General features: G+C 45.3%; 1 long non-coding RNA gene across 3 annotated transcripts; it reads right to left on the minus strand.

The window, feature by feature from the left end:
• Positions 1-14,381: 14,381 nt before the first annotated feature.
• Positions 14,382-41,072, minus strand: LOC122546004 (uncharacterized). 3 transcript variants are annotated; one of them, XR_015752274.1, is made up of 5 exons: positions 41,026-41,072; positions 40,281-40,387; positions 37,458-37,540; positions 34,219-34,305; positions 14,382-14,490 (listed from the first exon to the last, which is right to left on the minus strand). It is a non-coding gene; the product is annotated as an uncharacterized LOC122546004 (long non-coding RNA). The 3 variants fall into 3 exon arrangements; XR_015752276.1 differs by lacking the exon at positions 14,382-14,490 and adding an exon at positions 18,066-18,134; XR_015752275.1 differs by lacking the exon at positions 14,382-14,490 and adding an exon at positions 28,026-28,122.
• Between the last annotated feature and the right edge of the window lie 31,017 nt (positions 41,073-72,089).

Genomic DNA, 72,089 nt, shown 5'->3' on the forward strand with positions numbered 1-72,089 from the left:
TTTCCTCTCTTTCCTCCCGCTCTTTGCAGCGGAGCTCTCTGTGGTGGCATGACCCTAGCTGCTGCTGGTTTCCCGAGAAGCCACCCCACCCATTCCCGCCCTTACAGAATCCCAAGCGGGATACAGTATCTGTATGAGAAGGGATGACCAGTGGGGACTCCTGCACTCCCTTCCTGAGCCTTTTACTTGATCTGATGGTCACCCATTCCCTTTCTCCTTGTGTAGCCCTCACCTGCAGTGTGACTAACTCACTAAACATGCTGTCCATAACATTCTCAGACGCTCCACAGTGAGTCCACTCACAGCTCCAGGTCTGAAAAGCAGTTTCCCAGTGACTACAGATGGACACACTTGCAGCCGTCAGGCACACTGGAAGCGTCCCTTATTTCCCACACTGTACAAGAGGACCACACCACGGGTCTGAGGTGCCCTATCACAACATCTCTCTACATTCATCTCGTCACTCCCATTAAGAAAATTTAAATGAGTGAGCAACCTTCCTTTACTTCAAACATGTACATTATACTAAAAAAATCTTCACTTCAGCAGATATGTCATACTTTAAAAACTTAAATACTCCGCAGGTATCACTGAGAAATTGGCTGTTCCCATTGGGACCACGTGAATTACTGAATGGCTTGAACTGAACCTGAGTTTCAGCTTCATCTTCTCCCAGTCTCACCTCACTCTGTTTACACCCAACTCCAAAACACTCTCATTGAGCCAAGCAATACTCTCAGTACAGCCTTGTAATTTTCAATGTCTGCTCACACCGACATTGCCCTCAGCCTCCTGTACTGTTCTAATGCATCTCAATGGGAGATCAGGAACAGCTTCTCATCTTTCAGTTCATCCCTTTGTAACCCCAGAGTCAACATGGACTTCAGCAGTTTCTGGATGAACAGACAGTTGTCAGAATCTGGAATGTTCCACCTGAAATGGTGCTGGAATTTGAGTCCACAAGGAAATTCAATGAGAAGCTTGCAGGGAATTGGAAGTCGGGAGTTTACAGGTTAACATCATGAAGTCGGTGACTGGGACTATATCTGGCATTTGGATAAATCTGTGCTCTCTCTCAGGCCAATATCTCCTTCCACAGCTGCAGGGCCAAGAATTGAACACATACCCAAAGGATGATCTGACCATGAACTTGAACATCCTTCTGCTTTTTGCTTGACAAAACTATTGGAGATATTTTCCCAGACTGAACAAACCTTTCTCGTTCCACAGTTCAATGCCAATGATATTCAGATCGTGATGACTCTGTGGACTGTGGAAACTTGTTTTTGAGATCCCAGTCTCAATTATTCTCAATTAATATCCTATAAATTGAATTCGCAAAACAAAGCTCACATTCAGTGCAAGGTGAATAGTGAAGGCGAACACTTCTCTTGGTATGTGCTTGATGTGTAAACATTCCTCTTGAAATCACACCGCTCCCCCCCCCAAAAAAAAGAGGACATGTGCATGCGCCTTGCTGTACCTTACCCCAAATATAGATGGCGGCCATAACCCAGGACCTCTCACTGCCTGAGGCCCACAGCTGTTGTCCCCTTTGCTGCAAATGTGGGACCAAGATTTTCTAATTCAGATTAACGACCTGCACAGAGTGTAACTAAACCCTCCCAGACTACACTGATACATCTCATCCGGTTTCTGCTGCCACTCTCCCCTTTCCGCCTCCTGCAAACACCAAGGGTCATCACGGGTTCTGTGACCCTTCATCAGAACCGAAAACAGCTGGGAAAAGTAGAATCCCTACTGCGTGGAAACGGGCTCTTCGGCCCAACAATTACACACCCACCCTCCCAAGTTCATCCCACCCAGACCCACTCCCCTCCCTATTACTCTCTATTTCCCCGGACTAATGCACATCCCTGAACACTACGGGAAATTTAGCTGGGCCAATTCACTGAACCTGCACATCTTTGGATTACAGGAGATGGGGGTTAAAGAGGAAATAATAGGTGGGGACAGAATGCAAAGAGAGACAGGGACATTTGTAAAGACAAAGGAGTGAATAACGATCTGGTGGGAGGGTGGAAAGCTGTTAGTGGAGGAGACAGGAACCTGGTAGCATCTGAGTGGCGGTGGTGGAAATGGTGACTGATGAGTTACATTGTGGCTGCAAAAAGGTCCCGGAGCTTCAAGTTGCCTGTCACTTTAACACACAAGACTGTTCCCTGTCTAACATCTCTGTCTCATACTTACTGCGGTGTTCCAGTGAAGCTTGATACAAGCTGGCAGAACACTCCAGAACATACCAAATGGTCTCCTATTTCAAGGACTGCAATTTCCCCTCCCATGTGGTCAACAATGCCCTCCAGTGTATCTCCTCCCCTTCCCACACCACTGCCCTTGAACCCCACCCTTCCAACCCCAACAAGGATGGGATCCCCCCACTCCTCACCTTCCACCCAGATACAACACATCATCCTCTGCCATTTCCATCACCTACAATCAGACCCCACCAGAGATATATTTCCCTCCCCTCCCCTTTCAGCATTCCACAGAGACCATTCCCTCTGTGACTTCCTCGTTAGATCCACGCTCCCCACCAACCCATCCTCCACTCCCAGCACCTTCGCTTGCCACTGCAAGACGTGTAAAACCTGTGCCCACGCCTCCCCCTCATCTCCATCCAAGGCACCAAAGGATCCTCCCACATTCAGCAGAGAATTCCCTGCCTACCCAAACACCTCAACTATTGTGTCCTTTGCTCTCAACGTGGTCTCCTCTTCACTGGGGAGTCAGGACGCCAACTTGTGGAATATTTCAGGGAATATTTCTGGGACACATGCACCAACCAACCCCACCGCCCTGTGGCCGACCACTTCAGCTACATCCCCTCCGCCACCACGCTGCCAAGGACATGCAAGTCCTGGGTGTCCTCCACCCCCAAATCCAAGCCACCCCACGCCTGGAGGAAGAACACCTCATCTTCCACCTTGGAACCTTTCAACCACACGGCATCAAGGTTTCCTCATCTCCTCTCCCCCACCTCATCACAGATTCAACCCTCCAACTCGGCACTGGCCTCCTGAACTGTCCCACCTGTCCATCTTCCTTCCCAATTATCCATTCCACCCTCTCACCACTACCCCATCTACATCTACCTAGTCTCTTCGTAGCTCCCTTCTCCCCAACCCCAAACACCCCTCCCTATTTATCTCTCAGCCCTCTTCCCCCACCTCCCACATTTCTAATGAAGTGCTTACATGCCCAATATGTCAATTCTCCTGCTCCTTGGATGCTGCCTGACCTGCTGTGCTTTTCCAGCACCACAGGCTGGAAGAACAACACCTCATCTCCCAGTCGGGGACCCTACAATCCTCTGGCTTCAACATCAAATTCAATAATTTTAGCTCCTGAACTCTCCCATGTTCTAGTGTCTTTGCCCCTTACCCCACACACCAGGCCTTGTTATTACATAGTGGCTAACCATAGGTAGTGTGTAATGCCAGGCTAACAGTCCCCATAAACAGCTATTCACCCTCCCCCTCAGATCGTTATCCACTCTTTTTGTCCAATTGCTCTTATCTCTCTCTTTGGACTCTATTCCCCCCCTATCATTTACTCCTTAACCCCTACCTTCTGCATAAAAAACAACATTTTTTCTCAGTAGCATCAGTTCCTGAGGATGTGTCACCGAATCCAAAATGCGAACCGATTTCACTTCACAGATGCTGCCAGATCTGTTGAGCTTTTCCAGTACTTTCAGTTGTTATGTGTGATTTACAGCATCCACAGTTCTTTCAATTTACCCGGAGTATCTAATTCAGCTCTAGCAGACTGAAACAGTGTTTATCAACCTTCCCAGTCCACACCACCTCCATCTCTCTCCCAGTCTCTGCTGTCTCTCCCACTCCCTTCACACTCACTGAGTCCTCCCTCACAGTGACACTGCGCCTGCAAAGCTGATGGTCATGTGTTGGCCTGCTGGACACACCCCTCATTTATTCCCATTGGCTGGAGGATCACGCCAAATCTCCTATTGGTCTGAAGCTGTGTCAATCAGCCAGGCCCCATTGTGACCTGAGTGGTGGGATCCTCCCAGGTGCATCAGAGGCTGAGGGGTGACCTCACAGAGGTTTATAAAATCATGAGGGGCATGGGTAGGATAAATAGACAAGGTCGTTTCCCTGGGGTGGGGGAGTCCAGAATGAGAGGGCATAGGTTTAAGATGAGAGGGGAAGAATTTAAAATGGATCAGAGGGGCATTTTTTTTTCCCACCGAGGTTGGTGCGTGTATGGAATCTTCTGTCGGGAAGTGGAGGATGTTGGTACAATTATACCATTTGACATCTGGATGGGTATATGAATAGGAAGGGTGTATGTGCCAAGTGTTGGCAAATGGGACTTAGATTAGGTTGGGATATCTGGTCAGCATGGACCAGTTTAACCAAAGGGTGTATTTTCATGCTGTACATCTCTATGGCTCTGCCCTGTGATAAGCTTCATCATTCACAGTGAATGAGGCAGTATCACAGAGCACAGGGGCTGGGAGCTATTCAGCCCATTGGGGCTGTACTCTCTCCCTCTGGAGATAGTGCCAGTCAGTTCCAACTCACCTCCCATTTGGACATAGCCTTCCAAATCCTTCCTTGAAAAGTTAAATTTCAAATTTGTTTTAACAATAGCTACTGAATCTGCATTCAGCTGTCTTTCAAACTGTTCCAGATGCTCAGAACTTAGTGAGTAAAATAATCTTCACATTTTTAACCTGCATTATTTGCCAGTTACCTGAAAGTAGTTACTAAAAATCGTGACGTTAAAAATTTCTCACTCTGTCTCTCTATAAATGAAATATCCTGGAAACAAATCAACTCCTGGTCGAAATCACTGCTTATCCTTCTCAGCTCCAAGGAGAATTGTCTGACCTTCTGCTAACTCTCCATAAAAGAGAAACCCATCTTAATTTTATTTATTAGTGTCGTAGAGACGTACAACACAGAAACAGACCCTTCAGTCCAAATTGTCCATGCCGACCAGATATCCTAAATTAATCTCGTCCCATATGCCAGCACTTGGCCCATAACCTTCTAAACATTTCCCAATCACATATCCAATGAGATGCATTTTAAATGTTGTAACTATACCAGCCTCCACACTTTCTCTGGCAGCTTATTCCATACACGTATCACGTTCAGCTTGAAACTTTGCCCCTAATATCCCTTTTCAATCTTTTCCCTCACGCCTGTGCTTTCTAGTTTTGGACTCACCTAAACAGGAATAAGACCCTGGCTGTTTACCCTATCCATGCCCCTCACGATTTTATCAACCTCTATGGTCACCCCTCAGCATCCGATTCTCCAGTGAAAACAGCCTCAGTCTATTCAGCCTCTCCCTATAGCTCAATCACTCAACCCTGGAAACATCTTTGCACATCTTTTCTGAATCCTTTCAAGTTTCACAATATCATTCCGATAGTGGGGAGACCAGGACTGAAAGCAGAATTCCATAAGTGACTGAATCAATGTCCTGTACAGCCGCAAAATGACGTCACAACTCCTGTACTCAATGTACTGACTGATAAAGGCAAGAATACGAAACACCTTCTTCACTACCTTGCCTATCTATGATTCCACTTTCAAGGAACTATGAACCTGCACTCCAAGATCTCTTAGTTCAGCAACACTGCCCAGGACCTTCTCATTAAGTGTAGAAGTCCGGCCCTGATTTGCTTTTCCAAAATGCAGAACCTCACATTTATCAAAATTAAACTTCATCAGCCCATTTGATCGGAGTCTCATTGTACTCTCGGGTAACTTTTCTGTCCACTGCACCTCACATTTTGGTGTCTACTGTAAACCTACTAACCATAGCTCCTATATTCACATGGAAATCATTGATATAAATGACAAAAAGCAGTGGACCCAGCACCCAGCCTGACAGCATTTTGCTCACCACAGGCTTCCAGTCCTAAAAGCACCCTCCACCAAGACACTGACTGCTCAGCAAGGTTAGAGCTCATGGAATACAGGGAGAACTAGCCAATTGGGATCCAGAACTCGCTCAAAGGCAGAAGACAGAGGGTGGTGGTGGAGGGTTGTTTTTCAGACTGGAGGCCTGTGACCAGTGGAGTGCCACAAGGGTCAGTGCTGGATCCACTACTTTTCGTCATTTATATGAATGACTTGGATGTGAACATAGCAGGCATAGTTAGTGAGATGACACCAAAGTTGGAGGTGTAGTGGACAGTGAAAACAATTACCTCAGAGTACAACGGGATCTTGATCAGATGAGTGAATGTGCTGAGGAGTGGCATTTGGGGAAATCAAATCTTAGCAGGACTTATACACTTAATGGTAAGGTCCTGAGGAGTGTTACTGAACAAAGAGACCTTGGAGTGCGGGTTCATAGCTCCTTGAAAGTGTAGCCACAGGTAGATAGGATAGTGAAGGCGGCATATGGTTAGAACATTAAGTACAGGAGTTGGGAGGTCATGTTGTGGCTGTACAGGGCATTGGTGAGGCCACTATTGGAATATTGCGTACAAATCTGGTCTCCTTCCTATCGGAAGGATGTTGTGAAACTTGAAAGGGTTCAGAAAAGATTTACAAGAAAGTTACCAGGATTGGAGGATTTGAGCTCAGCTGAGGGTTGAATAGATTTTGAATAGACTGGGGCTATTTTCCCTGGAGCGTCGGAAGCTGAGAGGTGAGCTTATAGAGGTATATAAAATGAGGGGCATGGATAGGATAAATAGACAAAGTCTCTTCCCTGGGGTGGTGGATCCCAGCACTAGAGGGCATAGGTTTAGGGTGAGAGGGGAAAGACTTTAAAGAGACTTGTGGGGCAACGTTTTCACAGAGGGTGGTACGTGTATGGAATGAGTTGCCAGAGGAAGTGGTGGACGTTGGACGAATGCAACATTTATAAGGCATCTTGATGGGTATATGAATAGGAAGGATATGAGCCGGGTGCAGGCAAGTGGGACTACATTGCGTTGGGATATCTGGTCAGCATGTACTGGTTGGACCGAAGGGTCTCTGCTTCTGTGTTGTACATCTATGACTCTTTGATCTTCCAAACAATTTTGTATCCAAATAGCTAGTTCCGCCTGTATTCTATGGTGTTGAACTTGCTAACCAGCCTGTTATGTGGAACCTTGTGTCTTTCTCAAGTCCAAGTTAATGACTTCCATGCACAAAGCCATGCTGACTCTCCCTAATCTTTTCTTGCCTTTCCAATGACATGTAAATTCTGTCCCTGAGAATCCCTTCCAACAACTTGCCTGCCACTGACTTCAGGCTCACCGGTCTATAGTTCCCTGGCTTTTCCTTACTACCTTTCTCAAATAATGATTTGGAGATGCCAGTGTTGGACTGGGGTGTACAAAGTTAGAAATCACACAACACCAGGTTATAGTCCAAACGGTTTAATTGGAAGCACACTTCCAAATAAACCTGTTTGACTATAACCTGGTGTGTGATTTTTAACTTTCTCAAATAATGGCACCCATCTTCCAGCACCTTGTCTGTGGCAATTGATGATACAAATATCTCAGCGAGGGGCCCAGCAATCACTTCCCTGGCTTCCCACAAAGTTCTGGGATACACCTGCTCAGATTCCTGGGATTTATCCACCTTTCTGCTTTTTAAGACATCCAGTACCTCCTCCACTGTAATATGAACAATTGCCAAATTATCACTATTTATTTCTCCAAACTCTCTAGCTTCCATATCATTTTTCAGTAAAAACTGATGTGAAATACTTACAGAATCTCTCCCACCGCCTGCGGTTCCATAGACAGCCTTACTGATTTTTGAGGGTTGCTATTCTCTGCCTGGTTACTCTTTTGTCCAGCCATCCCTTTCCCTGGAAATAACCTCCCGCAAACAAATTTTGCAAGTTCTTACCATGTGCCATCGAAATTGTCCAATTTAGAAGGCTACCTATTAGATCTGGTCTGTTATTTTCTGTAACTATTTTAAAGCTAGTAGAATTATCAGAGAATCCAGACAGCGTGGAAGCGGGCCATTCAGCCCATCACATCCACACTGAACATCAGAGCCTTCTACCCTACCCCTATAATGTTGCAATTCCAATGAGCAATCCACCTGGCCAGCACATCCCTGAACACTATGGGCAATTCAGCCTGGATAACCCACCCATCCTACACATCTTTGGACTGTGGGAGGAAACCAGAGCAACCAGACGAAACCCAAGCAGACAACCACAAAAAGGTGATCATCCCTTTCTTATTTCCCAATTCTATCCAAGTAACTTCACTGGAAATACTCCCAATATCCTCCCTGAGCACAACCATAAAGGTATCTCTAATCCAAAACGCCATTCTGCCTCCTCTCGTCCCCCTTTCTATCCTTCCCATTGCACCCTAGAACATTAAGCTGCCAGTCCTATCCATCACTGAGCCACGTTTCTGTAATATCCATGATATCCCAGTCCCATGTTCAAAACCATATCCTCAGCTCATCTGCCTTCCCTGACGGGCCTTTTGCACTGAAATAAATGCAGTGAAACTGCTCTGTCCCACCTCGTTCTGTGCCTTGCCCTTGCCTGCCTTGACTGTCTAACTTCTCAACTGTACCAGCCTCAGACATACCTCTTCTCTCACTATCTCTTTAGGTTTACCCCCCACTCCCTCACTGGTTTAATGCCTCCTGAGTAGCACTAGCAAATCTCCCTGCCTGGATATTAGACACCTTCCAATTCAGGTACAATCCATCCTTCTTATGCACGTCAATTCTACCCCAGCAGAGATTCCAATGATCCAAACATGGCAATCCTTCTCCCCTGCACCAGATCCTTAGCCACACATTCATCTGCTCTATCCTGCTGTTCCTACTCTCACTAGCATGCGGCACAAAGAGTAATCCAGATATTACTACCCACGAAGACCTACTTTTTATCCTCCAGGATAATTTGCTATATTCTCTCGTCAGAACCTCATCCTTTCCTCTTCCGATGTCATTGGTACGAATGTATAATGAGCTCCCACTGATCATACTCCCTTTTGAGAATACTCTGCTCCCTCTCCGAGACATCCTTGTCCCTGGCACCAGGGAGGTACCACCCATTCTGATGTCTCACTGTCAGCTGCAGAAACGGCAGTCTGTGCCCTATACCAGAGAATCCCCTATCACCATCGATCACCAGGAACCTCATATACCTCACATTACATTGGAGCCAGTCTCTGTACCAGTACCTTGCTTGTCAGTGCGATATGCCCCTGAGAGTGCGACCTCCGACACTTTCCGAAACAGTGTACTTGTTTGAGATCAATCAGCCGGGCCCCATTGTGAGGTAAGTGGTGGGATCCTCTCTCTCTCTGCCCTGTGATGAGGTTCATCATTCACAGTGAATGGGGCAGTATCACAGAGCACAGGTTCTGGGGGCTATTCAGCCCATTGGGACTGTACTCTCTCCCTCTGGAGATGCTGCAAATCTGTCCCAACTCCCCTCTCACTTGCCCAAAGCCCACTAAGTCTTTCCTTAAAAGGTAAAATTATAAATCTGTTTGAGAACACCTGCTGAATCTGTCCAGCTGCCGTTCAGCCTATTCCAGGTGCGCAAAACTTACTGAGTGAAATAATGTTCCCATTTTCACTCTGCATTATTTGCCAGTTACCTGAAAGTAGTTACGAAAAATTGTGATCGTGCTAACAATTCCTCTCTCTCTGCAAATTAATTGTTTGGAAACAAATCTGCACCTGGTCCAAATCACTGCTTAATCGTCTCAGCTCCAAGGACAATTATCTGTGCTTCTGCTAGCTCTCCACAAAAGAGGAACGCATCTTAATTTATTAGTGTCATAGAGATGGACAGCACAGAAACAGTCCAATTCGTTCATGCCGACTCGGGATCCTAAACTACTGGAGTCCCATTTGCCAGCTATTGGGCCCTATCCCTCAAAACCCATCCCATTCACGGATGCCTTTCAAATGTTGTAATGGCATCAGTCTCCACTACTTCATCTGGCAGCTCATTCCACACACACACCACACTCAGCTTGAAAACGTTGCCCCTTCGATCCCTTTTAAATCTTTGCCCTCTCAACTTAAGCCCATGTGCTCTTGTTTTGGACCCACCTCACCTGGGGGGGAAAAGACCCTGGCTGTTCACCGTATCCATGCCCCTCATGATTTATAAATCTCCATAAAGTCACCTCTGTCTTTGACTCTTCAGGGAAAATAGTCCCACTCTCTCCCTGTAGCCCAAATCCTTCAACCCTGGCAATGTTTTTGCAAATCTTGTCTGACTCCTTTCAAATTTCATAACATCCTTCCCAGAACAGGGATATTCGAACTGAAAGCAGAATTCCTGAAATGGCTTAATCAATGTCCTGTGAAGCCACAATATGACTTCCCAGCTTCCGTATTCAATGCATTGACTAATAAATATAAGCATACCATACACCACCTTCACTAGTCTGCCTACCTGCGACCTACTTTCAAGGAACAATGAACCTGAACTCCAAGATCTCTTTGTTCAGCAACACTCCCCAGGACTTTACCATAAAGTGCATAAGTCCTGTCCTGATTTGCCTTTCCAAAATACAACAGCTCACATATATCTAAATTGAACTCAGTCTGCCATTTTTCGTTCCAATGGCCCATCTGGACTAACTTTCTACACTGCCCACTACCCCTCCAATTTTGGTGCCTTCTGACCATATCTCATATATTCACATCCAAGTCATTTATTGAAGGCCCCAATATCCATTGCTGCAGCACACTGCTGCTCACAGGCCTCCAGTCCACAAAACAACCCTACATCACCACTCTGTCTCCTACCTTCAAGCCAGTTTTGTATATCAATGGCTCATTCTCCCAGCATTCCATGTTATCTAACCTTGCTAACCAGTCTGCTTTGTGGAACCTTGTTCAATTCCCATGGAGACAACGTTCACAGGCTGCCATCAATCATCTTTGTCACTTCTTCAAGAAAAAAAAATACTCAAGTTAGTGAGACACGATTTTGCACAAACAAAGCCACTTTAACTCTCCCTAATCATTTCCGAATACACGTATATCCTGTCCTTTAGAATCCCTTCCAACAACCTTGCCTGCCACTGACTTCAGGCTCACTGTTCTCTTGTTCCATGGCCTTTCCTTACCACCTTTTCTAAAAATAATGGCACCTCACCTGTCGCTATCAATGATACAAATATCTCAGGAGAGGCCCAACAATCTTAAAGGAGGACAGAGGGGGTTAGGGAGGATATTCTAGAGGTTTGTGTCCTTGGCAGCTCCAATCGTGGAGTGATGTAGGTGGGGAATAGCTGTCAACGGAGACAATTAGTGGTTAATCGTGGGTAGTGTGTAATGGCAGGCAATGTGATAACAATGTGTGAGAGTTAAGGGTTGGAGGGGTGGAGTTCAAGGGCAGTGGTGTCGGAAGTGGAGGAGATACACTGGAGGGCATTGGGGTTGACCACATGAGAGGGGAAATTGCAGTCCTTGAAATATGGTCCATTTGGTATGTTCTGGAGTGTTCTGCCAGCTTGCAACAAGCTTCACTGGATCACTGCACCTAAGCATGAGACAGATGTTGGCCAGGGAACACGCTCGTGTGTTAAAGTGGCAGGCAACCGGGAGCTCAGGGTCTTTTTTGGCCTGAGAGGGAGCATAGATTGATCCAAATTGCACTTCATTTCTTTGTAGGAATTGTCAGATTTAGTCCCAATCACCCACTTCATAATGTTAACCTGTAAACTCCTTATGGACTCAAATCCTAGCACCTTTTCAGGTGGAATGTTCCAGATTCTGATAACTCTGTTCATTGAGAAAAATGATCCCTTTTAAATCTTTTCCCTCTCATCTTAAGCCTGTGTCCTCTAGTTCTGAACCCACAGAACCCGGGAAAAAGTCCCTGACTGCTCACCTTATCCAGGTCCATCATGATTTTATAAACATTTATAAGGTCACCTCTCAATCTCTAACTCTCCAGGAAAAATAGTCCCAGCCTATTCAGCATTTTCCAATAGCTCAACCCGTCCAACCCTGGCAAAGTCCTTGCAAACCTTTTCTGAAACCTTTGAAGTTTCACAACATCATTCCGAGAACAGGGAGATTGGAACTGAAAACAGAATCCCAGAAGAGCATTAATTAATGTCCTGTACAACCACAATATGACGTCACAACAGCTGCATTCAATGCATTGACCAATAACGGGGAGTGTACCAAACACTGCATTCACTACCCCGCCTACCTGTGACTCGACTTTCAAGGAACTATGAACCTGGACTCCAAGGTCTCTTTGTTCAGCAACACTCCCCAGGACTTTACCATTAAGTGTACAGGTCCTGCCCTGACTTGCCTTTCCGAAATCCAACAGCTCACATTTGTCTAAATTGAACTCCATCTGCCATTCCTTGCGCCATTGACCCATCTGATCAAGATCCTGTTGAATTCTGAACTAACCTTCTTCACTGCCCACTACACCTCCAATTTTGGTGCCTTCTGTAAACCTACTGACCATACCTTACACATTCACATCCAAGTCAATTATTTAAGGACCCAATATCGATCCTTGCAACACACTGCTGCTCACAGGCCTCCAGTCCGCAAAGCAACCCTCCATCACCACCCTCTGTATCCTACCTTCAAGTCAGTTTTGTATCCAAATGGCTTGCTCTCCCTGCATTCCATGTTATCTAACCCTGCGAACCAGTCTGCTTTGTGGAACCTTGTTGAATGTCCACATAAACAACATTCACCGCCTGGCTTCATCAATTTTCTTTGTCACTTCAAAACATTCAGTTAAGCTAGTGAGACACAATTGTGCATGTACAAAGCCACATTGACTCTCCCTAATCATTCCTTACCTTTCCTAATAGATGGATATCTTGTCCCTCAGAAATCCTTCCAACAAGTTGCCTGCCACTGACTTCAGGCTCACTGTTCTCTTGTTCCATGGCCTCTCCTTACCACCTTTTTAAAATAATGGCACCTCACCTGTCGCTACCAACGATACAAATACCTCAGGAGAGGCCCAACAATCACTTCTAGATTTCCAGAAAGTTCTGGGATACACCTGATCAGGTCCCTGGACATTATCAACCTTGATGCCATTTAAGACATCCAGTACTACCTCCTCTGTAACAGGGACACTTTTCAAGGTATCTCTGTTTATTTCTCCAAACTCTCGAGTTTCTATATCCTTCTCCAGTAAAAAATGATATGAAATATTTGCATATCTTTCCCATTCCCTGTGGTTTCATAGACAGCCTTGTTGATCTTTAAGGGGTCCTATTCTCTGGTCCAGTTAAACTTTTGTCTGTGATATATTTGTTTAATCTCTTTGGATTCTACTTAAACCATTGCCTGAAGCTATTTCATGTCTTCTTTTTGCTCTCCTGATTTCCCTCAAGTATAAAAGTGTGATCCTGTGCTCCCAATTCCTCTGCCTCTGCAATATCTGCTCCCAGGAGGAGCAATTCCACCCCAGGACATCCCAGAAAGGCCTCCTACTTCAAGGACCACAATTTCCCTCTCACTTGATCAACAATGTCCTCCAATGCATACTCTCCACTTCCTGCACCTCCACCTTTATCCCACCACTTCAACCACAATAAGATTATAACCTTGCAGTCTTCACCTTCCACCCCACTAATCTCCAGATACAGTGCATTAACCTCTGTTATTTCTGCTACCTAAAGTCGGATCCCACCACCACAGACATATTTCCCTCTCCACCCCTATCTGCGTTGCACGGAGACCATTCCCTCGGCAACACCCTTGTTAGGCCCACCCCCTCCCACCAACCCATGCTCCACACCATTGACCCTCCCTTGCCGCCACGGGATATGTAAAACATGCGGCCACACCTCGTTCTGACCTCTGTCCAAGACACGAAAAGGATCTTTTCACATCAGGCAGAGATTTCTCCACACATCCCAAAACCGCATCTACTGCATCTGGACACTATGGGAAATTTAACATGGTTCATCCAACTAACCTACACATCTTTGGACTGTGGGAGCAAACTGGAACACCCGAAGGAAACCCTCACAGACACTGGGGAGAACGTGCCAACTCCAACACAGAGTCGCCAGAGGCTGGAATCAAACCCAGGTCCCTGGTGCTGAGGAAGCAGCGCTAACCACTAAGCCACAATACTGTGGGATCTTTGGTGATGATGTGCTGCCCCACTGATACCTCGGTCACTCACCCTGCCTCATTTCCTAAGAGGCAGCGATGACGGAGTGAAATTATCGCTAGACAATTAATCCAGAGACCCAGATAATGTTCTGGGGACCTGGGTTTGAATCCCATCACAGCAGATTTTGGAACGTGAATTCAATAAATATCTGGAAAAATTAATTTTGTGACGACAATGAATCCATTGTCAATTGTTGGGAAATCCCATCTGGTTCACTCATGACCTTAGGGGAAGGAAAATGCCATCCTTACCTGGTCTGGTCTGCATGTGACTCCAGACCTATAGCAACGTGGTTGATTCTTAACTTCCCTCTGGTTAAACAAAGCAATAAATGCTGGCCGAGCCAGTGACAGCCTCATCCTGTGAATGAATAAAGAAAACAGGTCAGGTTTTGTTCCTTCTCTAGTAGGTACATCCTACAAACTGAATCTGAAACGTTCTCGTACACACTGAACAAATACCTTTCCATCCAAACCCTTAACACTACAGCACTCCGAGGCTATGTTGGTAAAGTTAAAACCCCTAATCATTGCATCCATATTATTCTTACAGATAACTGAGGTCTCCTGGTAAAATTGTGTCTCAATTCCCCGCTGACTATTGGGACAGAGTCTATAATACAATCCCAGTAAGATGGTCATCCCTTTCTTATTTCTCAGTACCACCCAAATAACTTGCCTGGATGTACTCCCAGGAATATCCTCCCGAAGCCCAGCTGTAATGTTATCCCTAATCAAAGACGCCACTCCCCCTGTACTGTTGCCCCCTTTCTATCGCATCTACACCCTGGAATATTAAGCTGCTAGTCCTATCCATCCCTGAGTGATGCCTCTGTAATTGCTATAATATCCCAGTGCCATGTTCAAAATCATTCCCTGAGCCCATCTGCCTGACCTGTCAGGCCTCTTGCACTGAAATAAATGCAGTGTAACTGGTCCGTCCCACTTTATTCTGTGGCTTGCTCTTGCCTGCCTTGACAGTCTAATCTGAACAGTACCAGCCTTGGACATACCTCTTTTCTCACTATCTCTTTCGGTTTACCCCAACTCCCTCACTGGTTTAATGCCTCCCGAGTGGAACTAGCAATTCTCCCTGCTCATCAGGACCCCATGCTTTCCCCTTCCTATGCCATTGGTACCAATGTACAATGTCCTCCCACTGGTTATTCTCCCCTTTGAGAATATTCTGCACCCTCTCCAAGGCATCCTTGACCCTAGCATCAGGGAGGCACCACCCCATTCTGATGTCTCACTGTCAGCTGCAGAAATGGCAGACTGTGCCCTTGACTAGAGTGTCCCCTATCACCATCGTTTGCGTGGAACTGGGTATACCTTACATTATGTTAGAGCCAGTCTCAGTCGCAGTAACTTGGCAGTCAGTGCTATATTCCCCTGAAAGTCTATTACCCCCTACATTTTCCAAAACAGTACACTTGTTTGAGCTGGGGATAACCACTGGATATTCCTGCAGTACTTGCCTACCCCTCCTAGCTTTCCTGGAGGTAACCCACCTACCTGACTGTATCTGCAGTATCCTGCAATCCTGAGACTGCCACCTCTCACACCCCTGACCCCTGTCAATTCCTCACTGCCTTTAATCACTCCTTCACCAATCCATGTGATTTGATAGGATTTGCAAAGACACTTCCTGCAGACACAATCATCAGGATCATTGAAACTCTCTCTAGACTCCAGCATCCGACAGGAACAGCACATCACTCTACAACAGGCCATCTCTCCGCCTTAACAATCTACAGACCAAGACAAAGGCACAGTCTTACTGCTCGAAAAATACTGCCTGAGAATAACTTAATGCTTACGCTTTATATTTTAAACATTTTAACAACAGACCGAAAGACATGAAAAAGAAACCCTCACCTTTCTCACTATTAATATAATAAAACCGTCTAAAATTGATGTTTCAAGAGACTGAAACCCATTGAGCTGATCCCGGCTGTGAGCAGCTCACAGAGCGAGGTCTCTCTGAGGACAGCTGTGAAATGTCACTGTTTCTTTCTCTTTTCTCCAAGCTGCATTTCCGAGCGGTTTATACCTTCACAAGAAGTCAGCTGGGAGAGGTCACTGCTCAGTTTTATTCACTGGAGGTTGCCTTTGCTGCCCAGACCAGAATTTATTGGCCACCTTTATGTGTCTTGGAGAAATGGTGGTGAACGGCCTCCCTGAAATGCTGCAGTCCATGTACACCACAGTGATGTTTGGACAACAATCCCCCACTAGACCCACATCCCCCCCTGTCTCTGTAATCCCCCTCCAGCTTCAGAAATTGCATGTGTGTAATTTTACCTCAAATTGTACACTGAGAATGATGGAGCTTTTTTTAAAAAATACATTGCTAAAAAGGGAGGCAATGGCCAGATGATATTCTTGCTAGACGAGTAATATGAGCAATGTTCCGAGGATTAGGGTTAGATGGTAGCATCATGGCTGATGGTGGCATCAGATATCAGTAAATTCTCGAATGAAAAGGCTAATGATGACCATGAAACTATTGTCGACTGTTAGGAAAAAACCCATCTGGTTCACTAATGCCCTTTAGGGAAGGAAACTGTCATCCTCACCCGGTCTGGCCAACATGTGACTCCAGACCCACAGCAATGTGGTTAGATCCCAACTGCCCTCAGGGTAAACATCCACATCTGAGTGAATAAACAAAAAGAGATTTATATTTAAATCGCAGAGGAAAGCTTTCTTAAAAACAAAATTGTGTTTTCAAACTTTAAAAAAAAATCACCTTGGTCGGATGGCACTATAGACGCTGCAATAATCAGGGAGAATATAAGGAACAAATATACAGAGAGATCTCCGATATACAGTCACAACAATAAGGTTATAGTAGTAGGTGATTACGATAGTGTGAAAGGTTTGGTTGGTAAAGAATGTGTTAAATGAGTTCAAGAAATGTTCTTTATCAATATTTAAATGTTCCTATCAGGAAGCAAGCAACACCTGACCTTTTCTTGTCTGATCAGACAGGGCAAGTGACTGAAGTGATAGGACGGGAACAGTTTGGGTGAGAGGAAATTGTGGGCACCATGGAGAAATAGTTGTATAATCGATAACTACAGGTGAGCTGCCTGATGACTGGAGAGTGGTTAATGTTGTACCTTTGTTAATGAAGGGGTATAAGGAGCAGCCTAGGAACTGTAGACCTCAGTGGTGGGTAAGCCGTAGGAGGCGATTCAGAAGGATAGGATTTGCATGTATTTGGAGAGTTAAGGAATGATTAGGGACACTCAACATGGTTACTTAACAGGGTGTCTCACAGACTTGATTGAGATTTTTAAGGTAGTCACCAAGAAGATCGATGAGGGCAGAGTGGCAGACATTGTTTATTTGGACTTTAGTAAAGTCTTTAAAAAGGTTGTGCAGGGGAGACGAAGTTGTAAAGTTCGATCCCATGGGATTCAGCAAGAGCTTGCCAACTGGATACAAAATTAGCTTAACAATAGGAGACAGTAATAGTGGAGGGTTGTTTTTCACACTGGAGGCCCGGGACCAGCAGTGTTCTCCAGGAATCGGTGCTGGGTCCATTTTTGTTTGTCATGTGTGTAGATGGTTTGAATTAGAATACACAAAGCATGGTTTGTTTGTGGGTGACATCAAAAACTGTTAAGGTAGACAGTAACAAAAGGTTATCCACGAATACAGAGGGATCCTGATCAATTGGGTGAATGGGCTGAAATGTGGCAGATGGAATTTAATTTGAATAAATGTAAGATATTATATTTTATAAAACAAAATCTCCTTTAGCCTCATTAATTAATTACACTAATTAAAAGTAAGGCCTTGAGTAGTGATGTGGAACAAAGAAACCGAGGGGTTCAGGTCTTTGCAGTTTGTGTCACATGTAGACAGGGTGGTTAAGTGGGTGTTTAGCACGCTTACCTTCATTGCTCAGACCTTTAGGTATAGGAGTTGGGACACTATCATGAGGTTATACATGATGTTGGTGAGGCCTCTTCACTGTGTTCAGTTCTGGTCCCCCTGTTAGAGGAAGGATGTCATTAAATTGGAAAAGGTTCAGAAGATGTTTCCCAGGATGTTGCCATGAACGGAGGGATTGTTTTAGAAGGAGAGGATGGATAGGCTGGGATGTCTGTCACTGGAGAGCAGGACGTTGAGGGGTGACCTTATTAGAGGTTTATAAAATCATGGAATGTGTAGACAAGATGAATGGCTGCATGGGAGGGGGATTCAAGACACCGGTGCATACAGTTTGAGAAGAGATGACAAAGATTTTAAAAAGACATGAGTTTTTCTATTTTTGCACTTATGGGTTGAACTCCCAGAGGAAGTGGTAGCTGTGAACACAATTACAATACTTAAAAGATATTTGGATAAGTACATAAATAGGAAATATTTGGAGGGATATATGCCAAGCAGAGGCAGGTGTGATTAGTTTAGGTGGAATTATAGTCGACATGGATTGGTTAAACCACAGGGTCTGTTTCCATGATATATACCTTTGAAACTCTAACTCTCGGTGTCTTCATGCTCACAACTTTCCCTATCACTGTCACCTCATGAAGCTTCACAACTCTTCCTTATCTCTGCTATCATAAGCATCTCTGTAACATCCTCCAATCACACAATCCTCCCTATCTCTGTAATCTCGATCCCCACAAATCTCTCTGCTAAGTGCCTTTCTGTAATTCCAGCCTTGAGGATAGCCCATTTTTAACTCAGATTCCTGCACCCTGAGCTCCAGAATTTCCTGCTAAACCTCTCTGCTCATTTGCCTCCCCAAAACATTAACCAATCATCTATCATCTATTCTAATATCAAAAAGGTATGAGATGATCGCAGCGGGCATGTGTGCTTGATGACCAATATGGAGAAGATGGGGGCATTGTGTTCAACAGTTTAAAACCAGAGACTCTGACCCCATTTTATTCCGTGTTTCTCAGTGATTCCCTCTTTTTGAAGCAGATATGAGTGAGAAGCAGTGGAGAATGTAAATGATACACGGTCTGCATAGTGAGAGGATTCCACCACCACTGGCTGTTTACCCTCCAGTTCCACAATGTCCAATAACCTATCCATGCTATTGCGGATCCTGGCACCAGGGAGGTAACATACTATTCTGGATTCATGTCTGTGGCCACAGAAGTGCCTGTCTGTACCCCTGACTATTGAATCCCCGTCACTCTCTTTCCTCCTGTTCTTTGCAGAATCCGAAGCTGGATACAGTATCTGTTTGATAACGGGATGATCACTGGGAACTCCTGCATTTCCTTCCTGAGCCTTTTACTTGATCTGATAGTCATCCATTCCCTTTCCTAACTCACTGAATGTGCTGTCCATAAAATCCTCAGTATTGTAGATGCTCCACAGTGAGTCCACTCACAGCTTCAGATCTGAAAAGCAGTTTCCCAGTAACTGCAGATGGGCACACTTCCTGCACATATTGTCGCCAGGGACACTAGAAGCATCCCTTATTTCCCACATTGTACAAGAGGAGAACACCGTGGATCTGAGGTCTCCTGTAACAATGTCTCTCTAGATTCAGCTAGTTCTCCTATCGCGAGAGAACTTAAATGAGCTAGCAACCTTTCTTCACTTCAAGCATGTCCATTATAATCTAAATCCCCGACCTTTACTTAAGCTGACATGTTATACTTTAAAACCTGTTACAAAATATTCAGCAGGTATCTCATAAAAATTGGCTATTCCCATTGGGGCCATGTGAATTTCTGAATGGCCTGAACTAAACCTGAGTTTCAGCTTCACCTTCTCCCTGTCTCACCTCATTGTTTTCACCCAACTCCATAACACACTCACTGAGCCAAGCAGCACTCTCAGTGCAGCCCTGTCATTTTCAGTTGTCAGAATCTGGAACATTCCACCTGAAAAGATGCTGGAATTTTAGTTCATAAGGAATTTTAATGGGTAGCTTGCAGAGAACCGAAAATAAGGAGTTTACAGGTTAACATTACGAAGTGGGTGATTGGGGACTAAATCTGACAGTTCCTGCAAAGAGATGAGGTGCAATTTGGATAAATCTGTCCTCCCTCTCAGGCCAATATCTCCTTCCTCAGCTGCAGGGCCCAGAACAGAGCACACACCCAAAGGGTGATCCAGCCACAAATTTGTCCATCTCTCTGATTTTTGCTTTACAAAAGTATTGACGATTAGATTTAGATTACTTTACAGTGTGGAAACAGGCCCTTCGGCCCAACAAGTCCACACCGACCCGCCGAAGCGAAACCCACCCATACCCCTACATTTACCCCTTACCTCACACTACGGGCAATTTAGTATGGCCAATTCACCTGACACGACACATCTTTGGACTGTGGGAGGAAACCGGAGCACCCGGAGGAAACCCACGCAGACACGGGGAGAACGTGCAAACTCCACACAGTCAGTCGCCTGAGGCAGGAATTGAACCCAGGTCTCAGGCACTGTGAGGCAGCAGTGCTAACCACTGTGCCACCGTGCCGCCCACTAAATGATATTTTCTCTCAGACAGAACAGAAAAACCTTTCTGTTTTCACAGTTAAATGCCAATTATATTCAGGTCCTGATGTCTCTGCTGACTGTAAAAACCTGTTTTTGAGATCCAAGTCTCAATTAATATCCCATAAAATGAATTCACACAACAAAACTCACAGTCAGTGCAGGATGAATAGTAAAGACAAATATTTATCTTGTACCTAACCTAAACGTCTCTGAAAACTATGGGCAATTTAGCTCCCAGTGCAATGGCAAAGGAGATAGGGGTTAAAGAGTGAATAATAGGTGGGGACAGAGCCCGAAGGAACATTTGGAAAGAAAAAGGACTGGATAGCTATCTGGCTGGGAGAGTGCATAGCTGTTAATGGAGGGAACAGGAACCGGTGTCTGGCAGCATCTCAGTGGATGTGATGGAAATGGTGGCTGATGTACGTTCTGCCGCAAAAAAGACCCTGAGCTTCCAGTTGCCTGCCACTTCAACACACGAGCCTGTTCCCTGGGCAACATCCCTGTCTCATACTTACTGCAATGTTCCAGTGAAGCTTGATACAAACTGGCAGAACACTCCAGAACATTCCAAATGGCTCCGTATTTCAATTACAGCAATTTCCCCTCCCATGTGGTCAACAATACCCTCCACCGTATCTCCTCTACTTCCCACACCTCCGCCCTTGAACCCAACTCCTTCAACTGCAACAAGGATAGAATCCCCCAAGTCCTCACATTCCACCCAGGTACAACACATCATCCTCCACCATTTCCACCACCTACAATCAGACCCCATCAGAGATATATTTCCCTCCCCAGTCCTTTCAGCATTCCTCAGAGACCATTCTCTCTGTGACTTCCATGTTAGATCCACGCTCCCCACCAACCCATCCTCCACTCCCAGGCACCTTCGCTCGCCATTGCAAGAGGTGGAAAACCTGTGCCCACACCTTCCCCTCACCTCCATCCAAGACACCAAAGGATCCTTCCACATTCAGCAGAGATAGTTCTTACATTCAAACACCGCACCTATTGAGTCCTTTGCTCTCGATGTGGTCTCCTCTACAGTGGGGAGACAGGACGCCAACTTGCGGAATATTTCAGGGAACATTTCTGGGACACGTACCAACCAACCACACTGCCCTGTGGCCGACATATTCAACAGACCCTCCCACTCCGCCAAGGACATGCAGGTTCTGGGCTGCCTCCATCGCCAAATCAAGCCACCCGAAGCTTGGAGGAATAACACCTCATCGTCCGCCTTGGGACCCTTTAACCACACAGCATCAATGTTTCCTCATCTCCCCTCACCCCACCTTATCCTAGCTCCAACTCTCCAACTCGGCACTGGCCTCTTGAACTGACCCACCTGTCCATCTTCCTTCCCCATTATCCACTCCACCCTCTCTCCATTACCTCTCATCTGCATCTACCTATTACTTTCCTAGCTCCCTTCCCCCCCAGCCCTACACACCCCCTCCTATTTATCTCTCAGCACTCTTTCCCACACCGCACATTCCTGATGAAGGGCATATACCTAAAACGTCGATTCTCCAGCTACTTGGATGCTGCCTGACCTGCTGTGCGTTTCCAGTGCCACATGTTAATGAAGCTGGAAGAACAAAACCTCATCATCCGCTCGGGGACCCTTCAGCCCTTTGGCCTCAATATCAAATTCAATAATTTTAGATCCTGAACTCTCCCACGTCCTAGCATCCTAGCCCCCTACCCTACATACCAGGCCTTGTTATTACATAGCCTGCTATTACACACTGTGATTAGCCACTAACAGTCCCCATAAACAGCTATTCTCCCTCCCCCAGCCAGATCGATATACACTCCTTTGTCCAATTTCTTCTCTCTCTCTCTTTGGGCTCTATTCCCAATCATTTACTCTTTAGCCTATACCTTCTGCATATAAACCAACATTTTTTCCTCAGTCACATCAGTTCTGAGGAAGGTTCATAGGTTCAGAAATGTTAACTCTGATTTGTCTTCACAGATGCTGCCAGACCTGCTGAGCTTTTCCAGCACTTTCTGGTTGTTGTTTATCATTTCCATCATCCACAATTTTTTCTGGTTTTTATTTAGCGGGAGCTTGTAATTCATGTCAAGCAGCCTACACCGTGTGTTTATAAACCGCCCCAGTACCCACAAACTCCATTTTTCTCCCAGTCTATGCCACTCCCATCACACTCACTGAGTCCCCCCTCACAGTGACACTGCGCCTGCACAGCTCATGGTCACATGTTGGCCTGCTGGCCACACCCCTCATTCACTTCTATTGGCTGGAGGATCACGCCAACTCTCCTATTGGTCTGCAGCTGCTGTCAATCACCTGGGCCCCATTGTGTCATGTTGGTGGGATCCTCCCAATGAAGGGTGACCTCATTGAGTTTTATAAAACCATGAGGGGCATGAATGGGATAAATAGACAGGTCCAGAACGAGAGGGCATAGGTTTAAGTTGACAGGGAAAATATTTAAAAGGGACCTAAGGGGCAACTTCTGTCAATCAGAGGATGCTGCATGCATTGAATTTTCGGTCAGGACAAGTGGTGGAGCCTGGTACAATTACACCATCTGAAACGCATCTGAATGGGTAGATGAATAGGAAGGGTATAGAGGGATATATGCCAAGTGCTGGCAAATAGGACTTGATTAGGTTAAGACATCTGGTCAGCATGGACGAGTTTGACCGAAGGGTCTGTTTCTGTGCAGTACATCTCTATGGCTCGATGGCTCTGCGGTGGGATGAGCTTCATCATTCACAGTGAATGGGGCATTATCACAGAGCATAGGGGCTGGGGGCTATTCAGCCCATTGGGCTGTACTCTCTCCCACTGCAGATGCTGCAAATCTGTCCCAACTCCCCTCCCATCTGTCCATAGCCCTCCAAATCTTTCCTTAAAAAGTTGAATTCCAAATTTGTTTTGACAGTAACTGTTGAATCTGCATTCAGCTATTGTTCAAACTGTTCCAGATGCTCAGAACTGACTCAGTAAAATAATCTTCTCATTTTTACCTTGCATTAATTGCCAGTTACATGAATGTAGTTACTTAAAATTGTGACAAACCTTCTACTTTCCCTCTCTGTCAACTAAATATCCTGGAGACAAATCACGATAGGGGGAGGTTGAATAGGCTGGGGCTGTTTACCCTGGTGTGTCGGAGGCTGAGGAGTGACCTCACAGAGGTACATAAAATCTTGAGCGGCATGGACAGGATAAATAAGATAAATAGACAAAGTCTCCCCACTGGAGTGGGGGCTTCCAGAACTAGAGGGCATAGCTTTAGGGTGGGAGGGGAAAGATATAAAAGAGACCTGAGGGGCAACGTTTACACACAGAGGGTGGTCCGTGTGTGGAATGAGTGGTCAGAGGAAGTAGTGGAGATGAGTACAATTGCAACATTCATAGGTATATGAATAGGAAAGATTTGGAGGGATATGGACCAGGTGCTGGCAGGTGGGACTAGATTGGGCTGGAATATCTGGTTGGCATGGATGGGTTGGACCGAAGGGTCTGTTTCTGTGCTGTATATCTCTGTGATGAATGACCTTTCAGTCAATTTTTTTATCCAAATAGCTAGTTCTCCCCGTATTCTATGATGTTGAACTTGCTAACCAGTCTGTTGTTGTGTGGAACATTGTGTCTTCCTGAAGTCCAAGTTAACGATGTCCATGCACAAAGCCATGCTGATTCTCCCCACTTATTTGCCTTTCCAATTACATGCAAATCCTGTCCCTTAGAATCCCTTCCAACAACTTGCCTGCCACTGACTTCAGGCTCACCGGTCTATAGTTCCCTGGCTTTCCCTTACCACCTTTCTCAAATAATGGCACACATCTTCCAGCACCTCACCTGTGGTTATTGATGACACAAATATCTCAGGGAGGGGCCCAACAATCACTTCCCTAGCTTCCCACAAATTTCTGGGATACATCTGATCAGGTCCCAGGGATTTATCTACCTTTATCCATTTTAAGACATTCAGAGTATCCTCCTCTGTAACATGGACACTTGCCAAGTTATCACTATTTATTTGTGCAAATTCTCTAGCTTCCATATCGTTTTTCAGTAAAACCCAATGTGTAATATTCATATAGAATCTTTCCAACCTCCTGCGGTTCCATAGTCAGTCTTGTTGATCTTTGAGGGTCCCTATTCTCTGCCTGGTCACTCTTTGTCCTTAGTGTATTTCTAGAATCTCTTTGGATTCTCCTTAAACCTATTTCCCAAAGCCATCGCTTGTCCCCTTTTTGCCCTCCTGGTTTCCCTCAAGTATTCTCCTACTGTCTCTATACTCCTCCAGGGATCCACTCAAACCCAGCTGTCTGTACCTGCCATATCCCTCCTTCATTTTCTGTCGACAGGCAACATTCTCTACGCCTCCCAGAGTTGCCCTTAACAGGAACATACTGTCTGTGTACTCTCATTGTCTCATTTTTACAGGTCTATGGAGGCAATGGCAGATATGGACAGAGAATCAATCATTCTCAGTAAAGAAAGTGTTGGGAAAGGTAACAGCCTAAAGGTAAAAGGGGTGCCTGGCCGTGATGGAATGCATCCCAGGGGCTAAAAGAGATGGCCGGGAAAATAGCAAATGTGTTTATGATAATTCGCGAAAACTTGCTGGACTCTGGGACGTATCTGACAGATTGGAAAGCTGCAAATGTGATGCCACTATTTAAAAAAAAAACACCCATTAGTTTAACTTCTGTAGTGAGGAAAATGCTTGAACCTGTCAAGGAAGTAGTAGCGAGTTATCTGGGCAGAAACTATCCCATTGAGCAGACACAGCATGGATTCATGAAAGGCAGCTCATGTTTAACACATTTACTTGAACTATTTGAGGACATCACAAATACGTTGGACAAGGGTGACCCGGTGGATGTGGTGTATCTGGATTTCCAGAAAGTAATCGACAAGTTGCCCAATGAAAGGCTGCTGTATAAGATAAAGGCTGCACAGCATTATGGGTAATGTATTAGCAGGGATATAGGATGGGTTAACCAACAAAAAATAAAGAATGGGGATAAATGGGCGTTTGGATTAGTGTTGGCACTACAACTGTTTACAATTTACACAAATGTTTTGGAGTTGAGGACCAAGTGTACGGTGTCAGAGTTCAGATTTGATACAAAGATGAGGTAGAGCAATGTGTGCAGAGGCCACCGTAAGTCTGCACAGGGATACAGATAGGTTACGTGAGTGGGTAAGGATCTGGCAGATGGAGGACAATGTTGGGAAATGTGGGGTCATCCACTTTGGTTGGACTAACAGCAAACTGGATGATGAAATGGTGAAAACTTGCAGCATGCTGCTGTACAGAGGGAGCTGGGTGTCCTTCTGCATGAATCACAGAAAGTTGGTTTGCAGGTGCAGCAGGTAATTAAGGCAGTGAACGGAATATTGAGCTTCCTTGCCAGAGGGATGGTTATGCTGCAGCTGTACAGGCCACACTGGAGTACTGGGTACAGGTTTGGTCTCCTTACTTCAGCAAGGATGTACTAGCACTGGAGGGGGTGCAGAGGAGGGTCACTAGTTTGGGCCTGGAGTTGAGAGGGTTGGTGTATGTGGAGAGATTGAGAAAACTGGTTCTATACTCATTGTAATTTAGAAGAATGGGAGGTTGGATGGGGAAAAAAAAAAACAAAATTATGAAGGGAGTAAGTAAGATAGAAGCAGGGAGTTTATTTTCACCAGGGGTGGGTGAAACTAGAGAACATAGCATCAAAATAAGGTGGAGCAGATTTAGGACTGAGTTCAGGAGTAACTTCTTCAGCTAAAGGGTTGTGAATCTGTGGAATTCCCTGCTGAGTGAAGCAGCTGAGCTATCAACTTTATTTGCCTTTAAGGAACATGAAAGGAATTAAGGGTTATGGTGAGAGAGCAGGAATGTGGAGCTGAGGCCATGAAAAGATCAACCCTGACCTTATTGAATGGCAGAGCAGGTTTGAGGGGCCAGATGAAAGTTTTTGCCTTGTGCCATCAAAATTGACCTTTGAAAAGTTAATTATCGAAATTGGATAATCTGGTCTATTATTTTCTGTAACTATTTTAAAACTAGTAGAATTATCAGAGAATCCCAGAATCCCAACAGTGTGGAATGAGACCATTCGGCCCATCACATCGATACTGACGCTCAAAGCCTCCTAACCTCCCCCTGTAACGTTGCATTTTCCAGGGCCACCCAACCGACACACTACGGGCAATTCAGCCTGGATAATCCAATCTACCCTGCACATCTTTGGACTGTGGGAGGAAACCAGAGAACCCGGATGAAATCCACGCAGACAACCCCAATAAGGTGATCATCCCTTTCTTATTTCCCAGTTCCACCCAAATAACTTCACTGGGCGTACTCCCATGAATATCCTCCCTAAGCACAAACATAATGCTATCCCTAATCAAAAATGCTACTCTCCCTCCTCTCTTGGCCCTGTTTCTATTCTTCCTATAGCATCTATACTCTGAAACATTAAGCTGCCAGTCCTATCCATCCCTGAGCCACGTTTCTGTAATACCCATGATATCCCAGTGCCATGTTCAAAACCATACCCTAAGCCCATCTGCCTTCCCTGTCAGGCCTCTTGCATTGAAATAAATGCAGTGTAACTGCTCAGTCTGACCTCATTCTCTGCTTTGCCCTTGCCTGCCTTGACTATTTGACCTCAGAACTGTACCAGCCTCAGACATACCTCTTTTCTCACTATCTATTTGCAATCACACTCACTCCCTCACTGGTTTAATGCCTCCTGAGTAGCATTAACAAATCTCCCTGCCTCGATATTAGACACCTTCCAAATCAGGTACAATCCATCCTTCTTATGCAGGTCAACTCTACTCCAGAGGAGATCACAATGATGCAAAAACGTGAATCCTTTTTCCACTGCACCAGCTCTTTAGCCACTCATTGAGCACCTCCTCCTCCTCTGTAATATGGACATTTTTCAAGATGTCACCATTTATTTCCCCACATTTTATATCTCCCATGTACTTCTTCACAGTAAACACTAATGCAAAGTACTTGTTTCCCTATCTCGCCCATCGCCTGAAGCCCCACACAAAGACTGCCTTGCTGATCTCTTTTTTCTCCTAGTTAGCCTTTTGTTCTTAAATGTATTTATAAAAGCCCTTTGGATTATCCTTAACCCTATTCGCCAAAGCTATCTCACGTCCCTTTTTTGCCTCCTGATTTCCCTCTTAATTATACTCCTACTGCCTTTATACTTGAACATTTTTTGGATTGGAATAAATGCTAAATATTACATCTTGATAAAACAAACCAGGGTAGGACTTACACTCAATAAAAGTAGGACCTTGAGTAGTGATATGGGAACGAAGAGACAGAGGGCTTCACGTCTTGGAAGTTTGTGTCACATGTAGACAGGGTGGTTAAGGTGCTTAGCACACTTACCGTCATTGTTCAGACCTTCGAGTACAGGAGTTGGGAGGTTATGTTGAGAACGTACAGGATGTTGGAGAGGCCTCTTCTGGAATACTCTGTCCAGTTCTGGTTGTGCTCTGGAAGGATATTATTAAATCGGAGCAGGTTCAGAAGAGATTTACCAGCATGTTGCCATGAATGGAGGGATTGTATTCTAAGGAGAGGCTGGATAGGCTGGGAATTTTTTCCACTGCAGTGCACGAGGTTGAGGGGTGACCTTATTAGAGGTTTATAAAATCAGAAAGAGCGTAGATAAGGTGAATAGCCGGGGGAGAGGGGGATTCAAAACTCGGGTGCATTCATTTTGAGAAGAAATGAGAAAGGTTTGAGAAAAGACATTAGTGTTTTAAAAAATATATATACGTGTGGAATGAATTTCCAGAGGAAGTGGTAGCTGTGAATACAATTACAATATTTAAAATACATTCAGATCAGTACATAAATAGGAAATATTTGGATGGATGTGGACCAAGCGGAGGCAGGTACAATTAGTTCAGTTTGGAATTATGGTTGGCATGGACTGGTTGGACCACAGGGCCTGTTTCCTTGCTGTATAACATTATGACTCTAATCCTCACTAACTCTAAATTCCTCCATCCTCAACTCTCCTGATCACTGTCACCTCATCCAGCCTCACAACTCTTCCTTATTTATATAATTCCTCACCAGCCACAGAACGCTCCCTATCTCATGTCCTCCAGTTTCTCAAATCTCTGCGATATGTGCCTTTCTTTAGTTCCAGCCTTGAGGTTGCCCTCATTCACTCCGATTGGTTGGAAGACAAACTGGTATGGCCTGGTCCTCCAGTACTGCCCTCTGCCTCCTATTGGCCCTAGCTGACATCAATCATCGGGGCCCATTGTGAGGTGAGTGGTGGGATCCTCCCTCTCTCTGCCCTGGGATGAGCTTCAACATTCACACTCAATGGGGCAGTATCACAGAGCACAGGGTCTGGGGCTATTCAGCCCATTGGGGCTGTACTCTCTCCCTCTGGATATTCTACAAATCTGTCCCAATTCCCTTCCCATTTGCCCATAACCCCCCAAATCTTCCCTTAAAAAGTAAAATTCCAAGTCTGTTTATGAATAACTGCTGAGTCTGTGTCCAGCTGCAATTCAGACTGTTCCAGATACTCAGAACTTACTGAATAAAATAACATTCACATATTCACATTATTTGCCAATTACCTGAAAATAGTTATTAAAATTGTGACATTGTTAACAATTCCCCTGTCTCTGCTGATTAGATATCCTAGAAACAAATTTGCACCTGGTTAAAATCACTGCTTAACCTTCTCGGCTCCAAGGACAATTATCTGTGCTTCTGCTAGCTCTCCACAAAAGAGGAACACATCTTATTTTCATTTATTAGTGTCATAGAGATGTACAGCACAGAAATAGACCTTTGGTCCAATTTAGAACATAGAACATAGAACACAGCGCAGTACAGGCCCTTTGGCCCTCGATGTTGCGCCGATCCAAGCCCACCTAACCTATACTAACCCACTATCCTCCATATACCTATCCAATGCCCGCTTAAATGCCCTTAAAGAGGGAGAGTCCACCACTGCTACTGGCAGGGCATTCCATGAACTTACGACTCGCTGAGTGAAGAACCTACCCCTAACTTCAGTCCTATATCTACCCCCCCTTAATTTAAAGCTATGCCCCCTTGTAATACCCGACTCCATACGCGGGAAAAGGTTCACACTGTCAACCCTATCTAACCCCCTAATCATCTTGTACACCTCAATCAAGTCACCCCTAAACCTTCTTTTCTCTAATGAAAACAGCCCCAAGTGTCTCAGTCTTTCCTCATACGATCTTCCTTCCATACCAGGCAACATCCTGGTAAACCTCCTCTGCACCCGTTCCAGTGCCTCCACATCCTTCCTATAGTATGGCGACCAAAACTGCACACAATATTCCAGATGCGGCCGCACCAGAGTCTTATACAACTGCATCATGACCTCAGTACTCCGGAACTCAATTCCTCTACCAATAAAAGCCAGTACGCCATATGCCTTCCTCACCGCACTATTTACCTGGGTGGCAACTTTCAGAGATCTGTGTACATGGACACCAAGATCCCTCTGCTCATCCACACTACCAAGTATCCGACCATTAGCCCAGTACCCCATCTTTTTGTTATTCTTCCCAAAGTGAATCACCTCACACTTAGCTACATTGAATTCCATTTGCCACCTTTCTGCCCAGCTCTGCAGCTTCTCTATATCCTGCTGTAACCTGCCACATCCTTCCTCACTGTCAACAACTCCTCCGACTTTCGTATCATCCGCAAACTTGCTCACCCAACCTTCTAACCCCTCTTCCAGGTCATTTATAAAAATGACAAACAGCAATGGTCCCAAAACAGATCCTTGCGGAACACCGCTAGTGACGGCACTCCATGAAGAAACTTAGCCATCAACTACTACCCTCTGTCTTCTTCCATCCAGCCAATTCCTAATCCAAACCTCCAACTCACCCTCAATGCCATATCTCCGTATTTTCTGCAGTAGCCTACCATGGGGAACCTTATCAAACGCCTTACTAAAATCCATATATACCACATCTACCGCTTTCCCCTCATCAACCTCCTTCGTCACCTTTTCAAAGAATTCAATAAGGTTTGTGAGGCACGACCTGCCCTTCACAAAACCATGCTGACTATCCTTGATCACATTATTCCTATCCAGATGTGCATAAATCCTATCCCTTACAATTCTCTCTAAGACTTTGCCCACAACAGAAGTGAGACTCACCGGCCTATAGTTACTAGGGTTATCCCTACTCCCCTTTTTGAACAAGGGAACCACATTTGCTATCCTCCAGTCTTCTGGCACTACTCCTGTAGACAAAGAGGACATAAAAATCAAGGCCAATGGCTCTGCAATCTCCTCCCTTGCCTCCCATAGAATCCTAGGATAAATGCCATCAGGCCCAGGGGACTTATCTATTTTCACCTTTTCCAGGATTTCCAACACCTCTTCTCTACATACCTCAAAGCCATCCATTCTACTTATTTGTGACTCAGTATTCAGATCGACGACAATGCCCTGTTCCTGAGTAAATACTGAAGAAAAGTATTCATTCAGTGTCTCCCCAATCTCTTCCGCCTCCACACGCAACTTCCCACTACTATCCTTGACTGGACCTATTCCTACCCTAGTCATTCTTTTATTCCTAACATACCTATAGAAAGCCTTAGGGTTTTCCCTAATCCTACCGACTAAGGACCTTTCATGTCCCCTCCTTGCTGCTCTTAGCTCTCTCTTCAGGTCCTTCCTGGCTACCCTATAACTCTCAATCGCCCCAATTGAACCTTCACGTCTCATCTTGAGATAGGCCGCCCTCTTCCATTTAACAAGGGATTCCAATTCCTTATTAAACCACGGCTCCCTCGCACGACCCTTTCCTCCCTGCCTGACAGGTACATAATTATCAAGGACACTCAATAGTTGCTCCTTGAACAAGCTCCACATATCATTTACACTCTTGCCTTGGAGTCTACTTTTCCAAGCCACACATCCTAAGTCATGCCTCACCGCATCATAATTTCCCTGACCCCAGCTATAACTCTTGCCCTGTAGTACACACTTATCCCTCTCCATCACGAGAGTAAAAATCACCGAATTATGGTCACTATCCCCAAAGTGCTCACCTACCTCTAATTCTAACACCTGGCCTGGTTCGTTACCCAGAACCAAATCCAGTATGGCCTCACCTCTTGTTGGCCTGTCTACATATTGTGTCAGGAAACTCTCCTGCACACATTGAACAAAAAATTTGTCCATGCCAACTAGGAATCCTCAACAAATGGAGCCCCATTTGCCAGCTATAGGTCCGTATCATTGGAAACTCTTCCTATTCATGTACCCAATCGGATGTTTTTTCAAATGTTGTAATTGTATCAGCCTCCACTACTTCATCTGGCAGCTCATTCCACACATACACCACACACAGCTTGAAAACTTTGCCCCTTAGATCCGTTTTTAATCTTTGCCCTCTCAACGTAAGCCCATGTGATCTTATCTTAAACCCACCTAACCTGGGGGAGAAAGACACCGGCTGCTCACCTTATTCATGCCCTTCATGATTTTATAAATCTCCATGAAGTCACCTCACAGTCTTTGACTCTCCAGGGAAATTAACCCTGGCCTATTCAGCCTCTCCCTGTTGCCCAAATCCTCCAACCTTAACAAAGTCTTTGTTAATCTTGTCTGAACTCTTTCAAGATTCACAACATCCTTTCGAGACCAGGGAATTTCGAACTTAAAACATAATTCCTGAAATGGCTTAATCAATGTCCTGTCCAACCACAATTTGACGTCCCAGCTTCTGTACTCAGTGCATTGACCAATAAATATAAGCATACCAAACCCCACCTTCACTAGTCTTCCTACTTGCGACTCTACTTTCAAGGAACAATGAACCTGCACTCCATGGTCTCTATGTCCAGCAACATTCCCAAGGACTTTACCATTAAGTGTACAAGTCCTGCCCTGATTTGCCTTTCCAAAATCCAACAGCTTACATTTGTCTAAATTGAACCCAGTCTGCCATTCCTCGCTCCAATGGCCCATCTGGTCAAGATACTGTTGCATTCTGAACTAACCTTCTTCATTGTCCACTACACCTCCAATTTTGGTGTCTTCTGTAAACCCACTGACCATATCTCATATTCACATCCAAGTCATTTATTTCAGGACCCAATACCCATTCTGCAGGACAATGCTGCTCACAGGCCTCCAGGCAACCCTCCATCACCACCCTCTGCCTCCTCCCTTCAAGCCAGTTTTGTATCCAAATGGCTAGTTCTCCCGCCATTTCATGTTGTTATCTAACCTTGCTAACCAGTCTGCTTTGTGGAACATCGTTCAGTGTCCATATAGACAACGTCCACAGTCTGCCTTCATCAATCATCTTTGTCACATCTTCAAAAAAACTCAATCAAGTTAGAGAGAGAGAATTTCCCACACACAAAGCCGTGTTAGCTATCCCTAATCAATCCTCGTCTTTCCAAATACATGAAAATCCTGTCCCTCAGAATCCCTTCCAACAACTTACCTACCACTGACGTTAGGTTGACTGTTCTCTTGTTCCCTGGCCTTTCCTTACCACCTTTTTTAAATAATGGCACCCAACTTCCAGCACCTCACCTGTCACAAACAATGATATAAATACCTCAGGGAGGGGCACTGCCATCACCTTCCTAGCTTTCCACAAATTTCTGGGATACACCTGATCAGGTCCCAGGGATTTATCAACCTTACTACTGTTTAAGACATCCAGTACTTCCCCCTCTGTAATATGGACACTTTTCAAGTTATCACTATTTATTTCTCCAAACTCTCTAGAATAGAATAGCATAGTATTTCTCCCACCTCCTGTTGTTCCATAGATGGCCTTGTTGATCTTTAAGGGGTCCTATTCTCTGTCCGGTTATTATTTTATCCTTAATGTATTGTAGAATCTCTTTGGATTCTCCTTAAACTATTTCCTAGAGATATTTCAAGTCCCCGTTTTGCTCTCCTGATTACCCTCGAGTATATTCCTGTAAAAACGTGATTCTGTCCTCCCAATTACTCCGCCTCTGCCATATCTGCTCCCAGAAGAAGCAATTTCACTCCAGGACATCCCAGAAAGGTTTCCTCTTTCAAGGACCGGATTTCCCTCCCACTTGATCAACAATGCACTCCAACGCATATCCTCCACTTCCTGTACCTCCGCCTTCCCCCCACTCCTCCAACCACAATAAGAATATAATCCCCCGGTCCTCACCTGCCACCTACTAATCACCATTAACCTCTGCTATGTCCGCTACCTACAGTCAGACCCCACCACCAGGGATATATCTCCCTCCCCAGCCCTTTCTATCTTCCACAGAGACCATGGTATCTTTGGTGCTGATGTGCTGCCCTACGGATACCTCAGTCACTCACCCTGCCAAATGGCCTAGTGAGATTATCACTAGATGGATAATCCAGACACCCAGAAAACGTTCTGGGGCCCAGGGTTTGGATCCCGTCACGGCAGAGAGTGGAATGTGAATTCAATAAAAATTTGGAATTAAGAATCTATTAAAGACCATGAATCCATTGTTGATTACTGCGAAAAAAAAACATGAGATTAGCTAATATCCTTCAGGGAAGGAATCTGCCACATCCTTACCTGGTTTGGCCTACATATGACTCCAGACCCACAGCAATGTGGTTGACCCTTTACTGCCCTTTGAGCCCAGCCAGTGACACCCTCATCCTGTGAATGAATAACAAAGAAGGTCAAGTCTTGTACACAACCATACTATTCTTACAGAGAAGTGATCTCTTAGTAAATTTGCTTCTCAACTCCCTGCTGACTATTGGGGAAGGGGGAGGGGGGGTCAATAGTACCATCCCAATAAGGAGATCATCCCTTATTTCTCATTACCACCTGTATAGCCTGCTTGGATGTACTCCCAGGAATACCCTCTTGAAGCCCAGCTGTAATGTTATCCCTAATCAAAATTACCTCTCCCCTTGCTCTGTTGCCCCCTTTCTATCTTTGCTATAGCATCTATACACTGGAACATTAAGCTGCTGGTCCTATCCATCATTAAGTCATGCCTCTGTAATTGCTATAATATCCCAGTGCGATATTCAAAACCATACCCTGAGCTCCTCTACCCGACCTATCGGGCCTCCCGCATTGAAATAAATGCAGTGTAACTGCTCATTCTGTGCCTTGCCCTTGTCTTCCTTGACTGTTTGACATCTGAACTGTACCAGTGTCAGACTTAGCTCTTCCCTCACTCTCTCTCTGGGTTTACCCACATTCCTTCAATGGTTTAATGCCTCCTGAATAGCACTAGCAACTCTTCCTTTCCAGTGCAGGTACAATCCATCCTTCTGATGGAGGTCAATTCTACCCTCCAAGAGATTCCAATGATCCAACAATATGAACTCTTCTCTTCCGATATCATTAATACCAATAAACAACAGCCTCCCCTCAAAATGGTTATTCTCCCCTTTAAGCATATTCTGCTCCCTCTCTGAGACATCCTTGTACAAAAATTACACATTTGAATAATAAACCTTACACTCATCAGGTCATCATAAAAGGATTACATGACACATTGAAGGTTTGGGGAGACCTTTTGAGAGAATGCGATGATTCAAAGGAGAATTTTTAAGCAGCAAATGGGATTGATCTGGAACACAACACTCACTCACATGCAATGCGAATATCCAGGTCCTGATATATACTGAGTAATTCAATCAGAGTTTAGCAGAACATTTACTGAGATTACCATCTGAATGTCCACCTGTAATATCCTGTAATACAAGTTTATAAAATCTGTCACTATCAGTTCAAGTTCGAAACTCACACCATCCCCTCCTCGTGGCCCAGGATGACTGTACATATTACCCTTGAGGTCAACAGCAGTCAACTCAGGGGGAAATCTGTGGGTTTCTGGGAGATTCCAACTTGAGATCTCATGTGACTGAACAGAGCAGTTCTTTGACACATTGGAGAAAATGATCCAAGCGTCAGTGAGATAGGGGGAACAAGAATGACTTTCTTTTCTTTCATTCCGTGCTGCCGCTCTGCCTCATCAATAAGACATGGGTGTGAAAGGCTAATGCCTAACGATGGGCAAGTTGTCTCCATCCTGATCAATGGGTAGGAAGATCCTCCCAATCACTCCAAAGCGTATCCCTAAAAAGATAGCAACTCTGTCTGCTTTCCGCTGCCCAGTGCTCCCAGTAAATGTTTGGAAGAATGGGAAGGGGGGGGGGGGGGGGGGGATATCTCCTAGAAAAGGCATAACTGTAAAGGTCTAAGAGGATTATGAAAAGTGAGAGATGTACAGGAGAAGGGGGCAACAAGTTGCCAGACGGGGTGTAACTTGGGAAAATGGGAAGTTGCTCATTTTGGAGGAGATAATAAAAGAACAAAGTACTATTTAAATGGTGGAAACTGTAGAAAGCTGCACCACAAAGGGACCAGGGGTAATTGTTCAGGAAACACAGAAAGCTACCACACAGTTACAACAGGGAATCAGGAAGGGGAATGGAACGTTTTGTTTCAAAGGTTCTCAGTACTAGAGTTTGGAATATATACCTGAGAGTAACGTGTGGAAGTGCTGGTGAGACCACCATATCTGCAGTAATGAGAACAGTTTTGGTCTCTTTAGATAAGGAAATGTGTCACTTTATTGGAGGCATTTCAGGGAAGATTCAATGAGATGATCCCTGGTTTGGAGGGATTATCTTTTAAATAAAGGCTGAAAAGGTTGGGACTCTACTCACTGGATTTGGGAGAAAGAGAGGTGATCTCATTGAGACAGATGGGATTCTTCAGGGGTTTGACAGGATAAATACAGAGAGGATGTGTCGGAGGGTAAATACTGAGAGGGGAGTCTGAAACCAGATTCTGAGTCACGGAATCAAGGGTTCTGTTTTGGATTCATCAAGATATTGTGACACCGACACGGGTAAGGGGTTTCAGTAGCAATGGAGCTGGGGTGAGGTGGAGAAAAGCAAGTTTTAAGAGATTGGGATTGTGTGGATGTCTGATCAGAAGGTCACCTTGGGGTCAGATATAACAGCAATATTGTGAAGAATGTAGTTCTGTCTCAGATAGTTCCCAGTGGGAGGGAGGGGCTCAGTAGAAAGGTAAAGGTAAGGCAGCGGGTTTAAGCGTGACAATGTTTCATTGGAGGAAATTGCAGCTAATCGAGTAGTGGGAATGTGATAAGCAGTTTGATAACTGAGTAACAGTGGAGTAATGGAGAGGGATGATGGGGAGGGAGAGCTGGGCATCGTCAGTGTACATGTCAAACCCAACAGTGTTTTTGGATGATATCACCTCCTGGCACGATGTACGTGAGATACAGGAGAGACCAAGGTTAGATCGTTGAGGGACACCAAATGCAAGTAATACAGAAAGGAAAGGGAGAGTGGAGATGGAACAGGATTTTCCAACAACGGTGAGGTCAAATATTAGTTTTTCACAGAATGGGAGAGAAGGACATAACCAAAAAAAGACCAACAGACAGAACAAGGAACAATATCTATGAATTGGCGAAGGGGAGTAATGAGGCGGCAGCGGAGGAAAGAGAGTTTGAAAGTGAGTTTAGCGAGATTTGGGTAAAGGGTCAAGATGAGCTCTGATAAGGCTTGACAAGAGACTGGAGAAAGATGTAGGTTTAGGACAAAAACCAGGAACACCACGTGAGGCAGTTTGGCTCAGTGGGCTAGCGGGAGGGAGAAAAGCAGCAGATCGGATTATCTCAGTCTTAGTGTCAGAGAAATTCCATGTGCTCCTCACTCGGTGTTGGAGGGGAGGATGGAGGAGAAAGGATGATGGACAGTGTTTTACAAAGAAACAAAACCAGGGTTAGTGATATTCAAAACGAGTGAACAAACCTGATGTATTTAGCTTTTATCCTGAATATTAAAACAAACTACTGAAGTCCTGGTTCGAATCCCGTCTTGGCAGATGGTGGAATCTGAATTCAAGAAAAAAAATGTTAGGAATCTCCTGATCTCCATGGAACCATTGTCAATGGCGAAAAAAATCCTGCCAACCTGACAGCGGCCCAGCCAGCTACTCACTGTACTAATCACTGCAAAGTCTCAACACAGGAATGAAACTGGATGGACCAGTTGGCAACTAACAAGGCACCAGAAATTACAACCACAGAATCAGCCCTCTCGATGGTGCAACGTCCTCCTCACTAACATATGGTTTTTGGTTCCAAAATGTCGAGAGCTGTCTCACAGACTAGTCAAGGAACAGCCTGACATAGTCATACTCACGGAATCATCCCTTACAGACAATGACCAGACACCACCATCACCATCCCTCGATATCGAGAGTGTGGTGCTGGAAAAGCACAAAAGGTCAGGCAGCATCCGAGGAGAAGGATAATTGACGTTTCGAGACTCAGCCCTTCATAACCCTGACCTGCTGGGGCTTTTCCAGCACCAGACTCTTGACTCTGATCTCCAGCATCTGCAGTCTTCACTTCCTTGTGAAATCTCTGGATATGTCCTGTCCACCGGCAGGACAGACCAGGCAGAGGTGGTGGCACCTTGGTGTACAGACAGGGAGGATTTGCCCTGGGAGTACTCAGCATTGGCTCCGGAGACCAGGAAGTCTCATGGCTCCTGCCAATTACCACGTACTGTTCTCCCTTGGCTGATGGATCAGTTCTCCTTCATGTTGAACATTTGGAGGAAGCACTGAGGGAGTAAAATGGTGTCAAACGTACTCCGTGAACAGGATTTCAATGTCCACAATCGAGACTAGCTCTGCAACAGAATTACTGACTGAGCTGGTCAGGTCCTAAAGGATATAGCTGCTCAACTGAGTTTGCAGCGGGTGGTGAGGGAACCAACAAGAGTGTAAAACATACTTGATCTCATTGATATGAATTGACCAGCGGCAGATACATCTGGCCATGACAGTATCAGGAAGAGCGACCATCACACATTCCTTTTGGAGACAAAGTCTTGCCTTAAAGTTGAGAAAAACCTCCATTGTGTTGAGTGGCACTATCACCGTTCTAATTGGGACAGACTTTGAAGAGATGTAGGATCTCAAACTGGGTATCTCTGAGGCACTGTGGGACATCAACAGCAGCAGAACTGTACTCCAGCACAATCTGAAATCTCATGGGTTTGTAAATCCCGCTCTCACCCATCACAATGGACAGTAAAGGAGGGCATACCATGAGCAGCACCAGGCAGACCTAAAAATGAAGTGCCAACCTGGTGAAGCTATCAAACAGAATTACCTGCATATCAATCAGCATCAGCAGCAAGCAACAGAGCTAAGTGATCCAACATCCAATGGAACAGATCGGAACTCTGCAGTTCTGCCACGTCCAGTTGTGAACGGTGATGGACAATTAAACAACTCACTGGAGGAAGCATCACAGATATCCCCACCTTTACTGATGGAGAGGCCTCACACATCCATGCACCAGATCAGATGACAGCATTTGCAGCAATCTGCAGCCAGAAGTGTAAAGTGGGATGATCCATCTTGGCCTTCTCCAGTGGTTTCCAACATCACACTTGAGTTTTAAGCCAGTTCGATTAAGTTTGAATAACATCAAGAAATGGTTAAGTAGTGCAAAGTCTACGGGCCCTGCCAATATTCTGGCAATCATACTGATGGCTTGTGCTCCAGAACTTGACACCCACCGAGCCACGTACCGCTCCAGCACTGGCATCTACCGACAATGTGGAACATTGCCCAGGGATGTTCAACACAAAAGCACAGGGCAATCCAACCCAGGAAATTTCCCTCCATCAGTCCACACTCGATCAGCAGTAAAGTGATGGAAGATGTCATTAACAGGGCTACCAAGCAGCAACTGCTCAGCAACAGCCAGCTGAGCGACACTTATTTCAGGCTCCACCAGAGCCACTCAGCTCCCGATTGTGTTACCGCCCTGATTCACAACCTGACAACCAGCTGAATCCCAGAGGTGAGGTGAGTGTGATAACTCAGTCCCACTCCAACACCACTATTTCTAGCTGATTCCACCCTTGCCTCAGCTCATATACTTTCATCAACCTTGTGTTATCTCCATACTTCATTTTCCAAACACACTCAGGGCCAGCTTCCCACATTCAACCTCCCTGTAATCTCAAGAAAGTCTAAATCTCTGCTTGTTGATTCATCAAAAGGCTCCTAATTATAATCAACAGCATACAGCCATAGGGATGTACAGCAAGGAAACAGACCTTTCGGTCCAACTCGACCATGACGACCAGATACCCCAACCCAATCTAGTCTCACCTGCCAGCACCTGGCAAATATCCCTCAACTTAAAATTCTCACACTTGATTTAATTCCTGGCTGTGATAATCCCTAGCTCCCTGCACCACACACACTTTGAGACCTCGACAACCCATTTTCTTCGAGACTCCCAAATATTTGTGAATTCATTACTTCACCTGTGTGGATGTTTCTACAGTTGCTGAAGCAGCATGGTCTGAAATTCGCAGCCAAAACCTCACAGGTCTGCTTTCCACCTTTAAGACATCCCTAAAAACCTGCTTTTTGGTAATTTGGTCATCTGACCTAATATCTCCATTTCTGGCCTTATGTCTAAAGTTGTCAATAGTATTTTTGTGAAATTATAAGCATGATAATAAAAATACAAACTATTGTTGATTTGGACATTATTTTCAAACCATCACTGTGGCTGAATGAATAATCTCAATGCCACTTACCCAACCACATTGTCGGAGCACCTTCACCACTCAAACTGCAGCTGTACAAGAAAGTCAAACATCACACTCTCTACAAGCAACAGGGTTTTGGCATTAATCACTGGTATCTGTGGAAGGAGAAACACAGTTGATGTTTCAGGGAGTGCAAAATGGATTACAGGGAATGAAAATGGTGCAGAATTTGATAGTCAGAAATGGAAGGAAAATACACTTGCTTGTTGGAAAAAAAGAATTCTTGACTGTCAAAAATATTCAAGAAAAAAGTAATCTGATAATAGAGCAGCACATAGTCAGGGGCTGGGCCGCAGTGAATAACTCATTTACAAACGGTCTATAAAAGTAATAATACATAGTAAACAGACCAAAAATACACCCATGGTTCGAGACTGAGGAAGCTAGATATTGACAAAGTGGTCATGAGGGAGCCCAGAGGTGAATCAGAGCAGTATGGGCTGCTATGATCACAATGACTCTATACTCGAGAAAGGTTGCACATGCGCCTGGCTGCACCTTGCCCCCTACAAAGATGGCGGCGGTGCACGTGTCCAGTGAATCGTTGTCCCGAATAAAGATGGCGGCGCTCACTCAGGCCTGCAGCCGCGCTGAGGCAATTCCCCGTTTACTGCAAACACGGGACTGGGACGTTCAAATTTGTGTTTTCCGACGTGCACAATTTGTTTGTAAAACCTCTCCACTCATAGCAACACAGTTTTTCTCCCGTTTCCCTGTTTATTTCTTTCCTTACCGTATCCTTTTTCTCCATAACTTCCCATTCATTACAGCGACTGTGCGCCGCGCGCGAGGGTGATCACATGGTTGTTTAGCTCCGCCCTTCATTCACTTTGATTGGTTGGAGGACCAACATCCCGCTGTCATCCAGCTCCACCCACCGTCCTTTCATTGGTCCGGTGCTGACATCAATCATTCGGGGGTCCCTTTATTGGCTAGAGCATGCAGTGTGTCCTGCTTGAGCTGATATGTTGGGTAATGTGATGGGAGAGTTTACTGAGGGTAAGGATTCCCTTTGTGTGAGCTCTGCAGTAGATTTCCTTTATTCATGGAGGGAATTGCCTTCCTACTCATGACTGTATAGCTGTGATTGATGAATCAATGCCATCTGAATCAGTACATAAATACCCCATTTTCACAACATCTGAGATCTTTAGCACATTGTATCACGCTCTTCTTTGGAAACAACAAAAAAAAACCATAAAATGGAGCCTCCAGGAATCGGAGCAGGAGTAGGCAATTCATCTCTTTCAGCTTGTTCCCCCATTCTATCAGATCATGGCTGGGCCAACCCAGACCTCAACACCTCTTTTATGCTTGATCCGCATAGCCCTCAACTGCTCAATATTTCAAAAATCTATCTGCCCTCTTTTAAAATAATTTGAGATAGAATCATAGATTCCCTACTGTGTAGAAACAGGCCCTTCAGCCCAACAAGCCAGAACAACCCTCCGAAGAGTAACCCAACCTTTCCCCTCCCACATTTAACTTTCACAATTGTTTGGGTGAGAAAATTCTACCCATTCACTGAGAGAAAAAATTCTTTACTTTTTCTAAAATGAATGTTCCCTTATGTAATGTCCCCTGGTTTGAGACTTCACTGGTGCTCGAAGATCTAGTCAACATCTACTCTGTCAAGCTCCTCAGAATCTTGTTTCCATAAGATCACCCCTGCTTATCTATTCTTGATAGGTCAACCCTTTCGTCCTCGAAGCACCTAAGTGAATCTTTTTTGAATGGTTTCCGATGTTAGTTTATCCTTTATTAAATATGGGAGCTAACATTGTATACAACACTGCAAGTGAGGACTCACCAACAGCCAGTGTGGTTAACCAATCCTCAATCCATGCTAATACATTACGCCGATACCATGAGCTCCTAAATTGTGCAAATAACTTTTATGTAGCACCTTATCATTTGCATTTTTAAAATCCAAATACAGAACATCATTGGATTGCCCTTTATCAGCCCTTCTTGTTATCTCCTCAATGAACTGTTGCAAATTTGTCAAATATAGTTTCTCTTTCACAAAACCCAGTCTATCATGTTTAATGATAAGCTTTCCTAAATGTCCTGCAATTTCTTACTTTAAGAATCTACAGAGTCGAATATTTCAGTAGATTTGCTAAGTATAATTCCCCTCTCTTAAATCCATGCGGACTCTGTACAATCTTGTCACTGTTCAGTAAGAAACTTGACTGTACTCCAATGTAATTAGTAAATGTATCTGTATTTATTTTTAAAAATAGATTACTTATCAATGCTGGACCCATGCAATATCAATAAATTAGTGACTCTGAATTTGGGTTATAATGTTTTTTTCTGTTAATTCCTTTTCGTACTGTGTTATGCAGACAGCACCAAGTGAACACTCTTAATTGTGAGTAACTTTGAAAATAATATAATTGAAAAATGACATCCCAAAATGCTGCCTCATTATTGTGCAAGGAGGATTTTGCATTCAATAGTTTGCAGATAAAATTGAACAGATGTTTGCTGCAATTTGGCCAGACTGCAGGTTACACCAAAGTGGCAACTCTGCTCTCAAATTCTTACTTGACACTGCCCAAGGCGATACTGATGGGACTTCACTTTGCCATTCTTGTTCACCAGCTTTATTTCCAGGTTTAATTCTATAATCATTCTAGAGCTTGTAATTTTAGACAACTTCTCTTTTAGGTACATATGTAAATATCATCCTGAAATGTTGCACTCAATGGTACCAAATTTGAAATTAGTCTCTAATCTGATAGTAACGTGCTTTGACCCTTCTACATATGTATTGGCATAAGTTTATGCCAGTTATTTTTCTGAAGCCTGTGATTCCTGATAAAGGGCTTATGCTCGAACCATCAACTCTCCTGCTTCTCGGATGCTGCCTGACTTGCTGTGCTTTTCCAGCATGACACTTTTCGATTCTGACGTCCAGCTTCTTTGGTCGTCACTTTCTCCTTTGAGTAGATTAAACCAAGAATAATTTTTGTTGATCGAAGTGCAATAGGAACCAATTCATGAAATTCAGATATCTCACATTTACCTTAACTATGTGAAGGCTAAGACATTACTAAATTATTGTCAGTAATTGAAACCGTGCTGACAAACTTGTGCAGTATCAGTGCCTCAGCTTTAGAGTGTTCCCAGATATCGCGCAGCTGCAGTATTTTGTTTTGCACTCAGCTATATGTTGTTCTCACTTGTTTCTTTGTGAAAGATTACAAAATTAACTTAGATAAATGAACTTATGATTTCTTTAACCAATGTTGGGAGAAAAAAAAGTCAGTATTTCAAGTGCTGATAAAGTAAAATAAACTGATAATCAGTAGAAAGGGTTTAAGATGGATATGGAACAAATGCTGGCAAATGGGATTAGATTTTTGATATCTGGTCAGCATGGGCAAGTTGGACTGAAGGGTCTAAGTTTGTGTTGTACAACTGTGACTTCATTCTCTCAATTATTCAAGAAGTTGAATATTTCGAGGAGGAAAGGGAGAATTTATGCAGAGAATACACTTGCAATGATGATTGAGGTATATCAAACTCACATTATTTCATGACCTTTTCCTCTGGGTTCTTCACTGAACAAACTTGTTTTATTATCTGAATAACTATGTATCATGTGATTTGTTTTGCACAATACTTTTCGTTAGGATCTATTACAAGTGTTCATTCTTAATAGATCTATTAAGAACTATTAAGAAGTGTTCATTTTTAAAATTTAGGCAGCTTGATTGTTCAGCAAGAAAAGTTTAGCGTTTTACTCCCACTGAATCATTGCTCTATAAAAGGTGACAAGCTTTTTATTTTTTCTGGGCACTGAATATATGGAAGTCAATTCTGAAGGAAATAATCCTCGTCGGTAATGTTCCCACATATGGGGAGTAATTGCTTCTGGTCACTCTTCAGGTTATAGAGGCTTGGAAAGAAATGAGTTGGCCAAAGTTAGCAACATCATTTGGATGGACTATGCTCATTGGGGAAACTTGCAGGATCTGTAGAGTGTATGCAATAAACCTGAACATTGTTACTTTTGCACAGAGCTTGGGACCCGACTGGAGCAGCAATGAAGCTCGTATTGTTTTTTTAAATTTCCAAGCTTGCCAAATTATTGTTGGTAAATGCAGGTGACTTTATCAAAGCACATTTCACATGCCCCAGCTAGGAATTTGGTCACAATTCTGTCAGTCCATCCATTCTTATGGATAAGAGGTATTTTAATTTTGTTTTTTTTTTGTTTTTTTTTTAACAAGGAAGATAAATAAACAGGTTATTGTTTTCCTATTTATTTATTTTTATTTCCCCACACTACCACCTAAGTGCGGTAGTGCTTATTTCTTTCCCCCAGCACCCATGGTGTGTGTGTGCAGGTGTGAGACACAGTGAAAGACACAAAGTGCACGAATCTTTATTCAATTTTCACCACCAGGAAGATAGGAAAACACCCGGGTGGCCAGTGACAAACACTGCCCTTCACATCAAAGGGCAGTGCTGTGTGATCAAAACAGTGAAGGGGAGGGTAGGGACTAAATCAACATAGAATTGGAGGGAGAAATGATGCACTCCACTCCCTGTGGCGCCCACCTCTCCCTGAACAACTCCAGGGTGTTGGTGGACACCGCGTGCTCCTTCTCCAAGGACACCCGGGCCCTAACGTAGCCGCGGAAGAGGGGCAGGCAGTCGGCCATAACGACACCCTCCACGGCCCGCTGCCTGGACCTGTTAATGGCCGGTTTGGCCAGGCCCAGGAGCAGACCCATGAGGAGGTCCTCAGACCTGCCCTCCTTCCTCCGTACCGGGTGCCCAAAGATCAGGAAGAGGTATTTTAAATGTGAGCACTCCATTTAACTATTTGAATTGAATACTTCAGTGGTTAAGTCCTCTTGGATTGTTAATTTCAAATTACTCAATGTGATTTTTTTGTCCCCCCTGAATTTGCCAAGCACTGGGCAGTTCTGGAATATTCCAAATATTTACAATAGATACACTTACACTATAGAAGGCAACCTGGAAGATTTGAATACCATTCAGGTAGTCAACAACAATACATAAGTAACTTTATGAATTGCTTACTGTACACCAACAACGCAAGCCAAGTATTAGTGAAACCACAGATTGTTTCCCATGGATTCCCAAATCTAAACAGTGCATTCCAGATACGCTCACTATCACCACCTGGGAGCAGTCTCCCAAAGTGCTCCCAGAATTTAGAAAACGCATAACTGCCCTCCAAAGCTAAATCTGCTGTCACAGGCTTCACTCTTATTGTATACAATGACATTTATTGTCCAGTTCTTTAATGTGACTAATGATTTTACAAACAATTTATAAAATACTTTAAATCCTGAAGAAATGTGATGTCAGCCCTTTGTAGAAGTGAATGGAAAGTGAGATGTTTGTTTGACCTTTGGCTCTATGTATCAGACCGAACTGAGCCTTTAGCAAGATGTGGGATGTTTCCAACACATTTTGTTTAAAAAAGCAAAGATTATGCTCTGAGGTTTAAATGTTCAATCAGGTTTAATAAAAATCCTTCCAAAAATTGAGTTTGACTTCAGCTCCTTTAAAGAGACATGCTCTTGGCCTTCAATTTTGTGACATGTGATCATTCTTTGGTAAAGGTGGCTGTGTACAACACTGCAGGATGTTGTGCTGAAGTGCCTCATTGGGTGGATGAGCTTTATTACTGGTGTAACTTGGCTAATTTTGAGATGGAATGTCACTTTGACATTAAATCTTGTTTTTAAACTGAGACGTACTTGTGTAACTCAAGTGTGGAAACTATGCTCATGTTTGCAATGAACCTTTCACTTTTGGAGATTAGTATTTTTCCGATCTGTTTTGTAAATAAAGTTCACTATAGAAAGCACAGTGCTGGAGAACCGCAGGTCCAGCAGCATCTCTGAGGGGGGAAAAACATTGTAAGTTCAAAGTCTCATGACCATTTGTCCGTTCAGACGAAGAGTTAGTGAACTTGAAATGTAACATTTTTTTCACTTCACTGATGCCCTCAGAACTGCTGAGTTTCTCCAGCACTTTGTTTCTGTGGTTCAGCACCTGCAGTTTATTTTTTTATATAGATCCTATGATTTGACTTGGGGAGCAAGAGGCAGCAACTGTGATCAACTAGGATAAAACTCCCCAACCATGGAAAACACAGTTCTTTGTACTTTGCAAAACACAACTGTAAATAAGAAATGCAATTAAGCTAAGTGCAAGGTGGCATACCACCGGCCTTTTCTCAAACTTGCTACTCACCTTTGAGGACTAATCTGTCAGAATTGTGTTTTCTCACTTCCTTTGAGATCACAGTCCACAAATGTCCCAGTTCCTGGGCCGGGCCCGGTTACCACATTGCAGTGGGGTGGGGAGCTTTGTGTCAGCCTGAAGTTTTTGTTAAGAGCAACATTGCAGGTTGAAGTTGACGGTTTTGACTAGTATTGAGTCATCAAACTTGGAGGAAATCCTTCCGAATGTATTGATTAACTGGATTGAGCCTGTTTACATGCAGTCCTGTTAGTAGTGCTGTCATATTCTAAGTTAAGAATCACACAACACCAGGTTATAGTCCATCAGGTTTAATTGGAAGCACACTAGCTTTCGGAGCGCCGCTCCTTCATCAGGTGATTGTGGAGGGCACAATTCTGAGGCACAGAATTCATAGCAAACATTTACATTGTGATGCAACTGAAATTATGCATAAAAAAAATCACAAAACCTGTTTTTAAAAGTTGCATTCCTGACAGTGGCCCACCCAATCACTCACTGTATTAATCACTGCACAGTCTCAACAAAGGAAGGAAACTAGATAGACCTTATTACATCTACCAATGCCCTGGAAAGTACAACCACAAAGTCAGTCCTCTTGACACTGCAACTTCTGCCTCACTGTGGGCCAAAAACAGCAGCAGAACTGTACTCCAGCCCAATCTGAAATCTCAAGGCCTGGTATATCCCCCACTCAACCAATAACATCAAGCCAGGAGATCAGCCCAGGTTCAATGGAGAATACAGGACGACATGCCAGCAGCAGTACCAGTACATAAAATTGAGGTGCCAACCTGGTGCAGCTACCAAACCTGCATGCCAAACAGTGCAAGCAACACCAAATAGAACTATGTGATCCCACAACCACTGGATCAGATCTGAGCTCTGCATTTCTGCCACACCTAGTCATGCTTGGTGATGGACAACTAAACAACTCACTGCAGGAAGCATCACAGATATCCCCATCCCTACAGACAGAAGGGTCTCAATCATCCATGTAACAGATACGACAACAGCATTTGCAGCAATCTTCAGCCAGCAGTGCCAAGTGAATGAGCTTCCCCATTGGTCCCTGACACAGATGTGAATTGGATTAGTTGAAAACTCATTTCAAATCAGATCAAGAAATGGACAAATAGTGTAAAGGCTCTGGGCCCTGCCAACATTGTCGCAATAAGACTGATGGCTGTGCTCCAGAACTTGCTGCCCACCAAGACAAGTACTGCTCTAGCACTGGCATAATATTCTCCATCTTTGGCCTTTTGTCAAAAGTTCTCAATAATGTTTTTGTGAAATTAAAAACCTATTGATTTTTACCGGTATCTTCTACTCGTCACTATCGCTGAGTGAATAATCTGTTCGGTCTCTTACCAAACCACGTTGTGGGAGCACCTTCACCATCCAAACTGCAGCTGTACAAGAAGTCAAATATTACCCTCTCCACAGGCACCAGGGCTTTGGCATTGATCACTGGTACCTGTGGAAGGAGAAATACACACGATTTTTCAGAGAGTGCAGTATGAATTATAGAGAACAAAAATGGTGCAGAATTTGGCTGTTAGAAATAGAAGGAAAATTTACTCGCTTATTGGAAAAAAGAATTCTTGACTATCAAAGATATTGTGGGAAAAAAAACCTGATAATGAGAAGCATATGGTCATGAGTTGGGCAGCAGTAGACAATTCATTTACAAAAGGGTCTGTGAACATAATAGTAAAATACTAAACAGAGCAAAAATACACACGAGACACTGAGGAAGCAAGATAATGAACAAATGGACATCAAGGAGACCAGAGGAGAATCAGAACAGTGTTCACTTTTATGATATCACAGTCAGAGATGACTAGCACTGAAACAGACTCTTTGGTGCAACCGTCTCTGCCAACCAGATATTCTAACCTAATCTATTCCCATTTGCCAGCATTTGGCCAACATCCCTCTGAACCCTTCCTATTCAAATGCTTTTTAAGTGTTCCAATTTTAGTTGCCCTTCAGGCTCCTTTTGAATCTTCCTCTCTTAACCTAAACCTATATCCTCTAGTTCTGGGCTCCACAAACCCAAGGTAAACATCTCGTCTATTTATGCTATCCACGCACCTCATGATTTTATTAAGCTCTATAACATCACACCTCAGCCTATGACACTCCAGGGAAAATGGACCCAGCCTATTATGCCTCTCCCTGTGACTCAAATCCTCCAACTCGCAACATCCTTGAAAATCAATTCTCAAACCTTCCATGTTTCAGTTCCTCCTTCTGATAGGAGGGAGACTAGAATTGTAAACAATATTTCAAAAGTGGCCTAACCAATGTCCTGTTCAGCTCCGTTACTCAATGCTGTGACCAATAAAGGAAAGCATACTAAACAACTTCTTCACTATTCTATCTACTTTCAAGGATCTATGAACCTGCACTCCAAGGTCTATTTGTTCAGCAAGAATCTCCAAGACCTTACAATTCAGTATGTGTCTTGCTCTGATTTGCTTTTCTAAGATGCATCACCTCACATTTATCTAAATTAAACCCTATCTGCCACTCCTCAGCCCATTGACCAATCTGATCAATATCCCATTGTACTCCGAGATATCTTTCTTCACTGTCCACAATACCTCCAATTTTGGTGTCATCTGCAAACGTACTATCTGTACCGCCTCTCTTCACATCAAATTTTTTTAAATGAATGACGAGACATATCCAGAATAAAAAGCATCCATTTCCCTGGGTTTGAATGTGCTCTGTGTAAATCCTGCCCCATGACTCTATCAGGGAGAGCTGCACATACACCCCTCTGAACTTTGCCCCCTACAAAGCTGGCGGCTGCGCACGTGTCCTGTGAGTCGTTGCCCCGAATAAAGATGGCAGCGCTCACTTGGGCAGGATCGCTCAATGAGGCATTTTCCCCTTTGCTGCAAAAACGGGACTGTAAGTTTCAAATTTGTGTTTTCCGATGTGCACCAAATGTATTTAAAACCTCTCAGCCCATACCAACACCATTACCCTCCCGCTTCCTGCTGTTTATTTCTTTCCTTACCGACAGCTCTCCAGCCACACGTCCTGAACATGTGCGCCGACGGCGGGGATAATCACGTGGTATAGTCTAGTCCCACCCCTCATTTACTTCCAGCTTTCCAATGGAAAGACAGGTCTTCCAGCTCTGCCCCGTCTTTCCATTGGTCCGCTGCTGACATCAATCACCCGGGGCCCATTGTTGGTTGGAGCATGCGCACTGCTTTGTGGCTTCTGCTGCTGTTCATAACTTACGAGAGGGGACAATGTTAAAAATCCAAACAGACCGCACCACCAGGGATATATTTCCCTCCCCACCCCTCTCCGCCTTCCGCAAAGACCGTTCCCTCCGTGACTACCTGGTCAGGTCCACGCCCCCCTACGACCCACCCTCCCATCCTGGCACTTTCCCCTGCCACCGCAGGAACTGTAAAACCTGCGCCCACACCTCCTCCCTCACCTCTATCCAAGGCCCCAAAGGAGCTTTCCACATCCATCAACGTTTTACCTGCACATCCACTAATATCATTTATTGTATCCGTTGCACCCGATGCGGTCTCCTCTACATTGGGGAGACTGGGCGCCTCCTAGCAGAGCGCTTTAGGGAACATCTCCAAGACACCCGCACCAATCAACCAAATCGCCCAGTGGCTCAACATTTCAACTCCCCCTCCCACTCTGCCGAGGATATGGAGGTGCTGGGCCTCCTCCACCGCCGCTCCCTCACCACCAGACGCCTGGAGGAAGAATGCCTCATCTTCCGCCTCAGAACACTTCAACCCCAGGGCATCAATGTGGACTTCAACAGTTTCCTCATTTCCCCTTCCCCCACCTCATCCTAGTTTCAAACTTGCAGCTCCGCACTGTCCCCTTGACCTGTCCGGACTTGTCCGACCTGCCCAGCTCCTTTTCCACCTATCCACTCCACCCTCTCCTCCCTGACCTATCACCTTCATCTCCTTCCCCACTGACCTATTGTACTCTATGCCACTCTCTCCCCATCCCCACCCTCCTCTAGCTTATCTCTCCACGCTTCAGGCTCTCTGCCTTTATTCCTGATGAAGGGCTTTTGCCCGAAACGTCGATTTTGCCTGTCCTCGGATGCTGCCTGAATTGCTGTGCTCTTCCAGCACCACTGATCCAGAATCTGGTTTCCAGCATCTGCAGTCATTGTTTTTACAATGTTAAAAATCACACAACCACCTGATGAAAAAGGAGCAAAACTAGTGCTTCCAAATAAACTTGTTGGACTCTAAAGTGGGTGTTCACTAAATTATAATTTTGTCCATCCTAATCCAAAACCAGCACCTGCAAGTCACGAGTGAGGGAGGAATGCATAATATAAGAACAAAAGAACTAGGAACAGGAGAAGGCCTTCCTGCCCTTCGAGCCTTCTCTGCTATTCAACAAGATCATTTCGTGGACGCAGAACCATTTACCCGCGTTCTCACCACATCCCTTAATTGATTATTTCATTTTTAATAAAAATCTACCTTAGCTTTAAAAACGTTTATTGAACTAGCATCAACTACTTTCCTGTGAAATTAATTCCATAGTGGTTAAGAAGTTATTTCTCAATTCAGTGCTAAATTTGCTGCCTCTAATCTTGAGATGATGCCATGTTGCCCTCGCTTCACCTGCCAGTGGAAACATCCTCACTACTTTTGTTTTATCCATTCCATACATTATTTTATGTTTCCATTCTTCTGAATTACAATGAATATAATCCTGTGGGATATAGGTAAAACAGTGTTTTACTGTCCTCCTGCGAACATTGAACAGTGAAATTGAGTACTAACTTCAGCATATAATTGTGGGAAATAGGTAAATAATTACTAACTTTAGTATATAATTGTGGATAATTGAGTAACTTTAGTGCATAATTATTCTAGCAAATAATTTCTTCCATCATGATAGTTTAAATAATTTACAATTTCAGCAAAAGAGCTGAGATAGCTGAAGCTCATAAACTAGGCAAGAAAAGACATATTGTTAAAATGTATATTCAGGAATGGAATGTACCTATGAACAATGGAAGATGTTACAAGCAAACAGATAAAGTGAAAAGAACATCAAGATCGAGGTTTAGCAAAATCTCCCTTATGTCAGCACTTACAGAGGGGGAGGGTCGCCTGCTTGGATAAGGGGCAAGTAATAATGGCAGAGCGGACCTGGGTAGTGGCAGAACGCAATAAGGGAGATTGATAGGTATGAAGACCTATGAGGTAAACGGGGAATACCGAAAATTAAAACTGTATACATTGTAAAGCAATCCCTGAATGTGTGTGCCCACTGGTAACCCCTTCTTGCAAGAAGGTTCCAATAAAATTCGCTGGTTCAGATTTTGACTCAGACTGAAATTTATTATACTGTGAGTTTTATTTCTCACAATTCCAATCTACTCAGTCTCTGTTAAGCCAACACCCTCAACTCCGGAATCAACCTAGTTTACCTCCTCTGCACGCCCTCCAGAGCCAGGACGTCCTCTCTCATGTAAGGAGATAAAAACTGCATGCAGTACTCCAGGTGTGACCTCACCCAACACAGCTGGAACATAATCTTTACATTTAAACACAATCCCTTCAGCAATGAAGGACAAAATTCCATTTGCCTTCTGAATGGATCGTTATACCTGGTGACCAACCCTCATGCAGAAGGATACCCTGGTGCCTCTGCATAGCAAATGTGCAACTTTTTAAAAGTCAAGTAATAATCTCCTTTGTAATGTTACTCCAAACAAACAGTATGACTTTACATTTATGAACATTGTATTCCATTTGCCAGACCATTGCCCACTCACTCAATGTATCTATGTTCCTCTACAAAGTTTCACAGTCCTCCGCACACTTTGTTCTGCTACTCATCTTAGTCTCATATGCAAAATTTGACACCCTACATGTGGTCCTCAACTCCAAATTATCTGTATCAATTGTAAATATTTGCAGTCTCAACACTGATCCCAGAATCACACAACTAGTCACTGATTGCCAGCCAGAATAATACTCATTTATCCCCACACTTTGCTTCCTTTTATTCAACCAATCTTCTATCCATGCTAATACTCTACCCCTAACACCATGCACCCTTATATCATGCAACAGTCTCTTGCACAGCACCTTGTTGAAGGCCTTTTGGAAATCCAGGTACTCCACATCCACTGAGTCCCCGTTGTCCACCTTGCTCGTAATATCTTCACAGAATTCTGAAATATTTGTCAAACATGACCTGCCCTTCATGAAACCATGCTGCGTCCGTCCAACGGGACAATTTGTATCGAGATTCCCTGCTATTTCTTCCTTGATAATAGACCCAAGCATCTTTCCCATGACAGAGAATAAGCTAACTGGTGTATAATTTCCCATCTTTTGTCCACTTCCTTTTTAAAATAGTGTCATCACTTTTGCTGCTTTCCAATCTGCTGGGACTGCCACAGAGTCCAGTGAATTTTGGAAACTTACTGCCAGTGCATTTGCTATTTCTCCTGGCATCTCCTTGAGTACCCTGGGATGCATTCCATCAGGGTCAGGAGACTTTTCTATCATTAGAACAATTACCTCCAACAGTCAACACTAGCTATTCCATAATAATGATAATTTCCAAATCCACACCTACCGTTGTCTCTTTGTTAATTACTGGCAAGATATTAGTATCCTCCATTGTGATATCCCATAACTAAATGCTTCTTCTCATTTTCCAAGGGACCAACATTTACTTTAGCCATTCTTTTCGCAAAATTATTTATTTATTTATTATTTATATGAAATTTTGCTCTCTGTCTTTATAGTCTGTGCTAGTTTATTTTTCTCCTGTTCTAATTACTATTTTTTATAGCTCTGCTGTGACTTTCTGTTGACCTTTAAAGTTTTCCCAGTTCTAGTTTCAGGCTATTTTTGGCCACTTTGTATGCCTTCCCTTTCAATTTGATTGCTTTCCTTAGATACCCATCGCAGAGTATGCCTTTTCTTACAGTCCTTCCTTTTCACTGGAATATACTTTTACTGAGCACTTTGTAACATGTCTTTGAAAATCTGCCGCTGGTCATCAATAGTCCCACCATAAAATCATTGTTTTCAGTCTACTTTATCCAGATTCTCCCTCATTCTATTGTAGTTCCCCGTGTTCAAGCACAGGACCCAGGCCTATTAGATTTTACCTTCACACTTGGCATATCTATTCTAAATTCAACCATACAGAGATCACGTCTTCCAAGAGGTTCCCTAACTCTGAAGTCATTAATCATTCCTGTCTCATTGCACAGGGGCCAGATCTTGGATAGCCTGCTCCCTTGTCAGTTCCATTTCATACTGTTCAATGAAACTATCATGGATACAGTTAACAAACTCAAGGCTACCCTGACTGAGCTGGTTCAACCAATCGACATGTTGATTAAAATCACCCATGATAATAGCCGTACCATTTTTACAGGCATTAGTTATTTCTTTGTTTATTGCCCATCACAATGTGATGTTATTATTTGGTGGCCTGCACACTACACCTGTCAGTGACTTTCTTGTTATAATTTTGAATGCATCATTCCTGTTTCTCCTAATGTATGGCAATAACAAAAACTACTTGCTTTGCATGGAATCTTTCAGAATGGCAAATCTCCTAAGATGCTTCATGGATGATCAAAACATTGATTAAAGAGAATGATTTTAAAATACATCTTAAAAGGAGGATAGAGAAGGTTAGGGAGGGTTTTCCACAGACTTCTGCCCTTGACAGCTCCAATTGTGGAGTGATGCAGGTGGGGTGGATTGGAAAGGGAATGTGCAAAAGGAAAATGGAGGAGCGCAGGCAGTGCAGATGGTCTTAAGGACAGAGGAGGTGCCAGACTGAGTCTGCCTGCCTAATGGAGTTTGAAGCTCTGCAATGGGTCCATGCATGTCATGTTAGTCAAAGATAGTATAACGGAGGCTGAGAGAACTTTTGATGAGGACTCATCTACTGAGGTAGTGTGGGCTGAGGTTAAAAACAGGAGAGGAGAGGTCACACTGCTTGGAGTTTTTTATAAGCCTCCGCAGAGTTCCAGAGAGGTGGAAGGGAGGATTAGCAAAATTATTCTGGGTAGGAGTGAAAGTAACAGGGTGGTCATTATGGGGGCTATAACTTTCCCAACATTGACTAGAAATGCTATAACTTTAGTATGTCTGATGGATCAGTTTTTGTCCAATGTGTACAGGAGGGTTTCCTGACACAGTATGTCGAAGGGCCGACAAGAGATGAGGCCACATTGGATTGGTCCTTGGTAATGAACCAGACTAGGAGTTTGATTTAGTTGTAGGTAAGATTTTTGGAGAGAGTGATCATAATTCAATTACATTTAGTTTAGCATTGGAAAGGGATAGGTACATGCCACAGGTCAAGATTTATCAATGGGGCTGGGGCAATTATAATGCGATTCAGCAAGAATTAGGATGCAAAATGCAGGAGATGCAGACTATTGAAATGTGGAGCTGGTTTAAGGAACAGATATTGCGTGTCCTTGATAGGTATGTCCCTGTAAGGCAGGGAGGAAGTGATCAGGTAAGGAAACTGTGGCTTACTGCAGAAATTGCATCTCTTGTTAAGAAGATGTAGGAGCTTATGTGTTGATGAGGCAAGATGGTACAGATGAGGGGATGGAGAAGCACATATCAGCTAGGAAGGATTTAAAGAGAGAGTTAAGAGGAGCAAAGAGAGGACACGAGCAGTCTTCAGCAAATAGAATAAAGGAGAACCCTAACGCATTCTATAGGTATGTGAGGAATAAAGGGATAGGGTAGGAATAGGACCAATCAAAGACAGAAGTGGGAAGTTGAGTGTGGACCCTGTGGAGATCGGAGAGGTGCTAAACGAACATTTCTCATCGGTTTTCACTCGGAAAAAGGAGAATATTGTAGAGGAGAAGAATGAGGTAAGAGATGTTAGACTGGAAAGGATCGAGGTTAGTTATGAACAGATGTTATCAATTCTAGAAGGAGTGAAACTGGACAAGTCCCCTGGGCTGGATGGGATTTATCCGAGGATTCTCTGGGAAGCTAGGGAGGAGACAGCTGAGCCTTTGGCTTTGATATTTCAGTCGTCATTGTCTACAGGTTTGGTACCAGAGGACTGGAGGATTGCAAATGTTGTGCCCTTGTTCAAGAAGGGTAGTAGAGATGACCCAGGTAATTATAGACCAATGAGCATTACTTCTGTTGTCGGAAAGATATTGGAAATGATTATAACGGATAAGATTTATAATCATCTAGCAAACAACAATATGATTTCAGATAGTCAACATGGTTTCATCAAGGGCAGGTCGTGTCTCACAATCCTCTGAGTTTTTTGAGAAGGTGAACAAGCATGTAGATGATGGTCAGGCAGTTGACGTGGTATACATGGACTTCAGTAAAGTCTTTGATAAGGTTCCACATGGTAGGCTGTTGGAGAAAATGCAGAGACATGGAATTGAGGGTGATTTAGCAGTTTGGATTAGAAACTGGCTTTCTGAGAGAAGGCAGCGAATGGTGGTTAATAGAAAATATTCAGCCTGGAGTCCAGTTATTAGTGGTGTGCCACAAGGATCTGTTTTGGGACGACTGCTGTTTGTCATTTTAATAAATGACTTAGATGCAGGCATAGGTGGATGGATTAGTAAATTTGCAGACGACACTAAAATCGGTGGAATAGTGGTCAGTGTGGAAGAATGTTACAGGTTGCAGGGTGACATGGATAAACTGCAAAATTGGGCGGAGAGGTGGCAAATGGAGTTCAATGCAGCTAAATGTGAGGTGATGCACTTTGGGAAGAATAACAGGAAGGCAGGGTACTGGGTCAATGGAAAGATTCTTGGTTTGTGGATGTGCAGAGGGATGTTGGGGTCCATGTACATAGATGCCTGAAAGTTGCCACCCAGTTAGATAGTGCTGTTAAGAAGGCATACGGTGTGTGAGGTTTCATTCGTGGAGGGATTGAATTCCTGAGCCACAATATCATGCTGCACCTATACAAATGCTGGTGCAGCCATACTTGGAATATTGTGTGCAGTTCTGGTGCCCATATTTCGGGAAGAATGTGGAAGCATTGGAAAAGGTGCAGAGGAGATTTACGAGGTTGTTCCCTTGTCTGGAGGGAAGGTCTTATGAGGAAAAGTTGAGACTTGAACCTGTTCTCATTGGCAAGAAGGTCAAGAGGGGATTTGATAGAGACATACAAGATGATCAGAGGCTGAGATATGGTAGACAGTGCAGGTCTTTTTCAAGGATGATGACATCATTGCGTATTAGGGCACAGAACTACAAATTGAGGAGTGATAGATTTAAGATCAATATCAGAGGCAGGTTATTTATTCAGAGTGGTTAGTGCGTGGAATGCACGACCTGCTAATGTAGTTAATTCAGCCACATTATGGAGATTTAAACAATCCTTTAGATAAGCACATGTGTGATTTTGGGATAGTGTAGGGGGTTGGCCTGAGAATAGTTCACAGGTCGGCGCAACATCAAGGACCAAAGGGCCTGTTCTGCGCTGTATTGTTCTATGACTATAGTGATACAATAGATTTCTGATGTCTTAAACAGAGTGACAAATCCGGCCCTCACATCATCGCTGATGCCACACGCTCAGTGACTTCCGTCACCCCTACTGCCATGTCTGCCACCACCTCCGCCCCCACCAGCGCCACTCACCTGCATTCTGCTGACACGCCCCCCACAGACCCCACTGTCACTATCCCCACCCCCCAGAACCCCGAGGGAAACACTACCCCTGCTCATGACTCTACCCCCATTCCCCCCACCATCACACCCACTCCAGGTACTGGCTCCGACCCCACTCCCAGCTCTACACCTACACCAGCTCCCGGCTCCCAGCCCTGCCGAGTTTTCACCATCCCCCCAGACCTCCCCCTCACTGAGGACGAACGATCAGTCCTCAGCAAAGCACTCACCTTTGTCCCCCTCCATCCACGCATCAATGAATTTAATACACGCCGTGACATCGAACAATTCTTCTGTCGTCTCCGCCTCCAAGCTTACTTTCACAATCAGGACTCCCGCCCACCTTCCGAGGACCCCTTCGCCCACCTCCAACACACTACATCCACCTGGACACACCGCGCTGGCCTATTACCTGCCCTCGACCTCTTCATTTCCAACTGCCGCCGGGACATTAACCGCCTCAACCTGTCGACCCCCCTCCCCCACTCCAACCTCTCACCCTCACAACGCGCAGCCCTCCAATCCCTCTGCTCCAATCCTGACCTCACCATCAAGCCAGCGGACAAAGGGGGCGCAGTGGTAGTCTGGCGCACTGACCTCTACATCGCTGAAGCCAAACGCCAACTTGAGGACACCTCTTCCTACCCCCCCCTTGACCATGACCCCACCACCCATCACCAAACCATCATCTCCCAGACCATACACAACCTCATCACCTCAGGAGATCTCCCACCCACAGCTTCAACCTCATAGTCCGGGAACCCCGCACTGTCCGGTTCTACCTCCTTCCCAAGATCCACAAGCCTGACCACCCTGGCCGACCCATTGTCTCAGCATGCTCCTGCCCCACTGTACTCATCTCTACCTACCTCGACACTGTCCTATCCCCCCTAGTCCAGGAACTCCCCACATACGTTTGAGACACCACCCACGCCCTCCACCTCCTCCAAGACTTCCGTTTCCCCGGCCCCCAACGCCTCATCTTCACCATGGATATCCAATCCCTCTGCACCTCCATCCGCCATGACCAGGGCCTCCAAGCCCTCCGTTTTTTCCTCTCCAGACGTTCCCAACAGTACCCCTCCACCGACACTCTCATTCGTTTGGCCGAACTGGTCCTCACCCTTAACAATTTCTCCTTTGAATCCTCCCACTTCCTCCAGACCAAAGGGGTAGCCATGGGCACACGTATGGGCCCCAGCTATGCCTGTCTCTTTGTTGGCTACTTAGAGCAGTTGATCTTCCGTAATTACACCAGCACCACTCCCCATCTCTTCCTCCGCTACATTGATGACTGCATTGGCGCCACCTCGTGCTCCCGTGAGGAGGTTGAGCAATTCATCAACTTCACCAACACATTCCACCCTGACCTTAAATTTACCTGGACCATCTCTGACACCTCCCTCCCCTTCCTGGACCTCTCCATCTCCATCAGTGACGACCGACTTGACACTGACATTTTCTACAAACCCACCGACTCTCACAGCTACCTGGATTACACCTCTTCCCACCCTACCTCTTGCAAAAATGCCATCCCGTATTCCCAATTCCTCCGCCTCCGCCGTATCTGCTCCCAGGAGGAGCGGTTCCACCATAGAACACACCAGATGGCCTCCTTCTTTAGTGACCGCAATTTCCCTTCCCACGTGGTTAAAGATGCCCTCCAACGCATCTCATCCACATCCCGCACCTCCGCCCTCAGACCCAACCCCTCCAACCGCAACAAGGACAGAACGCCCCTGGTGCTCACCTTCCACCCTACCAACCTTCGCATAAACCAAATCATCTGCCGACATTTCCGCCACCTCCAAACAGACCCCACCACCAGGGATATATTTCCCTCCCCACCCCTCTCCGCTTTCCGCAAAGACCGTTCCCTCCGTGACTACCTGGTCAGGTCCACGCCCCCCTACGACCCACCCTCCCATCCTGTCACTTTCCCCTGCCACCGCAGGAACTGTAAAACCTGTGCCCACACCTCCTCCCTCACCTCCATCCAAGGCCCTAAAGGAGCCTTCCACATCCATCAAAGTTTTACCTGCACATCCACTAATATCATCTGTTGTATCTGTTGCTCCCGATGCGGTCTCCTCTACATTGGGGAGACTGGGCGCCTCCTAGACACCCGCATCAATCAACCAAATCGCCCAGTGGCTCAACATTTCAACTTCCCCCTCCCACTCTGCCGAGGATATGGAGGTGCTGGGCCTCCTCCACCACCGCTCCCTCACCACCAGACGCCTGGAGGAAGAACGCCTCATCTTCCGCCTCGGAACACTTCAACCCCCGGGCATCAATGTGGATTTCAACAGTTTCTTCATTTCCTCTTCCCCCACCTCATCCTAGTTTCTAACCTCCAGCAACTCGGCTTGTCCGACCTGCCCAGCTCCTTTTCCACCTATCCACTCCACCCTCTCTTCCCTGACCTATCACCTTCATCTCCTTCCCCACTGACCTATTGTACTCTATGCTACTCTCTCCCCACTCCCACCCTCCTCTAGCTTATCTCTCCATGCTTCAGGCTCTCTGCCTTTATTCCTGATGAAGGGCTTTTGCCCGAAACGTCGATTTTGCCTGTCCTCGGATGCTGCCTGAATTGCTGTGCTCTTCCAGCACCACTAATCCAGAATCTGGTTTCCAGCATCTGCAGTCATTGTTTTTACCCTGACAAATCTTGTATTGTGGGCTTACGAAATGTCACTGATATCTACCAAACATGTACGAGGTAGAATCAGGGCAATAATAAGATGCTGCAACAGGAGGGGAACAGGTAACTCCATACAAAACCCTACTCCTTCTCAATTCTTATCACCTCCAAAACCGAATGCCTTTCAGAAAAGCACCTCTATCTCCCACCACAACACTTTGCCACACAATTGTGGTATTTGGCTGTGCACGAGAAGGAGTGCAACAGTCTGAACTGGGACCCACTGGGGCCCTGAAACACTTGGTAAAGACTAAAATCATCTGAGCATTGAGAGTCCCACCATATTGCATGGGTTTTGTTATTGTTTTAGTGCTGTTCCGGACTTCCCTTGTTTTTCCTAATGAACTTGTTCAAGGATGTTATTACAAACCTGCACAAGTTTTAGAGATTAGATTAGATGACTTACAGCGTTGAAACAGGCCTTTCGGCCCAACAAGTCCACACCGACCCGCCGAAGCGCAACCCACCCATACCCCTACATTTACCCCTTTAACCTAACACTATGGGCAATTTAGCATGGCCAATTCACCTGACCTGCACATCTTTGTGACTGTGGGAGGAAACCGGAGCACCCGGAGGAAACCCACGCAGACACGGGGAGAACGTGCAAACTCCACACAGTCAGTCGCCTGAGTCGGGAATTGAATCCAGGTCTCTGGCGCTGTGAGGCAGCAGTGCTAACCACTGTGCCACCGTGCCGCCCACAAAGTTGTGAATTAATCTCTGGCCTCTCGGTCCAAGATTCAGGGTATTTTCACCGCATCAGAAGGCATCGACTCTAAGTTCCCTTGTCCCTTAATGTTTCTTTTGCTTGGCCAGTTGAATCAACTCTGCAATTGGGAGGAAGGGGCGGAACTAGAGGACCGAGCAGCGGCCGGTCTTCCAACCAGAGTGCGTGAGGAGCGGGGCCAAAGCATTCTCGGCGAGTGAACGCTTCAGGATTGGTCAGAAAGCAAAGTGTTTTGCACGATTGATCGTTCTCACTCCATGGTACAGCGTTAAACCTTTCTCATAAATCTATGTGACATTTTAAGAAATAGTTGAGATGTAAATCTGATAGCATACATATTTCCAATCGATTTACACAACTCGAGTAAAAAACTTATTTTCAAATTCCCAGAGCGATTGGTAATTTATATACCTGGCCGGTATGGTTGAATTGGAACAAACAATTTATTGGCAAGCTAGACATATCTATGACTGTAAGTCGACAGAGCAATTGTTAATGACTAATATTTCACCCATAATTCTGTGCAGATAGGAATATTATATATCAACTCACCGATAACCTCAGACGCACGCGCAGTTTGGTTTCTATGCAGAGCATGCGCAGTGTCACATTCGTCATGACAGAGCGAGACATGGAGCTGCTTTCTCCGGCAGCGGCTGCGATCGGCTTCAGAGAACGGCGCTCAGAGCCGGTGTGTGGGAGCCTCGCTGGGAGAAAGGAGCGGAGAGATTTCACAAATCCCGGATACAGGTTAAAAATAACTCGATAAAGACCGTCCAGGCCCGGGTGAGGAGGCGGCGGTCTCTGATCAGGGAAGCGGCCCAGGGTCACGGCCGCCATTTGTTTGAGGGAAGAGGGAGCGCTCAGGGCCGCCATCTTGAGAAGGTCAAGGTGCAGGAGGGCGGGGCTCTCGGGGTCTGTAGAACAATCAGAGGAAAGGGAAGACCCATTGTTACTGATTAATCCCACGGACACAGCGTCACTGGGCGGTCCCACAGGAATATCCTCTCTCAGTCCTGCTGGGATGGTTCACCCAGTCAGAACCAGCAGCTCTCCTCCTCTCTCAGCTCCCCTTCTGTCCTTCCTGCAGCATCTGTCCCCTGGGACATTGAGCTGCCTGTCCTGTCCCTCCCTCAGCTGTTGTTCCTGTAATACCTGTGCTATCCCAGTCCCATCTTAGATTACTTCACTAAAGACAGGAATGCACCCGAACGATTTTTCTTAACATCAGCAATTGTTTAATATACATTTACAGATTTTTAATTACATCTTTTTGAAGCATTTACTTCACATTCAATTATTTGCAATGGTGGGATTTGAACCTGTGTCCAGAGAACACTTGCTGAGTTTCTGGATAAACTGTCTCACAATAATGCCACTAGGCCATCACTTCGCCTGCTCACAGTTTGTATATGCCAGTGCAACATGAATCAAAACCCTTTCTTCCTGCACAATTGTTTGGCCCGGCACTCTGGTGATGTGACTCAGTACCTCTCCATGTGGTATCCCTCACTATGTGGCTCTGATTGCTGCCTCTGTCAGCGTCTCTCACTTTTGAAGCTACTCCAGATCATGAGCCAACAGAATTCTCCACTCCAGAGAGATGAGGCAGCACAGGTCAGGAATGGAGACTGGGATTTTCCAGATCTCTGTGGGCTCAGTGCCATTCTATATGTGTAACCCTCATAGCATCAGTCTAATTTCCCATTCTGCCTGTTTCTGTGTCTTCTATATGTACTCTTGGAGTTCCTGACTCAATAGACTTGCCAACTGCTGGTTGGGACGATGATTAGTCAGCCAGAAAGACAAAGTCAGGGAGGTCGGGAGTCTTCAATAAATCCTGCTCCCAGGTAAGATCATTCCAGTGCACAGAGCAGAAAGTAATAAGGGGGATCCAAACATCAGCTAACAAGACATGACATAGAGAAAGTGCTGGAGGGGGAGCACAGTACAAACACAACCCAGGCTCAATCACCACGCCTGCTGCAGGTTTTGTTGTAATGAGACAGCATCGGGAATTCCCAGTTATCAGTCCATGCCTGTGCTTTCTTAGGGAGCATCAGAACAACTGAGGGGAAAGCAGGCCTCCCACGAGAGGGTGGTAATGCAGCCTGGGATCTTTCTGTTCCCTATTCCCTCTCCAACACTGTATCTATGGCTTGTATTGTGGACCAGTGTCTTCAATCATTCTAACTCCTATAACAGTTCCTATCTCTGTCATCCCCTCCCCTCTCACCAATTATTTCACAGATTTGAAACCTCCAGTCCAGATGACCATCCGTATCGCTGTAACTTGCTTCAGTCTCTACAACATGCCTTGTCTCGATAGTCTCCTCCTACAATAACTGGAGACATTGGGTCTGTTTCTGTGCGGCATGACTCTTCGGCCGAGGTTTCCTAAATGGAATGAGTTGCATTTGCCTGTGTTCGGCTCATATCCCTTTAAACCTTCTCCTCTCCATGTACCTGCCCCAGTGTCTTTTCCATGTCGTAATTGGACTTGTTTTTACCATTTCCTCTGGCGGCCCGTTCCATCTATGCACCATCCTCTGTGGATAATGTTGCCCCTCAGCTCCCTCTTCAAATCCTTGCTCTTACCTCACGTTTATGCCTTTAGCTTTGGAATCACCTACCCTCGGCAATTCACCTTACTTAGACCCTACATGGTTTCATAAACCTTTATAAGATCACCCCGTGGCCTCCTCTGCCCAGGAGAAATATAGACGACAGTGTTACCAATATCTCCAACTCATGCACTGAATGCTCTGACCAATGAAGACAAGTGTGCCAATTGCCGCTTTCAACACCCTGTCACCCTGTGATGCCAGTCCAAGGAACAAAGTAACTGCGCCCCTGGTCTCTCTCTTTTCTACAACACTGTCCCGGGCCCAACCATTAACTGTGTTAGTCCTCCCTTGTTTGTCTGAACTAAATCCAACACCTGAATTAAACTCCATCTTTCATTCCTTGGCCCACTGGCCCAGTTGATGAACATCCTCTTCGATAACTATATTCCCTGCCCATTCTTCCACTAATCTTGGTATCCACAAACATACTAACAGGGATTCCTATATTTTCACTCAACTTGTTTATGTAAGTGGTGCACAACAGTGGTCCCAGCACCAATCCTTACAGCACACTGCTGGTCAGAGGCCCCAGTCTGAACAACAACCCTCTCCCACCACCCTCTGTCTCCCACTGTCTTCCCATTTTGTATCCAGTTGGCTAACTCTCCGTGATCCCTTGTGATCTCCCCTTACTAACCAGTGCATCATGTTACACCCTGAACAAGGGTTTGCGGAAGCCAGAAACAATGTCTGTTGCTCTGCCTTCGTCTATCTTCTTGGTCACATTTTGAGCAAACTCCAGTCAAGTTTGTGGGACATGTTTTCCCACGCACAAAGCCATGCTGACCGTCTGTAATCAGGCCTTATCTTTCCAAATGCATGTAAGGCCTAGCTCTCAGAATGACCTCCAACAACTGACCCACCCTGATGTCTCACTCATCAGTCTGTAGTTCCCTGGCTTTCTCTTGCAGCCTTTCTTAATTGATGACACTACATTATAATCATAGTCAGAGAGTCAGACCGCACTGTTCGGTTAACGCTAACCATACTCTTAAAACGGATCTCATCCCACCTGCCTGTTCCTGGATCATGTCCCTTCAAACCTTTCCTATTCCTGTACTAATCGAAATGTCTGTTAAACATTGTAATTGTCCCCATGTTCACCCCTTCCTTGGGAAGTTCATTTCACACACAACCCACCCTCTGTGTAACAATATGCCTCTCGTGTCTTCTTTTAAAATGTCTCTTCTCTAAACTTAAAAATGTAGTGCCTTGTCTTGAAACTCCCCTGTCCATGGGAAAAGACAACTCCCATTAACTCTATCTACCCCCCTCATGATTTTATAAACTTCTATGAGGTCATCTGTCAACATTCAGGTTTCAGTGAAAAATACCAACCTATTCAGCCTTTCTTTAAACTGAAGCCTTTCGTACCCAGCCACATCCCAGTAAATCTCCTCCCAATCCTTTCCAGCTTAATAATATCCTTCCGATAACTGGGCGAATAGAACTGGACACAGTATTCCAGAAGTGGACTCACCAATGGCTCACCAATGGCCTGGATAATCTCAATGCGACTTCCCAATTCCTATATCCAAAGGACTGATCAATGAAAGCAAGTGAGGCTAGCACCTTTTTTTAAACTATCCTGTCTCTCTATGTTGCAAACTTCAAAGAATTATGTAGCTGAACCCTGAGGTCCCTCTGTTCTACAATACTACTGAAGGTCTTGCCATTAATTGTATAAGCCCTGCCCGTGTTTGTTGTTCCAAATGCATTACCTCACATTTATTCAGATTGAACTCCATCTACAGTTTTTCAGCCATTCACACATTTCATCAGGATCCCTTTGTAATCTCAGAAAGCCTTCTTCACTGTCCACAATGCCATCCTCCAGTCTAACAGCCTATCACACATCGCTCTCTATGGTACAAATATCTCTGCTAGGGGCCCTACAATTTCTTCACCAGCTTCCCACATTGTCCTGAGATCCATTTGATCAGGTCCTGGGGATTTATCTACCTTTGTGTTTTAAACCCTCCAGCACCTCCTTTTCTATAATGTGGACTCATTTCAAGACATTGAGTCATAGAGATGTACAGCACGGAAACAGGCCCTTCGGACCAACTCCTGCATGGCGTTTCTAGTCGCATTTGCCACAATTTTGCCAATATCCCTCTAAACCTTTGCTATTCATACACCCATCCACATGCCTTTTAAATGTATTTCTATCAGCCTCCACTATTTGCTCTGGCAGCTTATTCCATCCACTCTGCGGGAGCCAGTTGTCCTTTAGATCCCTTTGAAAAGTTTCCCTCGCCTGGGGAAATGACCTTGTCTATTGACCATGTCGATGGCCATCATGATTTTAAATACCTTTTATCGGTTAACTCCTCAGCTTCCCATGTTCAAGTGAAAACAGCCCCAGCCTATTCAGGCTTTTCCCTGAAGTGCAAGCCCTCCAACCCTGGCAGCATCCTTGGTCATTTCTTCTGAACCCTTTCATGTTCCACAACATCCTCCCGATGGCATTGAGACCAGAATGGCACACAGTATTCCAATAGTAGTCAGGCCAAACACTGTTTAGTTCCCTGAGCGCCCCAGTCTTTATCCACAGTAAGTTCCAAAGTGAAATATTTGTTTCGGATCTTGTAGTTTCACACATCGTTGGCTTCATTGATCATTAAGGATACCGGGTTTGTCCCGAGCTCTTCTTTTGCTCTTCATACACTTGTAGAGTCTCTTTGGATTCTCCTTAACTTTATCTGCCAAAGCTATCTCGTGTCCCCTTTTTACATTCCTGATTTCCATCCTTAGTGTATTTCTACAGCCCCGATGCTCCTGAAGGGATTCCCTTGAGTCAGCCAGTTATATCTGACATTGACCCATTTTATCTTGACCACAGCCTTGAAACCCAGCCAGTGTTTCCTAATTCAGTCAGCATTGAGCTGCACACTAACAGGAACACGCTGGCGCTGAAGGCTCCTTTTATCTCGGTTTTACAATATTCCTACTTGCCAGACTTCCCTTTATCTGCAAATAGCCTCCCCAGATCTACTTTAAAAATTCATGTCTAACACTATCTTGCTCCATTAAATAACTTGAACTTGTGGACCAGGCCTGTCCTTTTCCATCGCTATTTTCAAACTAATACAATTGTGGTAACTTTCCAAAGTGCTCCCCCACTAACACCTCAGTCCCGTTCCCGACCTTGTTTCCCAAGGGGAGGTCAGGTTTAGCCCCATTCTCCAGTTGGGCCACTTACATAATGACTGGGAGTTTTCAGAACACACTTAACAAATTCCTTCCATCCAAATGCTTAACTTAGTAGCAATCCCAGTCCAGGTTTGGAATGGTTAAGATCCCCTATCATTACAACCCTATTATTCTAAGAGATATCTGAAATCTCCTGACATATTTGCTCCTTTATCTCCCATTGCCTATCACTGTAGTCCGACCGTAGAAAACTAATGGCCTATTTTTATTTCTCAGTTCCACTAATATCGCTTAACTGGGCGATTCTGCATGAATACTCCCTCAAGGTACTGCTGGGATGTTTCCCCCAATCAAAACCACCAGCTCTCCTCCTGTTTTGCCTCCTGTTCTATCCTTCCTGTAGCATCTGTCTCCGGAACATTGAGTTACTGGTCCTGTTGCTCCCTCAGCTGTGTTTCTGTAATACCTATGGTATCCCAATCCCATGTTCCCATCCACGCTCTGGGTTCATCTGCCTTATCTGTCTAACCCTTTGCATTGAAATAACTGCAGTTTAATCTACCAGTTTTCCCTCATTGTCTGCTATGTACTTGCCTGCCTTGTCTACTTATATTGCTCTCTTGAACATTTGTACCAGCCTCAACTTTCTTTCTGGCCTTACGACTCTTTGGGGTCACACAGCCCTGCCAGATGAGTTTAAATCCTCTCGGGTAGCTCCAGAAACGTTCCCCAACAGGATGTGGGTCCCCCTCCTGCTCCCAGTTCAGGTGTATTCCCCACCTTGTCTACCTGTGCTGACACCTTCAGACATCCAGGGACTTGCCCACCAAGGTCCCTGTGTTCCTCAGTACTCCATGAGGACCTACCATTCATGATGTATATCATTCATTTATTAGGCTTTCCACAGTGATCAGAAGTAGACTCTGTCTGACATTACTCTGCTCAGTTTATCATCAGATCGATATCATACTGCAGCCTGAGACCATCCCCCTCACTGTGAACATCACCCTCACCTTTCATGTTATCTGCAAACCTACTAATGATTCGTTCTGCTTTGATATCCAAGTTATTAATGTATGTAACAGCCACCAATGGTTCCAGCACAGATCCCTGTGGTACATCTGCTGGACAATGGCTTTCAATCACAAAAACCACCAATTGAGGACCCAATTTGCCAACTTGCCTTGGATACCATGGGCTCTTCCCTTTTGGACCAGCCTTTCATGTGGGACCTCGTCAAAGACCTTAATGAACTCCATATAAATCACATCATCTGCACTGCCCTCATCAATATCAAAGGGTAAAAAGGTAAAAAATGCCTGAACTGCTGTGCTCTTCCAGCACCATTGATCCAGTATCAATGTCAGAGGACAGTCGTCTAGCAAATCCATACAGATAATCCCTAATGAAATTGCGGGGGTATCCATTTTTGGCGAATACATTGAATAGGTGTTCTTCTTTCTCTTTTTGCAGTTCTGGTGTACCGCAGTGTGTTGTGGCCCTTTTGAACAGTGTCTTGATGCATCTTCTTTTGTGTGTGTTGGGGTGATTGCTTTCGTAGTTCAGGACTCGGTCTGTGTGTGTGGCTTCCCTGTTTACCTTAGTGGTGAATTCTCCGTTAGATGTTCTCTGTACCGTCACATCTAGGAATGGGAGTTGGTTATCCTTTTCTTCCTCTCTAGTGAATCGGATTCCTGTGAGTGTGGCATTGATGATCCGGTGTGTGTTCTCTATTTCTGTGTTTTTAATGATTACAAAGGTGTCATCCACATATCTGACCCAGAGTTTGGGTTGAATTTGCGGTAAGATTGTTTGTTCTAATCTTTGCATTACCGCTTCTGCTATGAGTCCAGAGATGGGTGAGCCCATGGGTGTGCCATTGATTTGTTCATATGTTTGGTTGTTGAATGTGAAGTGTGTTGTGAGGTACAGGTCCGGTAGTTTGAGTATGACGTCTTTGTTGATAGGTTCCCCGTCTTGTTGTCTGTTCTGTATGTCCAGCAGGTTGGCTATTGTTTCTCTGGCTAGGGTTTTGTCGATAGAGGTGAACAATGCCGTTACATCGAATGAGACCATAGTTTCTTCCTTGTCTATGTGTGTTATTTCTGATGGTGTCCAAGAATTCCTGTGTTGACTGTACAGAATGTCTGGATCCGCTGATCAGGTGTTTCAGTTTCTGCTGTAGTTCTTTAGCCAGTTTGTGTGATGGTGTCCCAGGTAGTGATACTATGGGTCTGAGTGGGATATCTGGTTTGTGCACTTTAGGTAGTCCATAAAATCTGAGGGTGTCATTGCTTTCATTTTTCATTCTCTGTAGGTCAAACCTGGTTATCTGTCCGTTTTTTTTTGTAGGTTTCTCAGTGTGTTGTTTATTTTATTGATGAGCTGCGGGGTGGGGTCTAACTCCACGCAATTTCATCCACAGATGCCTCAGGGAAAGACAACGGAAAGAAGACATGCCACGACCCAAAGGACTAGCCACACTACCATACATCAAGAACATTTCCGAACTGACAGCCAGACTACTGCGACCACTAGGACTCATAACAGCACACAAACCAACAGCCACTCTCAAACAACAACTCACCAGGACGAAGGACCTGACACCCAGCATGAGCAAAACCAACATAGTGTACAAAATCCCATGCAAGGACTGCACAAAACACTACATAGGACAAACAGGAAGACAGCTAACGATCCACATCCATGAACACCAACTAGCTACGAAACAACACGACCAGCTATCCTTAGTAGGCGCACACGCAGATGACAAGCAATGTGAGTTCGACTGGGACAACACTACTATTATAGGACAAGCCAAACAGAGAACAACCAGGGAATTCCTAGAGGCATGGCACTCATCCACAGTTTCAATCAATAAGTACATCGACCTGGACCCAATATACCGACCATGCAGCGGACAGCTGGAACTGACAACTGGAAGCAGCAGATGCAAATCACTCTTAATGCCGGAGGAAAGATCACTGAAGCACTACACAGGAGGCTCCCAAGCACTGAGGATGTCACCTAGAGAGGGGACGAAACGTCTGCAACACAAATTCCCAGCTCGGCGAGCAGAACCACAACAATGAGCACCCGAGCTACAAATCTTCTCTCAAACTTTGAAGCCCTTTAGACTGAACAAGCCACCATCTCTCTATTTCCTTTGCCTTCTTCAGTGTCTGCAACTCTCGCTGTATCTTCCAGTAACGTTCTTTAGTTACTGCAGGTCTGCCTAGCTCCCCAGATAACCTGTTTCATCCACTACAGCTCCCTCAGTCACTATAACACCCTCTGCTCAGTCTAATCCTTCTTTTCCCCACTTCAGGCACAGCGGCGATCCTGTAAGAGAGCAGTGCGGAACGGGATGTTATAAATCGCAGCTGAGGCTTGATGCCGCCCATTACCTGGGAGTCACAAGGGGAGAGAACCTGAGGGAGGGCAGCACAGAGCGGGAGAATATAAATCAGCAGCGAGGGTCAAGGCCGACTGGGACTTGGATTTGGATAAAAAGCAGAGCAGGAGGCTCGAAATCAGCACCGAGTCACAGAGGGAGTGACCGTGTGAGGGGGCAACTTGGAGCAGGAGCTTGAGGCTGACTCACACCTGGGAGAATATAAATCAGCACTGAGGATCGAGGCCTAGTTGTACCTGGGAGTCACAGAGACGGTGACCCTGTGAGGGAGCAGACTGGAGTGAGAGCTGGACGATTACACGTCCGAGGAGACACATCATTGTGTGTGCACGTGTCCCTCCCTTGTTCTGTGTGTGTGTGTGTGTCCCCTTCCCTCGCTGTGTGTGTAACTCTCCTCACTGTGTGTGTTTGTACCTCCCTCACTGTGTGTGTTAGCATATTCCATCCCTCACTCTGTGTGTGTTTGTGTGTGTGTATGTCTGCGTGTCACCCTCCCTCACTTTGTGTATGTGTGTCCCCTCACTCTGTGTGTGTGTGTCCCCTCGCTTTCTGAGCACATGTCCCACCCTCGCCGTGTCTGCGTGTCCCACCCTCGTGTGTGTGTGTGTGTGTGTGTGTGCCCCTCTAGCTGTGTGTGTGTGCCCCTCTGGCTGTTAGTGTGTGTGCCCTCTTGCAGTGTGTGAGGGTGTCCTCCCCTCGCTCTGTATGTGTGTGTATGCGTATCACTCACTCACTGTGTGTCTGTGTGTCCCTCATCGCTGTGTGTGTGTGAGTGTGTGTCCCTCTCTCACTGTGAGTGTGTGTCCCTCTCTCACTGTGAGTGTGTGTCCCTCTCTCGCTGTGAGTGTGTGTCCCTCCCTCGCTGTGAGTGTGTGTCCCTCCCTCGCAGTGAGTGTGCGTGTGCCCCTCCCTCGCTGTGTGTGTGTGTGTGTGTGTGTGTGTGTGCGCCCCTCCCTCGCTGTGTGTTTGTGTGTGTGTGTGTGTCCCTTCCTCGCTGTGTGTGTGTGTGTGTCCCTCCCTCGCTGTGTGTGTGTGTCCCTCCCTCGCTGTGTGTGTGTGTGTGTGTCCCTCGCTGTTTGTGTGTGTGTGTCCCTCCCTCGCTGTGAGTGTGTGTCCCTCCCTCGCTGTGTGTGTGTGTGTGTGTGTCCCTCCCTCGCTGTTTGTGTGTGTGTGTCCCTCCCTCGCTGTGAGTGTGTGTCCCTCCCTCGCTGTGTGTGTGTGTCCCTCCCTCGCTGTGTGTGTGTGTCCCTCCCTCGCTGTGTGTGTGTGTGTGTGTGTGTGTGTGCGCGCGTGTCCCTCCCTCGGGGTGTGTATGTGTGCGCGTGTCCCTCCCTCGGTGTGTGTGTGTCCCTCCCTCTGTGTGTGTGTGTGTGTGCGAGTGTCCCTCCCTCGCTGTGTGTGTGCGTGTCCCTCCCTCGCTGTGTGTGTGCGTATCCCTCCCTCGCTGTGTGTGTGTGTGTCCCTCCCTCGCTGTGTGTGTGTGTGTGTGTGTGTGTGTGTGCGCGTGTCCCTACCTCGCTGTGTGTGTGTGTGTGCGCGTGTCCCTCCCTTGGTGTGTGTGTGTGTGTGTGTGTGTGTGTGTCCCTCCCTCGCTGTGAGTGTGTGTGTGTGTCCCTCCCTCGCAGTGTGTGTGTGTGTGTGTGTGTGTGTGTGTGTGTGTGTGTCCCTCCCTCGCTGTGTATGTTCGTGTCCCTCCCTCGCTGTGTGTGCGTGTCCCTCCGTCACTGTGTGAGTGCATGTCTCTCACTCTTGCAGTGTGTGCGTGTCCCCCACACTGTGTGCGCGTGGCCCTCCCTCGCTCTGTGTGTGAGCGTGTCCCGCACTCACTGTCTCACCCTCGCTCTGTGTGTGTGCGTGTCCCTCCATCGCTGTGCCTGTGCATGTCCTCTCTCGCTGTGTGTGCATGTGTCCCTCTCAATTTCTGTGCACATGCTCTCCCCCTCGCTGTGTGTCTGCTTGTCCCTCCTTCCCTGTGTGTGTGCTTATCCCTCCCTCGCTGTGTGTGTGATTGTCCCTCCTTCGCTGTGTGTGCGCGCATCCCTCCCTCTCTGCGTGTGTCAGCAAGTCCCTCGCTCGCTGTGTGTGTATATGTGCGCGTGTCTGTGTGTCCCTTCCTCGCTGTTTGTGTGTACGTGTCACATCCTCACTGAATGTGTTTGTGTGTCCCACCTTCTCTGCGTGTCCCTCACTCGCTGTTTGAGTGTGTGTCACTCCAT

The sequence above is a fragment of the Chiloscyllium plagiosum genome, unplaced genomic scaffold (assembly GCF_037043375.1).
Source record: "Chiloscyllium plagiosum isolate Xiang-an unplaced genomic scaffold, Cpla_swu_hap1 HiC_scaffold_31, whole genome shotgun sequence".
Lineage (NCBI taxonomy): Eukaryota > Metazoa > Chordata > Chondrichthyes > Orectolobiformes > Hemiscylliidae > Chiloscyllium > Chiloscyllium plagiosum.